Genomic DNA, 71,170 nt, shown 5'->3' with positions numbered 1-71,170 from the left:
TCAGATCTCAGCCTCCTGAGTTGCTAGGATGACAGATGTGAGCCACTGGCCCCCAGCTTGGTGAGGCTCTTTTAAACCCTTTGGATCCGGTTAGATCTAAAAACCAGCAAAGATACCCAGACCAACTGATTTACAACCCCCTAAAGATGGTGCATGCTTCACACCTCCATGTGTTTTTCATCTGCTGATCCCTCAGCCTAGAATGTTCTCAGATTTTGCCTAAACTTGCCTACAAACTGCCTTCTAGCCAAACACTGTACTAATCACACATACACACACCCTTCATGAGACTTGATCATCCATTCCTTCATGCATCCAGTACAAACATGCTTTGGAGCCCTTCTAACACTTGCAATACCAATGTGTATTACCTTTGTGCTCCCTTCTAAGCCAGCAATGGAGCTGGCGGAGTGGGTGGGGGGTGAGGTGAGGGATGTTTGCACAGACCCCTCTTTAATGAGTCTCATGGACTTTGCAGCTTGTATTGGTTTCAAACCTCAATCCTCAGACCTCAGCCTCCTGAGGAGCCACATCCTCTCCCTCCCTTGCAAGTTGATTCTTAGGCACCTACTTAGAGCTATCACCAGTTGTTATTGCCAAGGTGATGTATAGAGGGGTTGTAGTTACCTAGATCAAGTAATGAGCACACTTCTTTTTTGAACAATATCACCCTTTCCCTCTCTGTCTTCCAGTTTTTCCCTCCCGGACCCACCCACAAGTTGTATAGTTCATTTTCCACAAAGTGTCCACTGCTGTGTTTTGTTCACCTTTTCCTAATGATTCTTAATGCAACTGTATGTGTATCTGAAATTTAGAAGTGAAAAAAATCAAATTACTATTTTAATAATAGATTTAATTAATCAATTTGCTGATCACGAGTTACTAAACATTACAAGAAATTACACACACACACACACACACACACACACACACGTTTAAATGCTATTACATGTAGTGAATTCCTTTACCTTTTTTTTTTTTTTTTTTTGGTCCTGGGGCTTGAACTCAGGGCCTGGTTGCTGTCCCTGAGCTCTTTTGCCTGAGGCTAGTGCTGTACCACTTTGAGCCACAATGCCACTTCCAGTGTTGTGGTGGTTCATTGGGGAGTTTCACAGACTATCCTGCCTGGGCTGCTGGGCTGGCTTTGAACAGTGATCCTCAGATCTCAGGCTCCTGTGTAGATAGAATAGCAGGCATGACCCACTAGCACCCAGCTTTGTTTTTTGACTAATGGTTTGCTGTGTAGGTGGCCTGTTCCCAGACCATCATTCTTGTACACACATGCATCCAGAGAAACGTTACATGATGACTTTGGATATTTTTACACAAATGGCCATTTGAGTTTCTTCTCCTCACTCAGTGTTTTGCATTTCTATAATGGAAAGCTGAAGGCTGTCTCATTTTTCAGCTACATGTCATTCCATCGATAGACATTTTCAAAACCATTATTGGATGCTACAGTTTTTTGGTGGTTTGTTGTTTTTTGTCAGTCATGAGGCTTGAATCTGGGTCCTGGGCACTGTCCCTGAGTAGTTTTTTTTGGGGGGGGCAGTCCTGGGCCTTGAACTCAGGGCCTGAGCACTGTCCCTGGCTTCTTTTTGCTCAAGGCTAGCACTCTGCCACTTGAGCCACAGCGCCACTTCTGGCCATTTTCTGTATATATGGTGCTGGGGAATCGAACCCAGGGCCTCATGTATACAAGGCAAGCACTCTTGCCACTGGGCCATATCCCTAGCCCCCCTGAGTAGTTTTTGCTCATGGATTTTCCTGCCCAATCTGGCTTAGAACCGTGAGCCTCAGATCTCATCCTCCTGAGTAGCTGGGATGACTGACAGGTGTGAGCTACCAGCACTTGGCTACAGTTTGGTTTTATGGTGTCCTCCCAAACCCCGTGTATTAAAGACTTGTTCCTCAGTTTGGTGGTACAATATTGGAAAGTAATGGAAGGTGGGACATAGGTGGGAGGTCCTTAGATCATTCAAGGTGTCCCCTGAAAAGAGAATTGTGGTTGCTGATGTCTTCTTCTTCCTCTCTTTCATTTCCCAGTCATTGAGAACATTTGCCCTGCCCCAGGGGACACCAGCCATGATCATCTCACACAGTGAAGCCAGCCAACTGGTCATGTTCTAGAACCTTCAAACCAGGGAGCCGAAAGAAACCACGTGTCTTTTGTAAGTTGATTCTCTTGGAAGCTTGTTGAATTGATAGAAAGCAGAACACAATGGACATTAAGGGTATTGATAATTTTTCTCCTTGCTCTGTGAACATGCTCAAATATACCTCCTTGTGCTGAGGAATGGGGGTGTCTCTCTACCTCCCTTCCCTTCCCCCCTCTTTCTTTTTTTTTTCTTTCTTTCCTTGGAGCAGGTCCTGGGACTTGAACTCAGTGCCTGAATGCTGTCTTTGAGCTTCTTTGCCTCAGGGTAGTGCTCTACCGCTTGAGCCATAGTACCACTTCTGGCCTTTTCTGTGTAGTTTATTGGAGATGACTTTCCTTCCCTGGGACTAGCTTCAAGCGATACTCAGATTTCAGCCTCCTAAGTAGGTAGGATGACAGTGTCCAGCTTGTGGGTTTCTTTAGGGCAGAGACAGTGATAAGCTGGAAAGCGGAATTGCTGGTTATAGAAAGATGAACATTTTGAAAATTAGTAACCTCTGCCAGAGCAAATGCAGTCCAGTGATCCTTTTTGTACTTTTTTAGTTTAATCCCTTTGTTTTGAGATTGCACATAATGTTTTGGCATCAGAACTTCTCCAGTGATGTTCCAATTCACTTCTTAGGGCCAGTGGAGCTGACACTTAAACTCTGCCTCAGCCAACTATGGATATAGAGGCTATATACCTTCAGGACACAGATGCCCAAGTGTGGGTTTTTGTTGTTGTTGTTGTTATTTTTTTTGGGGGGGGGGTTGGTACCAGTCTTGGGGCTTGAACTCAGGGCACTGGACACTGTCTCTGAGCTTCTTTGGCTCAAGGATAGTGCTCTACCATTAGAGCCACAGCTCCATTTCCAGCTTTTTTTGGTGTTTAATTGGAGATAAGGGTTTCACAGAGCTGAGTTCCTAGCGACTCAGGAGGCTGAGATCTGAGGATCAAAGTTAAAAACTAGCTTGCACAAAAATATTCTCATGAGACCCTTATTTCCAATTAACCACTGAAAAAACCAGAAGTGGCACTGTGGTTCAATTTGTAGAGTGCTAGACTTGAGCACAAGGAGGCTCAGGGACAGCGCCGAGGCCCTGAGTTCAAGCCCCATGACCAACAAATAAAAAGCAACTCACGGACTTTCCCACCCAGGCTCGCTTGGAACCTCAGCCTCTTTCGTAGCTAAGATTACAGCATGAGCCACAGGACCCTCCACCCAAGTAAGGGTCTTGAGAGAGCCCCAACAGCAACAAAAACAGGGGTTTGAGAGCCAAGGTTGGTTTCTGCTGCCCTCCTTTCTGCCTGTCAGAGTTCTTATCAGACAGGGTCCTCATCAGACTGAAAGCTGCTTTAAAGGCAGAGTTTTTGTTTTTGTTTAGGGATTGAACTCAGGAACTCTTGCATGCTAGGAGTGTTTTATCACTGAGCTATATTATCTCTCTTGGTTTATATATCGCCTAAACTGGTCTTGAATTCATGATCCTCCTGATTTGGCCTCTCAAGTACTGAGATTAAGCATGTATATCACCATACTCTGCCTTAAAACCTTGTTTTGAGCTAAATAACTAGAGGTTCAAAAGTGAGATTTTTCATGCAATATGTTGGATTTTTAAAGCATTCTTTGTCCTCAGCATATCAGAAATGCAACTGCACAGCCTTCCTTCCTTGCTGCACTTTTTACAGAGAGGAAAAAAAGAAGTGTGACTTTTCCTGATGAGCAAACAGGCAAAGGTGTTCTGGAAAGGTCTGCCATTTTTTCTGGTGGCAAGACACCCCAAACTAAATTCATTAACAGCTTTTCTGTTTGGAGTTTGAAAATATTCTCTGACCTATATAAATCGCTTGTGTTCTCGACTAATAGGAGAAAAATTAACTGTCATGATTTAAGGCTTAAAGCACAAGGGCACAACACCAAGGGCGGACAGGATCTTCTAGATTTCCATCCATGTCACTGGCAAAGACAAAAATCCACACTCTGCCCTCTGCTTCTATTTCCTGTGGAATGTTCTCATATATATATATATATATATATGTTTGGTGTACATATATACATACATCTATATATGCATATGTATGTGTGCATGCATGTACATACATGTATACATATGTGTATATATGCATAATTTGCTATTTTGTGCAAGTATCAGGGCTTGTACCTCAGGGCTTTGTACTTCATTCATGTTTCTTGTTCATGGTACCTGGTGCTCTACCACTAGAGCTGAACCTCCAGTCACACATTTTTTTAACTGGAGATGGAATGTCTCAGACTTTTCTGCACCAGCTGGCTTCAAATGGAGATCCTTCTAGCTCAGCCTCCTGAGTAGATGAGATTATATATAGGTGTGAGCCACCAGTGTCCTGGCTACTATGCTTATAATTTTTTGTGAATGCTAGTTGCTGCTTTTGAACATGGATTTGGGTCTTTAGTGCTATGTGGCTATGTCAGTTAATCATGTGAAAGATACTTGAAAATGACTAGAGGAACATCAGTGATACAAAAAACCCTGCAACACCTCCATTAGGTCCTTTGTCCCAGTGATCTTAAAGAATGAATGCCATGGACACAGAGGAAGAAGTAAAACAGCAAGGGTTTCTTGAAGAAGAAAGATAAACAGAGCTTCTGCTGGGCAGGGAGTTCACTGCCTGAGGTTCATTGTGCAGGGGTTAAAGAAGGGGTCTTTAGGAGGGAGGGATGTCACTCTCAAGATCATTAGACAGCCTGTGGGCCATATCAGTCTCTCCAGACCCAATCAGAGGCTTCATGTAGCCTGTATGAACTCTCCATGCATTGTTTAGCCTCTCTGACTCAGCATCCATTCCTAGCCCCATCTCTGTGGTTCAATCAGTCTGATGTTCACATGGAAGTCTTCCAGGGGGCATTGGGCTATGAGAGATACCCAGGGCCCACATGAGAGACTGACAACAGCCAAGGTGCTTGCAGTGTCTTGGGACCTGCACCTGACACTGCTCAAGGCCATGGGGTAGGGATGTAGAACTTTTATGAGAGGAGGGATTTTGCCCAGATTGCCTAGTTAGGCTCTTTTTCCACTCCCATCAATGCAGGAACCCAGCTCTTTTTCATTAGTTAACTGTAAGGAGTCCAGTGATACCAGTTCAAATAAATTTATTGGCTTCTTCCTTCCTTAGTTTCCTTTTTTCAAATAGATATGACACAGATTTGTGTCAGTCATTCATGTCTACATATATTTCTCTGTGTGTGTGTGTGTGTGTGTGTGTGTGTGTGTGTGTGTTTAATGCTTTGTACCAGTGAAAGGTACTGGAGTTGCACCAGAGGACACAATGCATTTTTTCCTTGCCCTTATGGTGTTTTAAGTTCTGGTTCTGGATTTCTTTTTTTCTTTTTTCTTTTTTTGTCAGTCACGGGGCTTGAGCTTGGAGCCTGGGTGCTATTCTTGAGCTCTCTTGCTAAAGGCACTAGCTCTACCACTTTGAGCCATAGGCTCAGCTTCTGGTTTTCTGATGGTTCACTGGAGATAAGAGTCTCATAGACTTTCCTGCTCGGACTGGCATTGAACCGTGATCCTCCGGATCTCAGCCTCCTGAATGACTAAGATGACAGGTATGAGCAACCAGCACCCAGCTTGGAACTTTTCTGTATGAAAGCATTACAAAGACAAAAAAAACTCTGAAGTTGGGCGCTGGGGATATGGCCTAGTGGCAAGGGTGTTTGCCTCGTATACATGAAGCCCTGGGTTCGATTCCCCAGCACCACATATACAGAAAATGGCCAGAAGTGGCAGAGTGCTAGCCTTGAGCAAGAAGAAGCCAGGGACAGTGCTCAGGCCCTGAGTCCAAGCCCCAGGACTGGCAAAAAAAAAAAACCCACAACAACTCTGAAGTATAGGTCAAAGGCAATGCACACCTCTGCGTCTACATAAATACTAGACTGACTCTTGACACCCTGGAAGCAAATGCACTGGCCTAGATCTAGAGTTAGGTATGTTTACATCTCTAGTACTCAGTGTGGTGGAGCAGCCATCCCTGAGTCTTGAATGTAGCTTTAGGCCCAGGAACTGCCAGTGGCTCTCTTACCTGAAACAGGTGATTATAGATGTTGAATAAAACCATCATGGCAGTGGAACTGATATTTTTATCTCAGAACTAACCATGAGTGACTTCTATTGAAAAAGTAAACCTTTGGGGCTGGGGATATGGCCTAGTGGCAAAAGAGCTTGCCTCGTATACATGAGGCCCTGGGTTCGATTCCCCAGCACCACATATACAGAAAACGGCCAGAAGTGGCGCTGTGGCTCAAGTGGCAGAGTGCTAGCCTTGAGCAAAAAAGAAGCCAGGGACAGTGCTCAGGCCCTGAGTCCAAGGCCCAGGACTGGCCAAAAAAAAAAAAAAAAAAAAGTAAACCTTTAGTAACAATTTGAGCTATTCAGGCCTCAATTTATAGACTTTTTTTTTTTTTTTTGCCAGTCCTGGGGCTTGGGACTTGGGGCCTGAGCACTGTCCCTGGCTTCTTTTCGCTCAAGGTTAGCACTCTACCTCTTGAGCCATAGCACCACTTCTAGCCTTTTGTTGTTTTTTGTCTGTTTGTTTGTTGTTGTTTTTTGCCAGTCCTGTGGCTTGGACTCAGGGCCTGAGCACTGTCCCTGGCTTCTTTTTGCTCAAGGCTAGCACTCTGCCACTTGAGCCATAGTGCCACTTCTGGCCATTTTCTATATATGTGGTACTGGGGAATTGAGCCCCCAGGGGTTCATGTATACAATGCAAGTACTCTTGCCACTAGGCCATATCCCCAGCACTTCTAGCCTTTTGTGTGTATGTGGTGCTGAGGAATCGAACCCAGGGCTTCATGGGTGCTAGGTAAGTGCTCTACCGCTAAGCCACAATCCCCACCCTATAGACATTTTTGAGACCATCTTTCATATTCATTAAGCTTTGATTTCGTTGAGTGATTTTTTTTGTCTTTGTTTATGCTAGGAGTAGCAAACTGCCTCCTAAAACAGGGGGAGTGTTTCTGAATTAGGCCCTCTGGTTGATTTCATTGGGTGTAGGGTTAGACTTAACTTATCATTATATTCAAAGAAACATACTAGTTCCCATCTCATTTTAGATTTGAATATTTTCTGGTCCTTCTCTTGGGTCTAAGTTCCCATCAATATGTGGAATAACTGTGGTTTTGCTACTTGGGAAGTGAGGGGGATGGTTGATGAATGACACACACCCATCCTTTCTTAGATTGGGATCTGGTTATTCCAGGCAGGGTAACCTTGCTGGGAGGGGCAGGAGTACTGATTAGGGATCAGAATTAGTCATTGGAAAGTGAGTCAGGTTCCCATGTACACTACTAGGGTGTCAGAAAAAGGGGGTGTGGCTCTTGCCTGAGGTAACTGTTCTTTTCACAACTCTCTATCTTCAACTTTCTTCTGTTAAGAGGCAGAAGAGGCCAGGTGCTGGTGTCTCATGCCTGTCATCCTAGCTGCTCAGGAGGTTGAGATCTGAGGATCACAGTTTGAAGCCAGCCCTGGCAGGAAAGTCCATCTCCAATGAATCGGTAAAAATGCCCGAAGTGGAGGTGGTGCTCAAATATTACAGCACTAGCCTTGAGCAAAAAAGGTCAGGGACAGAACTCAGGCCTCAAGTTCATGCCCCAGGACTAGTGTGTGTGTGCACACACACACACACACGCACGCGCGCGTGCGCGTACACCCCATCTTACTAGAAGTATTTATGCATAAAACTGGGGACAAAGCTATAATAAGCCCCATTTATCCTCTCCCTCCCTCCCTCCCTCCCTCCCTCCCTCCCTCCCTCCCTCTCTCTCTCTCTTTCTCTCTCTCTCTTTTTCTCTCTTTCTCTCTTTCTTTCTTGAGACAGGATCTCCCTATGTTGCTCAGCCTTTTGAATACTGGGATTACAGGCACGTGTCACCACCCCCAGCTTTATAATGAACTCCTTCGTGTATCACTTGCTTTTGTTTTTGCTGTATCCCACCATATATAAATTTTGTTTCTTAGAATTTGCAGGAATATTTTAAAGAAAAACCCAGGCATCATTTTGCTTCATCCATAACTATTTCAGTCAAGTATTTTCTATCAAGGAAGAAGATTAAAAAAATAATTACAATGCCAATTTTCATGTGATGGCTACACAAAACATTAAAATTACCCAATTCAACTGAATAATATTCTAATGATTATTTTGTGCCAGTGAGAATCCAAACATGATCTACATGTTTATTTTTATTTATTTCTTGGTGGTTCTGAGGTTTGAACTCAAGGCCTCATACTGGCTAGCCAATACGTTCTGAAATAAATCTCTTCTTGTTACCCAGAACTTTTCTTAGCCCACAATCCTACTATCAACACATTCCACATTAAAGGCATGAACCCCTGTTTCCAGATCACATGTTGAGGTAGGGTCTTGCTAGCCTTATTGCACAGTCTGGCCTTGAACTTTTATCCTTCCAGTCTCTACCTCTGAAATAGATGGGATTATAGGTATGGACCAGGGGCCCAGTCCTACCCCCCCCCCCTTTTTTTAGTGCTAGGGATTGAACTCTTGGCTTTCAGCATTCAAGCAAACACCCTACCACTAAGCTATATCCAAGCCTTAAAAAAGACTCAGTCTCTTCTGCTCTACAGTTCTTTTCAGTCTTCTTTAAGCCATTAACAGTAGTAGAGAAACACAATTCATTTGTTTTGTGGACTATCTCACAATTGGGTTTAAAGTGGCTGATTCCTCATCCTGTCACTTAACTTGTTCTTCTGTTTCCTGTAAAGCAGATTTGATTCTTGTTAAAATATAATTTTTGGTGGGTAAACATCATAGAGATGCCATGCACTGTGTGTGTGTGTGTGTGTGTGTGTGTGTGTGTGTGTGTGCGCACACACTGGCTTAGGGCCTATGTGCTTTCACCCAGGGTGGGTGCTCTACCACTGGAGCCACAGCTCTGTTTCCAGCGCTTTTTGCTGATTTATGAGAGGTAAGAGTCTCACAGACTTTTCTGTCCTGGGTGGCTTTGAGCCACTGATCCTCAGACCTCTGCCACCTCAGTAGCTAGCACTTTGGCTCTGTGTCCTTTCTGATTGCTTTACTTTTAGAGGTGAAAACATTGGATCAGTGGGTTGTCAGCATGATCCATCCATCGAAAGGTGATAGTTCCCTATTACCTTTACACTTCATAGTTATTGGTGATTGATAGTTCATTATTGATAATCATTATTTCATTAGGTGTTGCAAAATGGCAAATTCCTAATTTTACCATCCCTTTGTCTGTCATCATCTGAAATTCTTCTAGAGAGAACTCCTCATTTCTTTGGATGCTCTAACCTAGGATCAAAACCAAAAAGGCAGAAAAAAGTGCTTCCTTTTTTCCCTTCACCTATTTTATTTTTTAATACAATGTAATAATTTCTTTTATTACTCAAAACTGTCCCCTCTTTGGCAAAGGGAAGTTCTTTAAAATAGTGACATTTCCATCTGTTTCTCTGACTCTAGATTATCTTTCAAGATATTTCAAACCCTGTGAGTGTGTGTGTGTGTGTGTTCTCGTGTGTGCCTGTGTGTGCACGCATGTGGGTTGGTACTGTGGCTTGAAGTCAGGGTCTCAATCTTGTGCTCTCACTTGGCTTTCCCACTTACAGCTGGCACTCTACCACTTGTGCCATGCCTTCAGCTTGGCTTTTTGCTGGTTACTTGGTGATGGAATCTTGTGGACTTTTCTGCTTGGGATGGCTTTGAACCACCTTCCATTAGGTCTTAGCCTCTTGAGTAGTATTAACTAGAATTGGAAAATCTTGTGATCCATGACATATTCATATTATTTGTAACACTTGAGTGTTTTCGGGGCTGGGAATATGGCTTAGTGGCAAGAGTGCTTGCCTCGTATACATGAAGCCCTAGGTTTGATTCCTCAGCACCACATATGTAGAAAAGGCCAGAAGTGGCACTGTGGCTCAACTTGGCAGAGTGCTAGCCTTGAGCAAAACAAAACCAGGGAGAGTGCTCAGGCCCTGAGTTCAAGGCCCAGGACTGGCAAAAAAAAAAGGAGTGTTTTCAGCTAAGTTAAGCATAATGGAGCATGGGTCCTACAGCTACAAGAATTGAATCTTGGCAATACCTGAAATGAGCTTAGAGGCAGATTCTTTCCCAGATCCCTCAGGTAAGAGTCTAGCTGACCATTTGATCATTACCCCTGATCTTTGTCATAATATCATGAAGGCTGGGGAAACTCTGGTGAAACTGTGGCCACAGAGTGTTCTGTGGCCATGAGGAGTCATTTACCACTCAAACAGCCTGCTGCTGATAAAGGTGAGACTGGCCTGTCCCGATGGAGACAGAAGGAAGACAAGATGCCAAGCAGTGCAGTCTTGGCATCTGATGATGATGGGAAAGCTGAGCTGAGTCATCAGGGCATAGATTCCAACACAGATCAATTTCCTTCCTGAGAGCAAACCTCTTCCCCCTCCCCCCCCCTTTTTTTTGTCAGCCATGGGGCTCTTTTCACTCAAGGCTAGTGTTCTACCACTTGAGCCACTTCTGGTTTTCTGGTGGTTCATTGGAGATAAGAGTCTCACAGACTTTCCTGCCCAAGCTGGCTTTGAACGGCCATCCTCAGATCTCAGCCTCTTGAGTAGCTAGGATGACAGGTGGAACCACCGGTGCCTGGCAGTACATTTCTTGTTTGTTTTGTTTTTGTTGCCAGTCCTGGGGCGTGGACTCAGGGCTTGAGCACTGTCCCTGGTTTCTTTCTGCTCAAGGCTAGCACTCTACCTCTTGAGCCACAGCGCCACTTCTGGCTTTTTTCTATATATGTGGTGCTGGGGAATCGAACCCAGGGCTTCATGGATACAAGGCGAGCACTTTACCACTAGGCCATATTCCCAGCCCCAGTACATTTCTTTTTAGGATAGTGTTGCCCCTTCCCTGCATCTATCTCAATTTTTCCCTCCCATCCTCACCTCAGGTTGCATAGTTCATTTTAAGTTAGAGATTTTAATGTCTAACTCAGAAAACAATAGAGTCAAAAAGAAGGGCAACTTTAATTCCAAACAGAAGATGGGAGATAATACCAGAGTATAAATTTAAAAACAACAGCAACAAAAAACAATAAAGAAAGACAGTGAAACCAAGAGCTGATTGTTGGAAAAGTAAACAAAACTAATAAATATTTAAGCCAGACAGTGAGGGGAGGCTGCACTATCAACCAGCAGAAATTAAAAGACTCATAAGGAAATGTTATGAACAATTGATGACAACAAATTAGATATCTTAAATGAAAGCTATGCACACTCAGTAACAGGCAAATTGCCAAATCTAACTCAAGAAGAACTAGGCAATCTGAACAGACCTATAAGTAAAGACATTGAATCAGTCATAAGCAGCCTTCTTTCCATGGAGGAAAGCCCATGGCCAGATGGTTTTACTGAAAAGTCCTACCAAATATTTAAAGTATAATGACAAACACAAGCTTCTTCAGAAAACAGAGGCAGAGGGAACCTGTCCTTGCTGATTCTATGAGATCAAAGACAGATATTTCAAAATTTCGACATGAATATAAACAAAAATATAAGGCACTGACAAGATAAATCTAGCAATATATTAAAATGACCACAGTTAGCCAGGCACAGGTAGCGCATGCCTGTAATCCAAGCTACTTGGAGGCTGAAATCTGAGGATCGTAGTTTGAAGTCATCTCCAGTAGGAAAGCTTATGAGACTTATCTCCCATTAACTACCAAAAAAGGGGGAAGGGGAACTGTGGCTCAAGTGTTAGCCTTAGGCTAAGTAGCTCAGGGACAGAGCACAGGCCCTTAAGGACTGGCACCAAAAAAAAGTGACCAGGGTGATTTACCTTAGAAATTCAAGGTCAGTTTAGCACCTGCATATTAATGCAGCACACTGTAATGAATAGAATGAAATGACAAAAAACACACCATTACATCAATATGTGTAGAAAAGATATTCGACAAAATCCAACATACATTCATGATAAAACTCTCAATAATCATGAACATAAGGCAATTTCTTTTTTTTTTGTTTATTAATTGAACACAAATTTTTTACAAGGTGTTGTGCAAAAAGGGTGCAGTTACATAGTAGGGCAGTGTGTACATTTCTTGTGATATCTTACGTCCTGTTTTTCTATTCTCTAGGTCAGGTAGACATATATGCAATATACAATGTATCAAGAACATATACAGTATTCACAGACTTGGTCTCTACTGTCTCTCCGTCTCCCTTTGTTAACAGTCATATATCAGGGAGATCATGCCCCTTTGTTTTCTGTGTTCTAGGCTTGTCTCGCTCAACATTATTTGTTCGAGTTCTGACCATTTCCCTGCAAATAACAATATTTCACCATTCCTAATCGCTATGTGGTATTCCATTGTGTATAAGTACCATATATTTTGGATCCATTCGTCTGTGGAGGGGCATCTGGGTTGTTTCCATATTTTGGCTATTGTGAATTGTGCCGCGATAAACATGGAAGTACAAATGCCTTTTTGATATCTTAGGTTTTGCTGTTTAGGATAGATGCCTAGGAGTGGTATGGCTGGGTCATAGGGTAGGTCTATATTGAGCTTTTTGAGAAACCTCCATACTGTACTCCAAAGTGGTTGTACTAATTTGCACTCCCACCAACAATGGAGAAGGGTTCCTCTTTCCCCACAGCCCCTCCAGCATTTGTTGTTTCCTGAGTTCAGAGTATAAGCCATTCTAACTGGGGTGAGGTGGTATCTCAGGGTTGTTTTTATTTGCATTTCCTTTACTAGCAGGGATGTTGAGCATTTCCTCATGTGTTTCTTTGCCATTTTTATATCTTCTCTTGTGAAGTCTCTCTTTAGCTCTTTTGCCCATTTCCTAATAGGTTTATTGGGCTTGGAGGGGCTTAGTTTTTTGAGTTCTCTGTAGATGACAGATATCAGGCCAACATAAGGTAATTTCTTAAACTAGATAAAAGGCATCTATAAAAATCAGACAACAGCTGGTTGCAAGTGGCTCATGCCTGTAATTCTAGCTAAGAATCTCAGAGGCTGAGATCTGAGACTCATGGTTTGAAGCCAGCCCAGGAAGGAAAGTCTATCGAGTCTCCTATCTCAAATTAACTGGTAAGAAATTGGAAGTGGAGCTGTGGCTCAAGTGGTACCCAGCCTTGAGTGAAAAAACTAAAGGACAGAGCTCAGTCCCTGCATTCAGCCTCACTACTGGCACACGTTAAAACAACTCATTAACATACTTCTTGCTGTATGCCACCTACTGTTATCTTATATAAACTCAATCCCGTCAACAGTGGTTCTTAAACTCAGAAGCATCTAGAAGGATTCAGAGAAACTAGATCTGAGATGGAGCTGGAGAATGCATATTTCCATACAATTCTCAGAAGGAGCTGGTGTTGTTGGCCCAAGGACACTTTGGGGACCACTAATTTATATGTCAACCTTATAAGAGGGATACTAGTATTAACTACTAGATAATCAATCTTAGAGAAACTAAAGGAACCTATATCCTTTCCGCACACAAGATGTACAAGATGTACACAGGTACACATCTGAAAGAAGCTGGAAGGAGGACACAGAATGAATAGAAAATAGGGGGAAAAATACAGTAGAAAGGGCCCAACAGCTGCAGCAGGCACTGAGGAAAACAAACTAATAAGCAACTCAAGGGCAGCAGGGAGGGGGAAAATTAGAGAAAAAGAAGGAACAGATTACACAAAGCAAAAGAAAAGAGATGCATATGTATATATCACCTGAGTTGGAATGAATTGTTTTACAGTTACAAACCATAGAGGACATAAGCATTATAGACTAGAGTGACAATTGACGTTAAGGATAAGATCTGTTTATTTTATTTTAAATTTTGGTTTTTGAGAAAATAATTAAGAAAGCAAGGGGGTGGGGTGGGGTGAGGGAAGGTGGGAGAAAAATGAGGAAGAGGATAACAGGTATGACAAGAAATGTATATGTATTCATTACCTTAAGCATGTAACTGTAACCCCTCTGTACATCATCCTGACAATAAAAAAAAGATGTAAATGAAAATCACATCGAACATCAAAACTCAAAATCGAGTCTTATGTAGTTAGTTTTACTTACCAATTATGAGAATTAACAATATTGAGAGAAGATAACTCTGCCACACATTGCTTTTAGAATTCCAAGATGAAAATGCATTTTTTTCATAGATCAGCTTTGTTCCGCCCCCCCTCACATCTCAATCTAATTTATAGCCCTTCCCTGATTCCTTCCTGATAAACAACATCTTCCTTAAATCATCAGCATTGTTATTTTTGAGACCTGAATCATGGAGACTAAAAGACAAGCTGGCATGCTCCATCTTGTCTTCTACAGTTCTGTATATTTAATTAAAGCTTACCACGTCCATAAAAAGACCTAACATTCAAAAAGCAATGTGTGTTGGAGAAAGCCTCGGGGTAGACCAGAAAAACTCACTCGCTTCAACCCGGAGTTAAGTAATAATATATTAATTTGTGCTTGAATATTTTAAAATATTGCCCAAGCTTAATCAGATCATGTTAACACCTTTACTGGGTGGAATAAAAAAAAAAATGGGTCACGGTCTTGCCAGGAGCGCTCCCCAGAAACACCAAAGCCAAATAATTGATTTACTCCATGGCCTGTACTGTATCAGCCTTTCTGGGAGAGAATTGAGTTTGTTGAAATTAATTTATTCATTTGTTGGTTTTCATCTATTTAATTGGGGGGGAGGGGCTTGAATTCAGGGTGATCGCTGTTCCTAAGCTTTTTCCCCCCCCCTCAAAGCTGACACTCTACCACTTTCACCATTCCTCCACTTCTGGCGTTTTGGTGGTTTATCAGAGATAAGAGTCTTAGGAGCTTTCCTTCCGGGGCTGGTTTCGAACCGTGATCCCCAGCTCCACCTTGACCTCCCGAGTAGCTAGGATGGGAGGCGTGGAGCCAGGGGCTGGCTCTGCCTTGCTGACTTTTGAAGGCGTAGGCTGCATTCAAGATGCTAGCTTTTCTGTTCTTGTTAACATGGCAACGCAGTCCACAAAATTCCTTCAACCTGGGTTCCCAGAGAGAGAAGGGAACTGTCCTGGGAAGAGATGGCATTGCGCCTTGAGCAAAAGAGTTCAGGGACAGTGCCCAGGACCAGCACACACACACACACACACACACACACACACACACGTCTACGTATGTATTTCCCTGACAGCTCAGCTACTTCTCCCGGCCACTGGGCCGTGAGTCGTGGGATGCTGCCTCCTCGCCCCAGCTTCCATCCACGGGTTGCCGGGGAAGCTGGGCTCTGGGTAGGTAAGCTGGCGCCGGAGCCCGCAGGTGCGCCGTGATGTCTAGCCCCGCCCCCGGTCCCGCCCAGGGCCCGCCTCTAGCCCCACCCCTCCATGTACGTCATGTCAACGCACAGCCTGCGCAGGCGCACTGACTCTCCGTCACCCCCACCCCCCTCGGCGTCCAGCCGCCCGCCCGCCCGTCCACCCGCCCGCTCGGTATTATGATTAGCGCTGGGTGCGGGGTTCTGGCGGCCGGGAGAGAGTCGGCGGCGGCGGCGGCGGCGGCGGCGCGGCGGCCGTTGCTGCGAACGGACACCCGCCTACCGGCTGAGGTAGGGCGAGTGCGGAGCGACGGGGGCTCCCCGGAGCCTGTGTGTGTGGGGAGGGAAAGGCCAGGGGCGCAGGGGGCCCGGCCGCCGCTGCCGCCGCCGTCTCCTTCGCGGCCGTCCTCGGGACGGGGGTCGAGGAGGTGTCATCGGGTCCCGGGGAGAGGTGGAGGGAGGGTCCCCGGTCTCCGGCGGGAAGTAAGTTGCGCGCTCCGCGTTTCCTTGGCGTCGCGCGCGCGCGCGCGCGGCCCGGAGAAGACGCGGGGCCTGAGGTGCGGCGTCGCGGCCTGGCGACGGCGGCGACCCGGCCCGAGCGGGCCCCGCGGCGGGGACTAGCGCCGGGCGTCCGGGAGGGAGGCCTGGTCCTGGCGGCCGCGGCGGGATTGCGGCACCCCGGGAGTCTTCCCGCAATCTCTGCGGACCCCCTCCTCCACCCCGCCCCGGCGGCCTCTCAGTGCCTCGGGGTCTCTGCGAGCGTGTGCAATGTTGTTGTTGTTTTGATTATTCGTATTCCTCCCGAATTCGTGGTCTCCGCTGGAAACGAATCCAGGAATCCGGCCTCAGCCCCGGAGAGCGAGGGGAGGGAGGGGTGTGTGTGCCTGGCTAAACTGCACCTTTTACAGAATGGGGGTGTCTGTGTATTGTGGTCCGGAGAGAAAGGGGCACTCGGGTGGGCCATTCCTGGGGGACAGCTCGAAGAATTATTATTATTGTTGACTACGAATTGGGAAACATGTTCTTTCCCATAGTCATCGCCTGTTGATTTCTTTTTGGATCATTGTACCAAAAGGAAAAGGAAAAAAAAGCAGTTTTCCTGTCCTTGCGCGTTGGACCTGGGAATTCAGGAAAGTGGCAGCTTTTGATGTTGGGGGGTGGTAGGGAGGGGGTGGTCCCTAGAGCCATGCTGGTGTTTTTTTATAGATGGATCAGATACAGTTTAGTAGCTTCTGAAGGGAGTTCGGGGCAAGTGTGTACAGTATCTGGGGGTGAATTTAGCAGTGGGGTTCCTAAATCTGCATGTGTGAGGATAAAGGGACCTTTCAAACTGTCAGGTTACTTATTATTATTTTTTGCTTTGCGGCCCTCCCCTCATTTAATTATGCTCCTTCCCCAAATCTGAGGAGATAAGATAAAGCTCACTGAATACGTTGTCAGGTATTTAGGAGAAATCTAAAAGCAAGTATTTGGTGTCCTGTTGAATCTCCCCCAGATCCCTGCCAAACATCCAAATGCACAGTTTAGGGGTTGGTTCTCTATATCCCCAAATCAGACTTTAGTTTATCAGTGTCTCCTATCAGTGTACTCTAAAGCCTGGGTTGTCAAAGCTTATGTAATCAACCTGTTAATTTATAATCTTGTTACATTGCTTCTCAGATTTATAAAAATCATTCCCTTAAGGAAATCTGTTGTCAACGTCTGCTTAAATATTTTTCTTGGAATTGGATTCCCAAAGAAGAATGCACTGTACAAGTTGTGATTAAAATGTACTAATTAGACAAGTTTCTTTTTTTTAAGTACCAAATTGGTAATTCTTTTAACTATGTAATTGTCCCTGTGAAGAAAACAGGTGATTTCCCATTTGACAGAACTAGAAACTAGAGAAATAGCCTGACATTTCCAAGGTCATATGTTGAAGGTCTGTGGAAAATCTGGTGCATAGTGCTGACTTCCCTTCGAGTCTGTTGGAGTGGGAAACTTTGCTCTACTTTCTAGTTTTTAAGGTTTGCATAATCAGGGACTGGGAAGATGGCCTAGTGGTAGAGTGCTTGCCTTGCATACATGAAGCCCTGGGTTGGATTCTTCAGCACCACATACATAGAAAAAGCCAGAAGTGGTGCTGTGGCTCAAGTGGCAGAGTGCTAGCCTTGAGCAAAAAGCTGCCAGGGACAGTGCTCAGGCCCTGAGTTCATGCTGTAGGATTGGCAAAAGAAAAAAAATTGCATAATCAGTTATTGTCTCATTTTGTGTACAGAAGTTACTGTCACCTGTTCGTTTTTTAAACTGTTTTGAGTAAAACTTCATTATATGAGTAAAATCCATGAACTCACAACTTGTACTAATTTTTAGCCTTTGACTTTTTCTAGGCCAGAACCTATTTGATTGGGCTTACATGATTCACATGGCATAATGCTTGAAGAAAGGCCTTTAAATGTCCTTTATTTGAGTTGAAGGGCATCAGTGGTATTTTTTTCTGGCTCTGGGAAGTAATACCTCTCCCTTCCTTCCTTCCTTCCTTCCTTCCTTCCTTCCTTCCTTCCTTCCTTCCTTCCTTCCTTCCCATTGAAAGTGAAACTAAATAGAAAAGTTACTTTTGGAGCAATTGAGCAATCAGGATTCTAAACAACGGTGTAAATGAAGGCAAGCTTTCTATTCCTTTGGCACTTGTCTGAGTCTAAGAACTCATTCCATTGTCTGGGAAGAAAAGGGTGCAAAATGAATTTTCCACATGGCTGGAATTTTAGGAATTAGAAGTGTAGATTGAATAGCCTCTCAGCTTTTGGCTGAACAACCCCAAGACAGAGTTTTTAGCCAAAATGCCTTTCTGTGTGAAAACTTGCTCAGAATATAGGTACTTCTCTGTAGAGCTGCTTGGGTAGAAAAAGTTGAGTAGCTTCTAGAAATTTTGAAGATAAACTGTGTGTGTACGTGTATGTATATATGTATTTGCTGGTCCTGAGGCTTGAATTCAGGGCCTGGGCACAGTCCCTGAGCTTTTTTTTTTTTTTTGGCCAGTCCTGGGGCTTGGACTCAGGGCCTGAGCACTGTCCCTGGCTTCTTTTTGCTCAAGGCTAGCACTCTGCCACCTGAGCCACAGCGCCACCTCTGGCTGTTTTCTATATATGTGGTGCTGGGGAATTGAACCCAGGGTCTCATGTATACGAGGCAAGCACTCTTGCCACTAGGCCATATCCCCAGCCCCTCCCTGAGCTTTTTGTGCTCAAAGCTAGCACTCTGCCACTTGAATAACGTCTCCTCTTCTGGCTTTTTGGTATTTAATTGGAGATACGAATCTCAGGGACTTTCCTGTCTGGACCGGCTTTGAACTGAGAACCTTAGATCTCAGCTTCCTAAGAAACTAGGGTGATAGGTGTGAGCTCCCCCCTCCCCACTGAAGATAAACTTTTGATCATTTCTTCATAGAACTTTTGTTTTGGGAGCCTTTGGTTAGGGGCCAGCAGTGGAAAAGCAAACAGAAGCCGGTTCCTTTCCTGTTGCTAGGAGCTTAGAAGCTATTGGAAAATGCCAAGGTGAACTGTCACAATAGGATGCAGTAGTAACAGAGCCCATGTCAGCCTGACTCCACAGAGGAGGGAGGAGGATGGCGGAACTAGTTTTAAAGGATAGGGAGTTCCAGTGGGGTGGGGAAGAAGGCCCACGGCTCAGGGGGAAATGAGAAGGTAAGGTATAGTGGTGAGAGAGGACCTTAGGTCCAATTGGGTGAGAGAGCACTGAGGGAGAAGCAGAGCAGCTTTTTTTTTCTTTAAACTATTGGATAAGACAAGGGAGGAGTACGGCATTAGCTTTGGGGGCATTTTTTTTTTTTTAATTTTGGCATGTGTGGTTTAGAAAGGCCTAGTGTGTCAAACCCCTCAGACCTAATGGCCTCAGGAGCAAGCTTTGGCAGTATTTTCTGCTCTGGATGAACTGCCTTACTCTACCAGATGAGGGTCATTTCCTCCTTTGCCTTCCTGCCCATCTGCCTTGGGTAGTGGCCTTATGTCCCTTGGGGAACTGTTTCTTGCTGTCAGTAGGGGAGGTGTCTGTATGAAGAAGGCTCCTGCTCTGCCCTCCGTCGTCGAGTTCATTTTTCTGCTGTTAACTTCCAGAGCCTACCAGGAGTCTGCTTTGGTCCTATCCGTGTTTGACCTCTGCTCAGGTAGGCTCTTCTGTCCAAATCAGCTTTCTGTCCTGCAACCTCCTCTGCTCCCTTAGTCGTCTCCCACCCTGTGGCTACTTAGCAGTTACCTACAGTCACTGACAGGATGGTTTAAGTTCTGGATGGAGTGTCTTCACCTCCTTTGCCTGGACCGCTTACATAGGCTATGGAATCCGTGTTCCGGGGCAGAGATGTTAATTGTGTACCCTGTAACTGTGGTCAGCTCTCAGCCTCACTGGGCCTGGGTTTCTCAGCTACTGACATGCAGTTTCCTTTTTCAAACCCCCAAAGATCAGCAGCTCTTTGAGAACACATACCAGTTCTTTGATTTGTCCATTCCTGAATGGGAGAGTGACTGCCCAGGACAATTTCTTCACCCAAGTAGTGTCTTGATGAGGAAATTAAAAAAAAATCTAGACTTTGTTGATTTCTTTAAACCAATCTAATCATGGAATCATATGCATTTTAATGTAGCTAGGTTAGCTTTAGATTGTTTTTCAGTGATACCATTTTAGAGCTACAAGCAAATCTTACCCCTGTGCAAAGCTCAAGAAAAATTTACCCCATGTTCTTTTCTCACGGTGTGAAGGTAGCACCCCCATCCACCACTGTCCTGCAGTTCCATTCTAGAGCTTCCTCTTCTGCCTTACCCCCTGTGCTAAAATGAGTCTCCTTCACTCTGTCCTCATTACTGCCCAGATTGTGGCAGCCCTCACTTGTAAGCCTTTCAGTAAAAATTTACCTAGAGACATTTCTAGTGGTTTCCTTACCCATCTCTCAGTTCTCCTCCTGCCCTTTGAGCCTGATCTGTGTTGTGCTGCTAGTGTGATTTGTTAAACCACCATCCCTGATTGCCACTCCCTGGCCTGGGATTTTTCTTTGGCTTCTTATTTTGATCTCCATGTGTTCATTTAATAGAATGTGTGTTGTTCTGGACAGATACAGAGCTGGATGAAAGGGACATGGTCTTTTCTTACATGGACTGAATTGGCCCCCTAGTCCAGTGGTGGGGAGGGGTGGGGGGACGGAATGCAGATGATTGACCACATAATCATATGAATATATGACCACACAGTTGTGATATCTATGGCATAATAATGGTGCTGAGTGAGTGGGTACTGGGAGCTGGTGTGTGGCAAGGAGGGGAAAAGGGCATGAGGATGGTCAGGACAGTGAACCTTCAAGCTGGCCCCAAGACATGAACAAGGGCCAGCCAAGCCTGAGAAAGATAGTTTATGTGCACAGATGACTAGGCTCTTAGGGTGTCTGGCCCTTACCTGTTTGACCTGATCTTATGATCTGCATACTGTACTTGTAAACCTCTATAAAATAGTTGTGATTGTATTTGTAGCAGTGAGCAGAAGTAGAGTGACTGAATTTTAAAGTCAAATTTAGCTTTCTATTTTATCTCATTTTCTGTAGGTTTAATAATTCTCCATTGGCAGGAATGTGAATAGGACTAAGGAGATCTGAAATGAGAATGTTCAGTCTTCAGTATAGGACTCGATTTTGTCCTTTGTCCCCTCGGGTTAGAGAAGCACTTATTAATCTACTTTTATGAAGGGAAATGCTTTTTCAGAAACAAATGGGAAGAATGTAATTTTGCAAAATATGTGAAAATTTTAGTTTAAGAAAGGACAGTTTGTGAGAAGTAAATGGAACCAGCCTCATGTTATTGGAGTCGCTTACTTGGTATTGCCTTGGAATAAATCTTGCCATCACAAATTGTATGCAGACAATCATAGGAAGTTATTTTCAACATGCCATTCCATTTTTAGATGGCAACTGTTTACCTCAGCCTGCCTTTTGAATGGTTATTTGCCTCTAACTTCCTGTCTTAAAAACGTTTTTTAAACAGTTTAAACATTTTAAGTAGAAATGTTTGTTAATTGTGTTTATTAGGCAATTTCTTTTTGGCAAGAGGGAATTTGCTCTGTTGAATTGATTGCTGAAGCAGGTCTATCAGAATTGGAAGCATACTAGAAATGTCAAAAGAAGTTTACTTTAGTTTCTCTGGGAACTAGAGAGGCCTAGGTAAAAGAAGCACTGTATCATTTCAATAAGAAAATGCAAAGCCTGGGGTCTGAATGGGTGGGGCTTGGAGTTTGCTCCGGGCAAGACTGCTCTTCCTTGGGCATAGAACCCAGGCAGAGTGAGCCCTTCCCTCTGGCTCTCTTTTCTTATCAGTGGGTTTGCTGTCCCGTCAGGCTGCTGATGTGTGGAACTGGATGATGTAACTGATGTAACAGATTCCCAGTCATTAGTTTTCTCTTTTTGAAGCCTACGTTCAAGTGAAGCTGGAGTTTACATGGACTGGACAATCTTGATGATAAAGGATGTTTTTCACATTTGAAATCAGACGATGAAAAGTCACCTGTGATTTTATATAAAATCAGTTCTGTGAGTAATAGATTTTTTTTCCCAGAGAAGAGTATGAATATGGGTGGAACTCTGAAGTGAAAAGTGAGGTTTTAAGATTGGTCTGAATTCTTGAATGATCTTATTTCTATGTCACATGCTTCTTAGTACCTGAAGGTTTTTCTGTTTTTGAGAAACCTTTCTTGTATATTTGTTTGCTGAGCTTTTTTAAAAATTGGTTTTGTTTTTGTTGCCAGTCCTGGGGCGTGGACTCAGGGCCTGCTGAGCACTGTCCCAGGCGTCTTTTTGTTCAAGGCTAGCACTCTACCTCTTGAGCCACAGTGCCACTTCTGGCTTTTTTCTATATATGTGATGTTGAGGAATCAAACCCAGGGCTTCATGTATACGAGGCGAGCACTTTACCTTTAGGCCATATTTCCAGCCTTCTTGTATATTTCTGGCTCATCGATGACCCTTTGATTAAACTTAAATGGAACTCAAATATAGATACTGGTCTATTTAGTTTTCTGTTCATGTTGAAAAGACAAATGGTGTATGACATTAAAAATTCCTCAGAATCGCCAGAAGTGGCACTGTGGCTTTAAGAGGTAGAGTGCTTGCCTTGAGCAAAAAGAAGCCAGGGATAGTGCTCAGACCCTGAGTTCTGCCTTTTACCAGTTAATTGGAAATGGTGTCTAGTTAACTTTCTTGCGCTGTCTGGCCTTAGACCTCCTTGATCCTCCAGATCCCATTCTCCTGAGTTTACTGAATTTGCTGAGTTTAACTCTGGTACCAATATTCTTGGCTCCTTAAAGGACTGGGATCTTAAAGAACTGAGACCTGTTAGGGCTCAAATGGTTTGTCAATGGAGACAATTCCAGGTTCTTGTTCTTCGGCCTGAAACAATTGTGTACCTTCACCTCCAGGACCAAAGGCGCTGTTGATTAAGATTATATCACTAGGCATAGGATGGCTTCTTTTTCTGGGAAGTTGGCTTACTTCATAGATCTCTTAATGGAAAAGTAATGAATAGGTACAGAAAGTCAAAACTTTTATAACCTCTGCCTTTCTTCAGTAATAAAAGCTGCACATACTCACTGGCAAGTATTTTTTTCTAAAAAAGAGGAATAGCATAGAGAGAAAAATATGTGATCTTAGTACTTTTTAACATTTTAATTTTAGAATTTTAAAATCCATGATCTTACAAAGTATATGATCAAAAATTGATATGATGTATTATGAAATTTATGTCTTGTTTTGTTTTTGCTTTCTGGCCAGTCCTGGGCCTTGGACTCAGGGTCTGAGCACTGTCCCTGGTTTCTTTTTGCTCAAGGCTAGCACTCTGCCACTTGAGCCACAGCGCCACTTCTGGCCGTTTTCTATATATGTGGTGCTGGGGAATCGAACCCAGGGCTTCATTGTATATGAGGCGAGCACTCTTGCCACTAGGCCATATTCCCAGCCCCGTATTATGAAATTTAGTGTATGATTTTTTTTTTCTTTTTGGCCAGTCCTGGGGCTTGGACTCAGGACCTGGGCACTGTCTCTGAGCTTCTTTTGCTCAAGGCTAGCACTCTACCACTTGAGCCACAGCACCACTTCTGGCCTTTTCTGTTTATGTGCTTCTGAGGAATGGACCCCAGGGCTTTGTGCATGTTAGGCAAGCATTCTACTGCTAAGCCACATTCCCAGCCCAATGTATGAATTTTTTAAAGTTAGCATTTATGCTGTGAGGATTTCCCCATGAGATTAGACAGCCTCAACACAACAGCATGGTGTTGGGTATATTGTGACTTATTTAGTAATTTCTGTATTGTAGATTTTTATGTCAGTACTGATTTGGGGACCATATTTTTGCCATATTTCTAAAGATAGTCGAATATAACAAAAATAAATATCCACTTTTTTTAACTACACATAATTACCAAGCTGAATATCCCTTATCTGAAATGCTTAGGACCAGAAGTGTTTGGATTTGGTTTTGCTTTGTTTTCAAAGTTTAGAATCTTTGCTTATAGTAAGATATTTTGGGAATGGTAACCAGGTCCAAAGATAGTTATGTTTCACATACATCTTATACATAATCTGAAGATAATTTTATACATTTTGTTTGTGAAGTAAAGTTTCATGATGTGGAAGTTGCTACTGTGCTGCTATAAACTTTTCAGAGTTTGAGAACATTTCAGGTTTTTGAATTAGAAATGCTAAACCTGTAGTGGAGATGATTATGTCAAGGATATTAATTATTTAAGGCTCTTGACACACACATTGCCAAATTGCTTTTCATCATCAAGTGTATAGACTTGTTGTTGTAAGAAAAGTCCTCAATTGTTCTTTCTTGGAAGTCCCTTTAGCCATTATTTCAGTTTATTGGGTTAGTGTTATTTTAATTAATTTTTTATTTTTATTTTGTCAGTTTTGGGGCTTGAACTGAGGGTCTGGGCACTGTCCCCGAGTTTTTTGTTTTTGTTTTTTCCATTTAAGGCTAATACTCTACTACTTTGAGCCACAGCTCCACTTTGGTTTTCTGGTGTTTCTTTGGAGCAAAGAGTCTCATGGACTTTCCTGCCTGGGCTGGCTTGGAACCGAGATCCTCAGCTCTCAGTCTCTGGAGTAGCTAGGATGACAAGTGTGGCTTTAATCTATTATTCTGTTTCAGAACTCCCTTTTTTTGACCACTTTTTAAAGTAGCCTTCATCCTAAATTGGAGTGTGGGGGAGCGGGGAAGAGACAAGAGTTATTATGTTTTGTTTTGTTGTTTTTTTTTTTGGCCAGTCCTGGGCACTGTCCCTGGCTTCTTCCCGCTCAAGGCTAGCACTCTGCCACTTGAGCCACAGCGCCGCTTCTGGCCGTTTTCTGTATATGTGGTGCTGGGGAATCGAACCTAGGTAGGGCCTCGTGTATCCGAGGCAGGCACTCTTGCCACTAGGCTATATCCCCAGCCCAAGAGTTATTATGTTTTGACAGTGTATTAAGTATTTCTTAACTTCCAGTTTATATTGTTTTCTTGGGGAGGGAAATGAGTAATGGGTTAGCTTTATTTTGGAGTGATTCCTTCAGGTCAGCTTCTGTTCAAGGCATTACTATTGTGAGTACTTGTGTAACTGTCATCATACTGACTGAATCTCATTTACCTTAGGTAGAGGTGACAAGCATATCTCCATTTGTCTGTCTGTCTGTCTATCTTTTGCCAGTCCTGGGGCTTGAACTCAGGGCCTGGGCACTGTTCCTGAGCTTCTTTTGCTTAAGGCTAGCACCCTACCTCTTGAGCTATAGTGTCATTTCTGGCTCTTTCTGTTTATGAATTGAACCGAGGGCTTCATGCGCTAGGCAAGTACACTACCACTAAGCCAACTTCCTAGCCATGCTTAATATTTTTTAATCACTGAAACAGTGGCAGGTTCTGTTTAGGAAGTTGATGCTTACCCGTTCCTTGTTCAGATACTAAATAGTACTCTACATCCAGATTCCTAAATACCTTTCAACTTCCCTGATGAACTCTGAACTCTGTCTTAATTTTCTTAGAGGATATAAGGGTTACTTGAGCCAGCACTTCAAGAATTGATCTGCATTGCCAACTCAGTCACTACCTTGAGAGACAGGAAGGGGTTTCTTAGCATGACACTGTTGGTCTCTCCTGTGGTCTGTAGCCCATTAAAATTGACTACTTGCAAGAAAATTAAGAGAATAGGCTTGGGGAGACAGCTGCCTTTCTTGGGGAAATTACCTTCTTAGAGATCTGGAGGTACAGTGTGGCGCATGAGCAGTGCCATCTTGAGACTGCTACTACATGGTAGCCACATAGGAACATTCAGCCAACCCAGTGAAAAACCTATGGTTTATTGACTCGTGTGTGCTGCTTTTTAATCTTTAATTTAGAGTGTATATTATTGTTCATTTCCAGGAGGAGGGAGACTGGCTGTCATAGAAAAGTGGAAAATGTTTACTTTGGATAAAGAGAACAGCAGTGACCCCATAAAAGAGCTGTGTTTTGCTTGACCCAGAGGTGTCTGCTAGTCCTGGAGGCTTTAGTTCACTGTCTTCCATTCAGTTCATACCCCTTTTTTTTTCTCTACCACTTTTAACAAGTTCAACTTGTAGTAGTTACTTCCACCACTTAAGTCAGCTTTCATATTTTGGCATTGTAACAGATACCAGATGATTTCCATGTTTAAGCAACTTAAATACAATTTTAGAGTAGCTTTGCAAACCTCAGCTTTTGGCTGATGTCTGTATATAGGTGAAATATTGTATGCAATGCATAGAGCATTTATGCATTGATGCAGAATTTTACAGAACAACACACTTAAATTTTTTTATGTGGTTGAATTTGTACATTGTAATATTGATGGTCTTATTTTGGGGAAAAGGGTGTAAAACTCCAGACAGAATGTATAGGGGTTGTGTGAGTTGCTTGGTTCCTCCCCCGCCCCCAATCATGGGCCTGGGCGCTGTCCCTGAGTTCTTCAGCTCAAGGCTTGAACTCTACCACTTGAGCCACAATGCCACTTTCAGTTTTCTGGTGGTTCATTGAAGATAAGAGTTTCATAGATTTTCCTGCCCAGGCTGGCTTTGAACCTTGATCCTTAGATCTCAGACTCCTGAGTAAATTATAGGTGTGAGCCACCTGCATTGGGCTAAGTTGCCTAATTTTTGTGTGTGGCCCTTTTTGTTTGTTTCTTTTTCTTTGTCATGCCGTGGATTGGTCCAGAGTGGTCACTGATCAGCCTACCGATTTGTCTTTACCACTTCGGGGGAGGAGAAATGAGTAGGAGACATTTGTTTGATAATACTGACTAAACAGCAATGGGGCAGATGGCACCAAAAAGCAGAATGAGTTTTAGTGAGATTAACAATGAATTCCAAATTGACAGGCTTACCCAGGGGCTGGTTCTACAACTGTTCCCAGCAGCTTGCACAATGTGTATAAGGCCACCCACACTTCCTTCCTCTCCAGCCACACCCACATGTGTGGCTTCTGTTTGCTCTCTTAAGCTGGGAGAACAGCACTATGTGTATTCTTGTAACACATACCGGTACTGATTTCTCAGACATAATTTCCATATCATGAATGCTCTTGGCTTAGTTAGCCTAGTTCTGTGCATGTGTGAGCATGTGCAGAGTAAGAGGGCTGCTTCCAGGGTGACCTGTTCCGGTGGAGTGGCTGTTTAGAAAGGTGTCCTCTTAGCTGTGTGATACTTAACAATGCTCATTGGGAAGAATTGAATGCATGAGGAAATATGGATTATATAAAGTTTGGGAAAAAGCAGTTAAGGACAGCATCTGTTTTATTTTGGTTTTGTTTGCTTTTTGTTCTTGTCAGTAGTGGGGCTTGAACTTGGGGGCTGGGCATGGTCCCTGTGCTCTGTTTTTCTTTCTTTTCTTTTCTTTTTTTTCCAGTCCTGGGGCTTGGTTGAACTCAAGGCCTGAGCACTGTCCTTGGCTTCTTTTTGCTCAAGGCTAGCACTCTACCACTTGAGCCACAGCGCCACTTCTGGTCATTTTCTGTATATGATGTGCTGGGGAATTGAACCCAGGGCTTCATGTATACGAGGCAAGCACTCTAGAATGCCAGTAGGCCATATTCCCAGCTCCTGAGCTCTGTTTTTATCAAGGCTAGTTGTCTACCACTTTGAGGGTTTTTTTTGTTTGTTTGTTTGTTTGTTTTTGCCAGTCCTGGGCCTTGGACTCAGGGCCTGAGCACTGTCCCTGGCCTCTTTTTGCTCAAGGCTAGCACTCTGCCACTTGAGCCACAGCGCCACTTCTGGCCATTTTCTATATATGTGGTGCTGGGGAATTGAACCCAGGGCTTCATGTATACGAGGCAAGCACTCTTGCCACTAGGCCGTATACCCAGCCCTTGTCTACCACTTTGAGCCACAGCTCCACCTCTGGTTTTCTGGTCGTTAATTGGCATGAGCCACTGGTACTTGGCTAGCATCTTGGTTTTATAAAGAATTAACGTGAAAGAGGTACGCCTCATGACAGTTATCTTCTTCCCCCCTTCCTGACATCACTCCCCCTTTTTTCTATGTATTATCCCAGCTTATTTATAATTGCCTCTGGGTGTATAGTATGGGAAAATAATTTTAAAAGCTCTGTATTGTATGTTAACAGATGTTATCACAGATGACAAGATGATTTTTCTTTGTTAAATTCCTTCATTTTTGCCAGCCTATATGTTCTAATTATACTTAAAATAGACATTTTCATAATTGAAATAAAAGTAAGAGAACAAAGGAAAGTACCATGTTGAATGAAAAAAAGGAATATAAAGTTAGATCTAAAATGCTCATGTCTTTGCAAAACACACTAAAAGAAGCTGCATAAAAATACTTGTAAATGACCACTAGAATGTCAATAGTCCTGATTTTTAGTGTTGGGACTATGGATGCCTCTTTATTTTTTAGTGCTTCCCATTCTGTGTGTCGACAGATTTTCTACAAGAATATATTACTTTGAGCTGGAGCTCATGTCATAGGGCTGTAATCCCAGCATTCAGGAGAAGAGTCAAAAGGATATCAAGTTTGAGGCCAGCCTGGGCTGTATGGCAAAATCTGTCCCAAACAAAATGAAACAATATTTACTTCGTCTAAGCCAATTCTTAGACTGATATTTTGAGAAATTATCAAACTTCAGTGATTAATTAGAGACATTGTTTATCTCAATCCTGTGGCATGCAGGTTGTTCCCCCCACTCTCCCCCCTCCACCTGGGGCTTAAAACTCTGGGCCTGGGTGCTGTCCTTGAGCTTCTTTTGCTCAAGCATGCTCTACCCCTTGAGCGACAGCACCACTTCCAGCTCTTTTGAGTAGTTTATTGGAGATAAAGAGTCTCATGGAGTTTTCCTACCTAGGCTGGCTTCGAACAAGATCCTTAGATCTCAGCTTCCTGAGTAGCTAGGATGATGGGCTTGAGCCACCGGCACCCACATTGTGGCATGCATTTTTAATTAGATATATTTCCAGACCTGAGGAGACTGTTTTTGAAGGCAAAAAACATTAGTTCAGTGAATTTTTCTGTTGAAGTAAAACAGCTAGAATTTCTCCTTGGTTAGGAACTATAGAGGTCACTTCCCTTTCCTTCTCTCATCTCTCCTGTCCTGTATCATTTCCTCTGCTTTTATTCTTCCAAGCACTTGTGAGCTTCTGCTTAGTGATTACCTAGAGTGGCCTCACCTTTAATGTGTGGCATTGGTTCCTGTGTGAGACTTCAGTCCTGCAAGGCTGCCTCCTTAGGCCTTGCCCAGTTTTGGCATTGTAGCTCATTTGTGCCTTGTCTGATAGGGAAGTGTCTTGTAAAATTTTTCCTCCTTGCTGTTGTGGGTGTTTTGTGAGCTCATTAGGGGGCTCCTCAAGGTGGGATGAGCTTTCAAGGCAGGTGGAGCAGGATTGGACTCAGAAACTGCCACTTAACAAGACCTGAGCTTCCTTGTGCCTGCCTTGCAGGCTCATGGCAAGGATTCACGAGGCATGAGGAAAATGACAGTGTATTCTTGTTCTTTTTATTCCCTCCTTTCAGTCTTTGTAACCTGTCTACTCAGAAATTCCTGTTTATAAAAGTTATCTTTAAAGAAATTGTGATTAGGGCCTGTGGAAGGGGTATCATACTTGCTTAGTACGCATGAGGCTTGAATTCAATCCCCAGCGCTGGAAAAAGGTGTGTGTGTGTGTGTGTGTGTGTGTGAGAGAGAGAGAGAGAGAGAGAGAGAGAGAGAGAGAGAGAGAGAGAGAGAGAGAGCGAGAGAGCGGAGGGGGGGAAGGAGAGGGGGAAGGAGAGAGGGAGAGAGAGATTAACAAAAGGCAAAACAATTTGTTATTTTTTTGCAGGTCCTGGGGCTTGAACTCAGGTCCTGGGCACTGTCCCTGAGCCTCTCTGTGGTCAAGGCTGCCACTTTACCACTTTAGCCACAGTGCAACTTCCAGCTTTTTCTGTGTATGTGGTACTGAGGAATTGAACCCAGGGCTTCCTGCATGCTAGGCAAGCACTCCACCACTAAGCCACATTCCCATCCCCCAATTTTTAATATGATTTTATTATTATTATTATTAAGATGTTGCATAGAGGGATTACTGTTTTATAAGTCAGGTAATGAGTACATTTCTTTTTGGACAATGCCACCCCTTCCTTCACTTTCCCCCAGTTGCCTCATCTTGTCCCTGCCTACAAGTTACATAATTTGTTTTCCACATAGTGTATACTGAATAGTATGACTGCGTTTGCTCACTCTTCCTTCCTCTTTTTTTTTTTTTTTTAAAGATAATGGGGCTGGGGGCTGGTGGCTCAGGCCTGTAATCCTACTTAGGGTGAGATCTGGGGATCACAGTTCGAAGCCAGCTGGGGCAAGAAACTTCATGAGACAAAAAGCCAGAAGTAGAGCTGTGGCCCAGGTGGTAGAGCTCAGGGACAGCGCCCAAGCCCTAAGTCAAGCAAGCCCTAGGAAACCCCACCTCTTACCCCCCTTATGACCACATCATAGACTTTTTTTTTTTTTTTTTTTTTTTTTTGGCCAGTCCTGGCCCTTGGACTCAAGGCCTGAGCACTGTCCCTGGCTTCTTCCCACTCAAGGCTAGCACTCTGCCTCTTGAGCCACAGCGCCGCTTCTGGCCGTTTTCTGTATATGTGGTGCTGGGGAATCGAACCTAGGGCCTCGTGTATCCGAGGCAGGCACTCTTGCCACTAGGCTATATCCCCAGCCCACATCATAGACTTTTAAAAAACAAGTTTTATGTTTGTCTAGAATCTTGTCTTAGGGATGTACTTTTACATCTAGCCTCGTTAAAACAAATGGAACTAAAGTAAAAACTCTCTTTTCCTTTCAGAGGAAAGAAGCAACTAACACAAAGCAGTAAGAACAAGGATTATTCATTGTGGAGCTTGCAGGGTAAGTCTCAGAACTGGCACAAATTCATCTTCCCTTTCCATAAGATGTCCAGAATGCCTTTCAGGCCCTAGGATATCCTCAAAGATAAAAAAAGAAATCATTTGGTTTTCAGTCTAACTCAAAATATACTTGATGGGAGGATTAGGCAGTTTGAGAAGACAGTTTTTCTTTCTTGTGTTCTGTTAATCATCATATCCCAGTTTTAGGTGAATGATTTCATCAGAGCTTAAGACTCTGAAAAAAGGGGTATTTGTAAAAACAAGTACTTGATGCAGTAATTATATCACTATAGATTGTCTGGTGGAGCCCTGATAGACTCTTCTGTGAATGTGCTGGCAGATTAATTTACCTCATTTTGCCCTTTATAGGAGCAGGTCAGGTAAGAGAAACGTCGAGAGGTCAATAATGAACATCTGAAAATTTTCACTCAGATTCATGATCAAATCTGATCTATATGCCACTTCTCAAAAACACAACTACATTAAAATGATGGGAGAAAGGAAAACAAAGATTATGTAATTTGAGCAGCCTGCAAGATTCTGTTATAAAGGGTAAAGTCGCATTTACAAACATCTGTAGAAACTTAGCCTTGGATAGGATTATAAGAATAATTACTGCCCTATTATCAGTGAAGTTAAAGATTTAAAGATAATTTTCACACTTCTTAGAATTAGCCTGTAGTTTTTATCTTATATTGGCTGTTTAAGTTTATAATACATAAATACTTTGAGATGACCCTAAATAAAGGCTTCAGCCTTTAAAAATGACTTTAGGGATGTGAATGTGGCTTACCAGTAGAGCGCTTGCCTAGCATGCGTGAAACCCTGGGTTTGATTCCTCACTACCACATACACAGAAAAAAAGCCAGAAGTAGCATTGTGGTTCAAGGGGTGGTAGAGTACTAACCTTGAGCAAAAGAAAAGAAGCTCAGGGACAGTGCCCAGGCCCTGAGTGCAAGCCCTGGGACTGGCAAAAAAAAAAAGTAAAAGACAATGACTTTATACCTCTTCTGTAGTTAGTATTTTAACTCCTACTTTGTATTCCTATCCCAAATATTACAATGATTAGAGCTGACGAATAGTTTGAAGAGTATGTGTTTGAGAGCTGGGGCTGCAGTTCAAGTGGTAAAGTGCTCAACTAGCATGTAAGAAAACGTGTGGGCTTTGAAATAGGGTTGAATCATAGCTTCAGTGCTTCACCCAGCTGAAGAGTGTTTCCTTGGCTATAAAACAAGAGTAATGCCAATCTCGTTGGCTTATCCAGAGCCATTGACCCAGTCCAAGCTGATTCATTTTGCATTAATACCTGTAGTAGGATTCAAGTAAACATTAGCTCTTCTTTTTTTCTGTTTTGAGATGAGCTTTTCGTCTGTTTTCTTTCTTGAAGAATTATAAAATTCTAGTGCATTTAAAAACTTTACTGCCTTGTCATACATAAAATTGAGGGAGTGATGTGGAATATTCTCACAGAAGTAGATTAAATAATGTGAAACTATAGCCTTTGGCACACTGATGGACAAATGCACCATGGGGAATGGCTAGCCTCAGGAGGTTACTGTATTTCTTCCTGGGGCTTGTTACTCATTTCGATTACATTTAGTCAGGAAAAGTAAAGGCCCAGGTGCTGGTGGCTCACACCTGTCATCCTAGCTACTCAGGAGGCTGTGATCTGAGGATCATGGCTTGAAACCAGTCTGGGCAGGAATGTCCATGACACTTCTTCTCCAATAAATTATGAAAAAAGCTGGAAGTGGCACTGTGGCTCAAGTGATGCAAAAGCAGCTCAGAGACAGGGCCCAGCCCCTCAGTTCAAGCCCCAGGATTGGTGCAAAAAAAAAAAAAAAAAGTAGAAGTGAGAATTTGGCTTGTGAGATTTAAAGTGACATTTTAATTTGTATAATTTTATATGTTTGTTTTTCTGACTCATTTCTCTTGAGTTTCCATTCTAAAGGTCAAAAACAATTTATGGAATATGAAATTCTGTCTGAGACTTTGTAAAAGTGCATGCTTAGTGACTCTTAAAACATGAGCAAGTCATGGCAGTTTATATTTCAGCGTTGGAAAAGCAGAGCAACAGTTGGCACCAAGAGCAAGGGCTAGTGGTGTTTATTAAACAATTACTGTGGCCCCGGAGGTTGTCAGAGTATCAGTGATGCGAGAACAAACAGTTGTATTCAAAATGAAATTAAATGGTTCTATGTGTTGTTCTATATACTGTCTATATGTCGGTATCATTTTAGTGGTCCGGAGAGGGTAGAACAAAGTAGAGCCTTAGAATCAATGATCCTAAGGAGCTTCCAGTGTCAGCATGGAAACAGGCTGTATTCAAACACCTGTAGACTACATGGAATGAGCCTGCTCTGAGACAGAGAAAGAGAGTAGAGAAACTAATTCCAGCTGAGAGGGTTACTGGTGTCTGCTAAAGTCTTTCTTATGCTTAAAGGAAATACTGTTGGGTAATAGGGGAATTCTGTTATTTGTGTTTTCTTGTTGACGTGTGTGTGTGTGTGTGTGTGTGTGTGTGTGTGTGTGTTTTGTGGGTCCTAGGACTTGAACTCTTGGCCTGGGTGCTGTCTTTGAGCTTTTGTGCTTAAAGCTAGTACCCTACCACTTGAGCCACAGTTCCACTTCTGCCTTTTTGTGGTTAATTGAAGATGGGTGTCGTGAACTTTGACGCCTTGGCTGGCATTGAACCGTGATTCTCAGATCGCAGCCTCCTGAGCTGCTAGGAATACAGGTGTGCTACTGCTGCCCATCTTGTCTTGTATTTTGACACTAACCAAAATTATTTTTGGAGAATGTGTTTTTAAACATCATGTATCGGCCTTGCCCACTTTCTGATATCACCAAAAACTGCTTCCAATGAACTTTTTCTTTCACAGTTTGAAAATTTGAATATGGGATTAAATTTCTCAACCTTTATATTGTGAGCTCTATATATTAAAAAAAATAAGTTTTTTAAATGACCTTGACTCATTTTATGATCTTGACTTATTTTATGACTTAAGATTCTCTTAAAAACAAAAAGGGTTGGGGGCTGGTAGCTCATGCCTGTCATCCTAGCTACTCAGGAGGCTGATCTGAGGATCGTGGTTCAAAGCCATCCCAGGCAGAAAAGTCCCTGTGAGACTTTTCTCCAGTCAGCAAGTCAAAAACTGGAAGTGGGGCTGTTGCTCAAAAGAGGTAGAATGCTACTCGATCAAAAAAGATGTCAGGGACAACACCCAGGCTGAGCTTAACTCCCATGACTGACAAAAAAACAAAATACACACACACACACACACGCGGAAACTTAGTAGAAAATTAATTTTGTTTCTCTTCTTTTACAGATGCCCTTGGCAAAACTGAAGATGAATTCCTTCTTTTCACCAGATATTCTTCTATGAGAAGATTCATTTCAAGTAGTCTAATCTTTTTCCTTCCGCTGTACCAGCATGGCAGGATTCAAACGAGGGTATGATGGAAAGATTGCCGGATTGTATGATCTGGATAAAACCTTGGGTCGAGGTCACTTTGCTGTGGTTAAACTCGCAAGGCATGTCTTCACAGGTGAAAAGGTGGCAGTGAAAGTTATCGACAAGACCAAACTGGACACTCTTGCCACTGGACATCTTTTCCAGGAAGTAAGATGCATGAAACTTGTACAGCACCCCAACATTGTACGCCTTTATGAAGTCATTGACACCCAAACCAAACTCTATCTGATTCTAGAACTTGGTGATGGAGGAGATATGTTTGATTACATAATGAAACATGAGGAGGGTCTCAACGAAGACTTGGCCAAGAAGTACTTTGCACAAATAGTTCATGCTATATCTTATTGCCATAAACTCCACGTGGTTCACAGAGACTTAAAACCAGAGAATGTGGTCTTCTTTGAGAAACAAGGTCTTGTAAAGTTGACAGACTTTGGTTTCAGCAACAAATTTCAGCCAGGAAAGAAGCTCACTACAAGCTGTGGTTCTCTTGCCTATTCTGCTCCGGAGATTCTGCTTGGTGATGAGTATGACGCCCCCGCGGTGGGTAAGTACCCTTTCTGCCTGGTGTGCACCCATCCGGCCTGTCGGTGCCACCCACTGGCTACTTAGTGACCTCAGCTGCTTGCCTAAAAGTGATTTCAAAGAATTCCATCAGATGTGTCTCACTTAACACTTAGACAGTCTCAGTTTTATGAAGGTTATGCATCTCTAAAACTGATAGGCCTTTTGATGGCAGAGGTTTGAAGTGTCAGCACAAAGGAGACTAGAGTTCATTGTCTAAGCTGACCTGTTTCTCATTTTACCTTTTTTCTTAAGGTCTGAGTTCTGCTCCTACCTTTAGATTTTTTTCTTTTTTCTTTTTTTTTTCCTGGTACTGGTGACCAGCAAGAGCTTTCCTCTTCCTGTGAGTGTCCTTTTGCAATTGTTTTAGACTTGAATTAGAGAGGTCCTATAAGTATTATTGTGTGGTATTAAGAATTCAGGCATTGGAATCATGTGTAACTGTGGCCTTGTGTCAGTTATTGACTTCTCTTCTATTTCTTCATCTGTAAAACAGAATAAAAGCAGATGTATGTGTATCATTCCCTTTTCTGTTTCTCAGAGGCCTGTGTGGTGGTTGTCATCTCAGTGTTGTCATCTCATTGTTGAGAAATTTAGTCCCCAGCACGGCACAATCAAAAACCAAGAAAGCAGAATAGAAAACCCTGCCTGCAGAGTGCTCCACTCACTGTGTGTTGGATTAAGGAGTTGGGGTGGTCACAGAGTAGTCTATGTCTTTACTAACTATCCTCTTGCACTTCCAACTCGCTTTGTGTTGTTCATTGGTCAGGTTACCCCTTGTGATGGAATGGAATGGAATTGTTCACTGCCTTTCAGATGGTATCACTTTGGTCGCCTTGGGAATCATCTCTGTTTTGAGGGTCTTAAAATTATTTTTAATTGGGGCTGGGGATATGGCCTAGTGGCAAGAGTGCCTGCCTCATATACATGAGGCCCTGGGTTCGATTCCCCAGCACCACATATACAGAAAATGGCCAGAAGTGGTGCTGTGGCTCAAGTGGCAGAGTGCTAGCCTTGAGCAAAAAAAGAAGCCAGGGCCTGAGTCCAAGCCCCAGGACTGGCCAAAAAAAAAAATAAATTATTTTTAATTTGTAAGGATTTGTTGATCTGAAGGTGCAGTTAGGTTATTAACTTTGTTCTTTAATCCCCCCAAATGTTGTCTTACTATGTGCATGGTGTTGGGCTTCCTAGATGACTCCTCCACTCACAGCCTGCTCTTTTGAAATGAAGGTTACAATAGCAAAGATGAATGACACAAGTTCATTTAACTTCAAAGATTGCTGACATTAAAGGGAATGATCTTTATACTAAGACACTGATTTTTATGTTAGACTTGTGTGATGAAAAAAGAGTGTTAATGAACGGTTGCTGCCTTCTACAGATAACCAGGTTTCACTGAAGTCTTTCATTAGAAAAGTCAAGCTACAGATTCTTGATTAGTGGAGCTATTCTAATCAGAAAACGAAGCTAGGGATTTTCAGAAGAAGACAGATAATGTTCAGACATGAAAAGATTCTCGTTGTCCTTAGTACAGAGAAAGGCAGATTAAAGCCAAACTAAGATCCTGTTGTGTTCTGTTCACACAACACAGAGAAAAAGCTAAAGCCAGACAAGACCCAAGTGTTGATAAGATGATGTCAAGAACCCTTCAATAATTTAGAATAATTCAGTGAATATCTGGTGAAGAGAGATAGTCACATCTTGTGACCCAGAGAATTCCTGTATTTGTACACTTGGGAGAAATCTTCCAAGTATATGTAGTGTGGCTGGGGGGGAGGGGTGTGTGTGCTGGAGACAGACCCCAGGGCTCTGTGTGTGTTAGGTGGTAAGAATTCTTCTAAGTAGGGCTGGGAATATGGCCTAGTGGCAAGAGTGCTTGCCTCCCACACATGAAGCTCTCGGTTCAATTCTCCAGCACCACATATATGGAAAACGGCCAGAAGGGGCGCTGTGGCTCAGGTGGCAGAGTGCTAGCCTTGAGCGGGAAGAAGCCAGGGATGGTGCTCAGGCCCTGAGTCCAAGGCCCAGGACGGCAAAAAAAAAAAAAAAAAAAAAGAATTCTAAGTAAGCCACACTCCCTGTTCATCAAAAGACTTTTTTTTTTTTTAACATAGCATTGTTTACTATCCATCTTCAGGGAAATAAAATGTTTAATGTATTGAATTCTGTACATTGGTGGAAATTAATGAACATGATTGCTTTTGTGCAAGCACAATATGGAAAGGAAATTGGTACAGTGGATATATAACATATGAGTTTGAAACACATAAAATGTATGTATTTAAGAAATTTTGTGCATGTTGTAAGCTGAAGAAAGCACTAGAACTAGATAGAGCAGGCAATATCTGTAGAATTTCAACTGTACTTAGTAATACTTTGTAATTTGAGTGTTCATACATCTGTATGTATATACAGGTGTCCATTGCAATGTTTTTTCCCTCCTTAAATATTACTCAGCACAACTTGAAAAGTTAAAAAAAAAATGACAATTCACATTGGGAAACCTTTATGTTAGTGAAGTAGGATTGGATGGAGTTCATAGGTAGCCTTTTCATTTTGTTTTATATTTCAATCATTTTGTGTAATTATGTGATCAAATATAGAATTATTTTTTTAAAAACCCACATGGGCAGTTGTCGTTCTACTTTCTTGCAGTGCCAGTACACTCAGGTCCTTGTGTATGCTAGAATTAGAAATTCTGGGTAAGCTTGTTTGGTATGTTTTGTCTTCCTCTCTCGAAAGCAGCATTAGGAAAGAGCTTACTCTTTAAGAATCTAAACTAGGCTTTAAAACTTCCTTCATTGTAGAAACTCTAAACTGAGAAAGCAGAGAGATCACAGAATTACAACTTTTGGACAATTGTAAAATCCTTATATCATGACTTTTTTTTCTATTTCCCTAGTTTTTTGGATTTTCAAGTTTAAATTTGGTATTGAGCAATCACTAATACAACCACTCTAGGAAGTAGTCTGTCAGTGTCTTAGAAAATACAACCCTGCGATTGTACTTCTGGGTGTTTAGCTCAGAAAAACTAATAGCACATAAAAATCTGAACGTGGGTGTTTATAGCAGCTTTATTTTAAAAACCATAAACTAGAAGCAGATGTCCATCAGCGGGTGGGTAGTTGATACTTTGCTTTTTTGGGTTTTTTTAACTACAAAGTTCTGATATGTTTTAGCAGGATTTTAAGGGAAATTAGGGTTATGAAATTACAAAATTCTGGAAAACATGAGCAGTGCAAGGTGTGAGGGACATTGTGACTATCTATAAAAGACTAGCCTGAAAGAGCTGTGTGTGGATGGAACACTTCTATACTCTATAGTTACACAAATCTACGTGTAATGAAATGGCATGGTAACTATATATACACATACTTATGCCTGTGTGTAATGAAAGAAAGGTATATCCCATTGTTTGGATAAACTGGGGACAGGGAAAGTTCTTGAGTCCATGGACTGAGGTGTCGGTTTTAAGGTAATTATTCCTAAGAACAGGAATATTTATCCATTCCTTGTAAAGTTGAAGGCTTGAACTCAGGGCCTAGGCTGTGTTCCTGAGCTTTTTTTTTTTTTTTTTTTTTTTGGCCAGTCCTGGGCCTTGGACTCAGGGCCTGAGCACTGTCCCTGGCTTCTTCCCACTCAAGGCTAGCACTCTGCCACTTGAGCCACAGCGCCGCTTCTGGCCGTTTTCTGTATATGTGGTGCTGGGGAATCGAACCTAGGGCCTCGGGTATACCGAGGCAGGCACTCTTGCCACTAGGCTATATCCCCAGCCCCACCTGGGCTTTTTTTGGTGTTTCATTGGAGATAAGAGTCTCAGAGATTTTTCTTGCCTGGTCTGGATTCGAACCATGTTCCTCAGGTCTAAGCCTCCTGAGCAGCTAGGAGGACAGGCAGGAGCCAGCTGGAGGTGAGGCGTCAAGGGTGGTGGGCCCCTCCATATGCTGGAGACTTCTGGTTTCAGTCAGGTGGAAGCTGGGTCCCCCTGGGACAGCACAGCCTTCAGCAACCCTAGGTGGCCACGTCGGCAGCAGGCTGCCAGAGGTGTATCAGGTCTCTTTCACCTCCTAGGCCCTCTGCCATGACCGCCTGGCCCTGGCTTCTCCCGCTTCTCTGGGCTCTGCTACCTAGTGCTGGATTTAGGGTGATGGAGGGGAGTATGTTCCCACAGACTAGACTAGAACATACTAAAGCACTCTGCATTAGCCTGACCCCAAATTAGCCTTGTGCCTGTCCTATGTCACTGACCCAAGCTCCCACTGCTCAAGAGATCCCCGTGGGTCTCCTGTTGCTGTGTGGCTGTGGTGGCCACAGCCCTTGTGGGGAATTCTGAAATACTGGCTGCCTGCCATGGGAAAGCTGGGAGGGAGAGCTGGCCCAGGACCCTCCAAAATTAGATTAAAAAAGAATTTTTTTTTAAATTTGGTAAGTGGCTAGTCTCTTGAAACTTCAGAAGAGCTTTTCAGATGACTGAGAACAGCAGTTATTTGAATGCCAGAACACATACAGAGATAGAATCTACTTAAATTCATTTTGGGTCATAGCATAGGAAGCATTTCAAAGACATTACATCTTTAAAATTGCCCCCCCCCCTTTTTTTGCCAGTCCTGTGCATTGAACTCAGGGCCTGAGCACTGTTCCTGAGCTTCTTTTTGCTCAAGGCTAGCACTCTACCACTTGAGCCACAGTGCCACTTCTGGCCATTTTCTACATATGTGGTGGTGGGGAATCGAACCTAGGGCTTCATATATATGAGGCAAGCACTCTTGCCATTAGGCCATATTCCCAGCCCTTGTTTTTGTTTTTGAGGTATGATCTTGCTATGTAGCTGGCCCGGAACTTCCTATATAGCTTAGGCTGATCTAGAACTTGCCAACCTGGCATTCTTCTGCCTCAATTTCCCAAATTCCTGGTATTATAGGCATATATTGGGTAATTTTTTAAGCTTCCTCCCTCTCCTTTCTCTGTGTATATGTGGCAATGGGGAGTGAACCCACGTGTGTTTCTGTTTCATGTTTGAAACAGGGTCCTATTCCATTTGCCAGGCTGGACTCAAAAGCTTGATCTGCCTCGACCCCCTCTAGTGGCTGGGAATATTAGTGTGTACCACTACACCTGGCTTTTTAAACTCTTTTGAAGAAGAAAAGCTCACAAGTAAAACAAAAACTAGTGGTTAGAACCAACTTTGTAACACAGTGAGTTTGTATTCCTATCCTATTCATGATCTGTGTTGCCATACAGCCTGAGCTCCAGAGGTTGGGATGATCATGTTAAGAATGATTTAGGGGGGCTGGGAATGTGATTTAGTGGTAGAGTGCTTGCCTAGCATTCATGAAGCCCTGGGTTTGATTCCTCAGTACCACATACACAGAAAAGGCCGGAAGTGGTACTGTGGCTCAAGTGGTAGAGTGCTTTGCCAGCTTTGAGCAAAAGAAGCTCAGGGACAGTGCCCAGGCCCTGAGTTCAAGTCCCAGGAATGCTTTAAAAAGAATGATTTAGTGTAAGAAATGTGTCTGTTCACACATAAGCTTCTGTGTTTGGTCACTGTTGTGCTTACGGTCCCAGTAGGACTAAGTGACAATTACTGGTTTCTTGGGAGACCTTGTCCCATCACCAAGCTGGGTATACAGTTGTTTGTCAATACTCCAACAAGAATTTATGAGTATTAGGCATTTATAATGTGTGTGCTTGTGTGTGTATACATGTGTGTATGTATGTTGGTACTGGGGCTTGAACTCAAGGCCTGGGTTGCTCTACCACTTGAGGCACAGATCTGTGCCTGGCTTTTTGCTGGTTTATTGGAGATAAAGAGTCCTCATGGACTTCCCTGCCTGGGCTGGTTTTGTACAGTGATCCTTAGATCTCAGCCTCCTGAGTAGATAGGATGACAGGAGTGAGGATATTGGCACCCTGGCAAGGCATCTGTAAATGTTTGTGTGGAAATATTTTACACTTTGAAGCTAGGTCTCAGTATGTCTTGACCAGAATAATAAGATAGTGAATTGAGATCCTCTTCATAGATTGATGTCTAGTCCTGGAGTGCCCTGGATGTAGCTAGGTCTGCTGGTCAGTTGGATAAAAATAAAGAAGGGGCTGAGAATAGCTAAAAAAAAGAAGATGATGGTGTTCTGAGGGCACATGCCCCACTTCCCCTTTCTCTTTGGAAGTGGATGATAATGTGCCAAGCCTGACTCTAAATGGCCTGCTTGTCCCCCTGCTCAGGAGTAAGGTCCTTGAGAGAGGGGATGGTATGTTTGTTTATATCTTATCACTGTCCCTTGTCTGGTCACATGGCAATCTCTTCATGTGTGCCTATCAAATAAAAGGATGAACCTGGCAGCCTCCCAGCCAAACACTACTAGGTATTTTTTCAAGAGAAATGTCCGTATGACAATGCTCTGTGGCTTTCTGCTTTGTTGTTTTTAATTAAAGTGTGTTATGGAGCACCTGTGGTGGACACATCCTCAGCAGTCCCAGGCGATGAACTGACACTTGCAGTGCCAGACCCAAAGATGATACGTGAGAGTCCATCTCAAGGCTAAATTGAACTATGAAGTAGATTTGTGGTTGTCAGAGGCTGCCTGGGGGTGGGGGTTGACAACAGGGAGATAGGGAGGGACTATGGACCCAGGATGGCTATGCCTAAGCCTCTTTGTACTTCTGTCATGGTGAACTGCTGCTGAACTACTTTTTGCAGAACTTGGACCAATAAGTGACTGTATAAAGAACTCAGGTCCCTGGTGTGGTAGGTAGTTCATGACTATGATCCCAGCAGTCGGGGCAGGGGTGGGGTGGGCTGAGACTGGAAAATCACAAGTCTGAGACGAGAGTAGGCTACATCCTAGAACCTGTCCTCATGACACCCTGGCTCCCCAAACTAAACACTCAGGGGGAAAAACAAACCAGGGCAATAAACTGCAGTAAATCTTTATGTCTTTTATCTAGTAGGGTTACATTAGGATTATATGTGATATTGGCAGGGGTGAGGCCTTCCAGCGAGCATCAATGCATGCAGTACTTGAATGATCTGAAAAGTAATTTAGGGAACTTACAGGAGATATTTGTCATTTTTGAATCTTCCAGCTGAAGTTTTTTGTTTTTTGGTTTTGGTTTTTTTTTTTTTTTTTTTGGCCAGTCCTGGGGCTTGGACTCAGGGCCTGAGCACTGTCCCTGGCTTCTTTTTGCTCAAGGCTAGCACTCTGCCACTTGAGCCACAGTGCCGCTTCTGGCCGTTTTCTGTATATGTGGTGCTGGGGAATTGAACCCAGGGCCTCATGTATAGGAGGCGAGCACTCTTGCCTTGGCCATATCCCCAGCCCCCAGCTGAAGTTTTAATAGGAAGAGACAGTGTGAAAATGATGAAATTAGTATATTATAAAAAATATTTTACAACATATTTTTAGATGTAGGGAAATTAATTGTATGCATTTTATTTTTATTTCTTCATTTTTTGGGTGGTTGTGGGGCTTAAACTTAGGGCCTGAGTGCTGTCCTTGAGCTCTTTTGCTCAAGGCTGGTGCTCTACCACTTTGAGCCACAGCTCCACTTCCGCTGTTTGAGTGGTTCACTGGAGATAAACCTCAAGGGAACTTTTCTGCCCAGGCTGGCTTGGAACCAGGGTCCTCTGATCTCATCTTAGCCTCCAGAGTAGTTAGGATTAAGGCATGAGCTACCAGTAACCTGGCTAAATGTATGCATTTTAAAGCCACATGTCTAAGGGGTTAGTCATGGAGAACTTACCCAAAAAAAAAAAAAAACCAAACAACTTCAAGAGCTGATATATTTATTTTTGAATGTCATATCAAGTTTAGTAGTTTGTTTTTTACTTTAGCCTCACATGATGTGGTTAAAGTTTCTTGAGAAGTCTGTATTTTTTAAAGGATAAAAGTCATTTAGTCAAAGTCATCCAAGATCTAGAGAGCTCTGTTCCATTAATCGTTTTGGGTCTTTTGTGCCAGATGCTAGTGGTTTCTACTTAATGGCTTGTATATTTGTCTTATGTTAGCATTCCTCAGCCTTATGCAAAATACCCTGGGCTTTAAAAATCAATTTAAGAGAGCATCAAACCACTTTGCTAGCTGTGGCAGAAAAAGAACCAAGTTAGTGCAGATTTCAAAATATTTAAAATGCCAACTGGACTAAATTTAAACATTTATACTTTCTGGCTCGAGGTGAGACTCAGAAGACTGCCTTGTTCTCACTCAGATCTTTGGGGGAATTGGAGATGAGAAATGTGCATCACTGTGTGTGGTGACAGAGCAGATCTCCCATGGGTCTCCCAGGCCCCCTTTTCCTTTTGGAGAGGCTCCATGTTGACCCTTGTCCTAAGAGAGTGTGCTCATGGTGCAATGCGTGGTCCCAGCCCACCTAACGCTACTGCTTGTAGTAGGTGAGCATTTTCCATTTTGTGGATAGCATTATGAGACTGGACAGAAGCTTCAGATTTTTCCCTTAGGCTTGTAAAAGGAACCTGTGGGCTATTCTTAAAACATGGATTTTTAACTGTTCACCTAGCTATTCAGAAATACCTTGAGGGTGATGGTATTGTTTGTTTTTGAGGGAGCCAGAGCACCTAAACTGTCTGGGAATGTTCATTCTATTGTGGCTCTGGCTTTGCTGTCACCTTTCACTCAAGAGCACACAGGTCTGGAGAAATGGACCATGGTAGACCTGTCCTGATGCCTCCCCTGGGTCAGAAACACAAAAACGCACTCCAAAGAGGCAGTAGCACGGAGATATGTGGTATTGTTGACCTCTGTGTGTGGTGTAAGGTATATGTGCACTCGTGCGCTTATGTGTTTTATGCTAATCCTAGGGCTTGAACTCAGGGCTTGGGTGCTGTCCCTGAGCTTTTCTGCTCAAGGCTAGTACTCTGTCACTTGAGCCACAGCTCCAATTCCAGCTTTTTGGTGGTTAATTGGAAATAAGAGGGTCTTAGAGTTTCCTGCCAGGGCTAGCTATGAACTGTCACCCTTGGATCTCAGCTTTCTCTTTGGTAACTAGAATGACAGCCAGCCACTGGTGGCTCATACCTGTCCTCCTACCTACTCTAGAGGCTGAGATCTGAGGATCTCCATTCAAAGCCAACTCCGGGTGGAAAAATCGTTGTGATTCTTATCTCCAGTGAACCACCTGAAAACTAACTGGAAGCAGCACTGTGGCTCAAGTAGTATTGTGCTAGCCTTGAGCTGAAGAGCTCAGGGACAGCACCCATGCCCAGAGTTCAAGCCCCATAACTGAACACCGCCCCCCCCCCCCCCAAGAAAAAGGACAGGCTTGAGCCACTGGGACCCAGGTTCTGTGGACATTTTGTAGAAGAGAAAACAAACACACACAGAAACTGGATGGTAAAATAGCCAAGTTTTCACAGCTTAGCCACCGTTACAGGATTTGAACCCAGAACTCTGAAGCTCTAAGCCAAGCATACATGTTCTTTCCATGAGGCCATATACTGAAGGAAATTGCTCCTTGATGATGTTTTAGCCTGACTTGCTTTTCCTCTTCATTTGTGTGGTAATTTATGAAAGGATGCCGAGTTGGGAGGCAGTCTGCCTCATGTCTGGTTTGGATTTGTGTCCTCAGAGTGTGACTGATAACTGTTTGACTTTTTGAACTTTTTCCTACTTTCAAGTTTGCATAAGGCCTTAAAACAGCCAACCCCAACAAAGTTCAGCTTGTCACCACTGATTAACCCCCCTTACCCCCACCCTACCTTTACCCTTCCAGTTCATTTGCTCTGAGGATTTCTTAGTCTCCTTTCCCTTTTTGCTTTTTTTTTTTTTTGGAAGGCTGATAATAACTACTGCCTGGCTTTGCACTCTCCAACTCTGTTTTGGTTACTTTTGTCGGGCCCCACCCAAACTATTTACAGAACCGTTTCCTCTTGTTTCACCTTCACTGCATGAATCTGAATTCTCTTGGGCAGGCAGGATTTTGGCCTAGGCATCTATTCTGCATTCAAGTACCTCCAAGTACTGGAGAACATATATAATGATAGCCCCTGTGATGATGCTGAATTCATCAGATGGCCCAGGCCTCTTGGTTGGAGGGCAGTTTGATGTGATTTGATGGTTTGGGCAGTATCGATTTTCAAGTTATCAAGGGACCTTTAGGTGAGTTCGTGCCTAGGAAAAGATGGGTTCAGATGATGATGATCACATTATTCTCTCATTGTTAAGAGAGGAGCGTTTCCCTGTGAGATAATGAAGCCCTGCTTCTAGCTAGAGTATTGATAATAGAGACCCTAAAGCATGTTTTAAGAGATTTGTCCAAATACTCCTCTCTGCTTCACCCTTGTTTTGCCTTTATTTTGCCTTGCAACAACAACAAAAAAACCAAAACCCAAAACATATTTCTTCTGATCTTCCCATTTTCTGTACTTTCTGACCCTTGTTCTTTTATTGTATAGATGAGCTTTAGGAATAATTTTTTTTTTTTTTTTTTTTTTTTTTTTTTTTTTTTTTTTGGCCAGTCCTGGGGCTTGGACTCAGGGCCTGAGCACGGTCCCTGGCTTCTTCCCGCTCAAGGCTAGCACTCTGCCACCTGAGCCACAGCGCCACTTCTGGCCGTTTTCTGTATATGTGGTGCTGGGGAATCGAACCCAGGGCCTCATGTATACGAGGCAGGCACTCTTGCCGCTAGGCCATATCCCCAGCCCCTTTAGGAATAATTTTTAAAGGGCACCTCTCACCTCCACTTGCATTTCTTTATTCTCAAATGATTGACACATCTCTATTTTCCCTCCCTTCCTCCCTCCCTCCCTTCCTCCTTCCTTTTTGTCTTTCTTTGCCAGTTCTGAGGCTTGAACTCAGGGCCTGGGCACTGTCCCTGAGCTTCTTTTGCCCAAGACTAGCACTCTACCACTTGAGCCACAGTGCCACTTCTGGCTTTTTCTGTTGATGTGGTACTGAGGAATGGAACCCAGGGCTTCATGCATGTTGGACAGCACTCTACCATTAAGCCACCTTCCCAGCCCTCATTATCTTTTGTTAATCCTGTCTGAAGTAAACTTTGTCATAAATACAAACTCCACTTCTAGCCCTAGATTGTATTAAATTGTATTGATTGGTTGTGTTGTGAGGTGAGATTTAGGATTCATTTTGGTATCCTGTTTCTAGTTAGCTCAAGGGTAGTCAGTAAGAGAGACCAGTAAACTTTCTCTGGGGTAGGGAACTTTTTTTTTTCCCTGCCAAGGGCCATTTGAGTTTATAACATCATTCATGAGCCATACAAAATTATCAACTGGGCAGATGGTCATGGAAAGCTGACCAGTTACATGCCTGTCTCATGATGTACCAAATGATTTCTCAGGCCTTATGTAGTCCATAGGGCAGATGTTCCCTACTCCTATGAACTATTGAAGACCTCACGATCTCTACCTTCTTACCTACCTTTCCATGAGTGAAAAAGTTTTTTTTTTAATCAAACCAATTACATTCACTAAATGATATTTTAGTTTGACATTTTTATTAAGCAAGAGCCTATATTTGGATCCTAAATCAAAGGATGTGCTTTAAATTGTATGATTGCAGGCTGGGAATATGGCCTATGGCAAGAGTGCTTGCCTCATATACATGAAGCCCTGGATTCGATTCCCTAGCACCACATATATAAAAAATGGCCAGAAGTGGAACTGTGGCGCTGTGGCTCAAGTGGTAGAGTGCTAGCCTTGAGCAAAAAGAAGCCAGGGACAGTGCTCCAGCCCCAAGTCCAAGGCCCAGGACTGGCAAAAAAGAAAAAATAAATTGTATGGTTGTTTCTGCGTTAAACTTGGTACTCAGAAGGTGATGTTTGTTAGTCTGTATAATTCCATTACCATTTTCCCCCTTTACCATTTTTGGACATAAAAATAATGTAAAATCTCAGCCAGGCACCTGTGGCTCATGCCTGTAATCCTGGCCAGGAGACTGAGATAGGAGGATCGGGGTTCAAAGCCAGCCTGGGCAGGAAAGTCTATGAGAGGCTCATCTCCAGTGAAGCACCTTAAAAGCCAAAAGTAGAGCTGTGGCTCCAGTGGTAGAGTGCTAGCCTTGACCTCAAAACAAACCTCTGGGACAGCACCTAGGCCCTGAATTTAAGCTCCAGGACACCCCCCCCACACACATATAAATTAGTACACCCCCCATTTTTAGGTTTAGTTGATCCTTTGTGGTCTTAGTATTTCAAGCTTGTCTGTGATCTATACCTTGGCTGGTTGTAGCCTTAATAGCATCTCTTTTGGGGTGGTGGGTGGAGCAGTTGTGGGGCTTGAACTTCAAGCCTGAACACTGTCCTTCAACTTTTCTGCTCAAGGCTCTTGCTCTACCACTTTGAGTCATAGCACCACTTCCAGTTTTCTGGTTGTTAGTTGGAGATAAGAATCTTACAGAGTTTTCTGCCTGGAAGACTTAGAACTGCAATCCTTAGATCTCAGGCTCCAGAGTAGCTAGGATGACAGGTCACCAGGATGGGGTAGGATGAGCCACCAGCAGCTGACTTTGAGCAACTCTTATCTTCTTGCTTTTCACTCTTAGAATCAGGCCTTCCTCCATCCCAGGCACCACGTACTAGTTTGCTCTTGAGCAAATAGACCCTGCCAGACAACAACTCCACATAATGGGACTCCTTGTTGCTTGGAAGGTTAATATTGAACAGGAAAAGAAAGTGTTCTTCAACCAAATAAGAATTTTGGGTAATTACTACTTGATATTTATGTTACTTACTATATTTTCAGAACACCAGCTTTTATAATTACACTGTCAGATGTCAGCAGCTCCAGTTTAGCTTAGAGAAAGCAAGAAAAAAATAAACTAGTTTATTCACAGCTATCGTGTGAGATGCTAGAAGAAATAATAGAACTAATTGCATTTTGTAAAAGCTGCTGCTTTGAAGGACTTCTATGGAAAGAGATGGATTTATTGCATGTCAAATACATAAATATTAGTGGCTAGGAACCATAGCAGTAGCATTAAATGTCAGCATTCATTTGAACAGCAGCAGGAAGAATATCATTGCTTAGATTTTAATGTTTACATACTTTTTGTTTTATAAATCATTTAAAAACCTCCCTTTTTTGGTGGAAGGGGAATAGCCAACTCTGTATTATAAAAATGTGATACATTTCTTTTTTCTTTTTTGCCAGTCCTGGGGCTTGGGCCTCATGAGGGGCCTGAACACTGTCCCTGACTTCTTGCTCAGGGCACAGCTCCACTTCTGGCTTTTTCTGTGTATGTGGTGCTGAGGAATTGAACCCACGGCTTCATGCATGCTAGGCAAGCACTCTACCACTAAGCCACATTCCTAACCTCAGATGTGATACATCTCTATTCTTGCATAATGGACATCATCAGAAAGGCAAGATTGACTTTATCCTTAATTTCTAGAGAATAACTTGTAAAATGAAGAATACATAATAGAAGTACTTGGGTTTTTTTGTTTGTTTGGGTTTTTGTTGTTGTTAGTTTTGGGGCTTGAACTCAGGGCCTGGGCACTATCCTTGAGCTCTTTTGCTCAAGGCTAACAATCTACCATTATGAGCCACAACCCTACTTCAAAAAAGAAGTACTGGGGCTGGGAATATGGCCTAGTAACAAGAGTGCTTGCCTCATATACATGAAGCCCTGGGTTCCATTCCTCAGCACCACATATATAGAAAATGGCCAGAAGTGGCGCTGTGGCTCATGTGGTAGAGTGCTGGCCTTGAGCAAAAGGAAGCCAGAGACAGTGCTCAGGCCCTGAGTTTGAGCCCCAGGACTGGCAAAAAAAAAAAAAAAGAAGAAGAAGTACTTGGGTTTGCCACTTGTTTATAGTCGAGGCCTGGGGGATGGGAGGGATCGACAGAGACGAAGGGGTTCAGCATAAGCTACATGCATTTTTTTGAATAATCTCAGGAAGATGGTACTGGACTTGAGATTCTAAGTTCTTCTCCCTGGCTATTTAAGAACAATTGTGGCTAGCTATTGTCCTCAGATTGTAGACTTTTGAGGGACTATGGCCTTCTTAATTCCAAGGTCAGTTTAGAGGCTGGGACTTGACCTCCTGGTTGTTTAGACATCTGGATTCTAATTCAGCCATGGAAAGTAATACATATCTCAGTCATTTTCCTCATTTTTAGCCACATGGTTTTTTGGGGGGTGGGGGTTCTTTTTTATTAAATTTTATTGACAAGGTGTTGTGCAAAGGGGGTACAATTACATAAGGCAGTGAATACATTTCTTGTGATATCTTACACCTCATTTTTCTTTCCCTTCCCTAGATCAGGTAGGCATATTCACAATATCCAGTAGCCATATGTTTTTGAACTTTAATTTTCTATGTGACTATGACTAAAGGGGCCTTGTTTACCTCAGAAGGACTGGGATTAAGAAAAATTGAGGTAATTGTGACCTTAGGCACTGTCCTTTTTAGGTGTCAATATCTTCATTTAGCTCTGAAATGTATTGTAATGGAAAAAAGGGTCCTGCTTTGCCTTGGGCTTAGTAGCCTGGGTGGCTACTTTACCTTTGGTACTCTAGCCCTGGCACTGGCTTGGACCTTAGGTGAATTCTGTGAGGAACCCCTCTTCCTCCCCCCCCCCCCCAATTGACATGTGTTCTTCCTTGAATATTTTTGCTTTGAGAAACAAATACTTTTGACTGCTCAAAATGAAATAGTATTTTTTTAAGTCTTTTTTTCTCTGACTTTGGTTCTCTAACTAGTCCAATGTGTCTTTGATCTGTAGATATATGGAGTCTGGGAGTGATCCTTTTCATGTTGGTGTGTGGCCAGCCACCCTTCCAGGAGGCCAATGACAGTGAAACACTGACCATGATCATGGACTGCAAGTACACAGTGCCGTCCCATGTGTCCAAAGAATGTAAAGAGTAAGTAAAAGTAGCATGTGGGAATTAATTTGTGTTAAAGCCCAGAAGTTGTGAACTCCATGAACATACTAGGAGTGCTTAGTGTCTTCAGTGCATTTTAGTGTTTGAGTTTAATGCTTGTATTGATGTCAGAGTATTTAGATAGGGGGAGGGGATTAGCTGTAGAATTTAACTTGAATTTGAGTAGTAGAGTACAAATGGTATTCTCACAGATTACTTACATAATTCTGTTTCAAGGCATATTCCATCAGCCTCTTCCACCTCCAGAAGTGCTTGCAGGAGTGACCTTGTTCTGCATTAGCAGAAGGTGTTCTTCCTTCCTGATTGGGACCATCTGCACACCATTTTAGCGTGTACAGAGTGTTTCATGTGATTTTATTCACCCGTTCCTCCCCCCATTGGTAAAAAGAGCTGTTTGGTGTTTGTAACTTTAAGTTGCTGATTTGAAATTTTCAGTATTACACAGGACTGTTATGTGTGTCAGGGAAGGGGCATAAGAGAATCAAACCCTTGGAAGTTTAGATGCCATTGACTTTATGAGCAGTATTTATGATGAACCCAGCTTAAGACTAGAGCCACTAAAGGACCTTTCTGTAGAATTTTTTCCCCCTGAAGTTTTAAGTTTGTCCTATCCGCTGGTAAGCAAGAAATCTGATAGCTTGAGGACTTTTTACTTCTAATGGAGCCCTTGCTTAGGTGACTGGTAAAGAACCTAGGTGGTGAGCTTTCTGGATCCAGTTAGTGGTAATGGAGGCGAGGCAGTGGTAGAAAGTACTTTCTAAGTACCTCACTGTGGAGATGAAGTGCATTCACATAGGTAACACTTGTTAGCCCAGCCTATAGCAAATAGGAAGATCTCTGTGAATACTGATAAGTATTGATGCCTTTTATGCTCATGGTAACAGGAAGCTGTCTGGAATACATTGAGTAAACATTAGATCTTTGTAATTCAAGGATTACCTTCTCTGCCCCTACTGAAAAAACAAGAGGGATTAACTTCTTATATTTTAAGCTCTGTAGGATCTCTGGGGAACAGTGCCTTTTGGTGCAGTATCACTAGGCTGTGTGGGCTTTATAAGTCCTTTTTGAAGAACTACCTTTTACTTTTATTCACGAATATACTTTTTGTCCTTTTTTATTTGGGGGGGGGGGGTCAAGGGAGAGGCTGGTCCTGGGGCTTGAACTCAGGGCCTAGGCACTGTCCCTGAGCCTCTTTTTGCTCAAGGCTAGCTCTACCGCTTGAGCCACAGCGCCACTTCCAGCCTTTTCTGAGTAGTTTATTGGAGATGAGAGTTTTCAGCTCAGGTTGGCTTCGAACTATGATCCTCTTATCTCAGCCTCCTGAGTAGTTAAGATGACAGGTGTGAGCCACCGGCACCTGGCTTGTTCAATTATTTTTTTTTCTCTTTTCACTGTTACCTCCTACCTACTCCCACAGACTAAATCTTTTCTTTTTATTACCTTGGTTACTCAGCCTACAAAATTTTATTTATTAGAATATCTAATATAACAAGATTATTTAAGGCTATATTCCTTCAAGTACTAGCTTAGCTTCATCACACCATTTTCTTATTTATATTCTGCTTGGTATTCAGCTCTAAATATTTTCTGCTTTCTATTGATTTGATACAGCTGTTTATAGGGCTGTTTTAAGTTTGCATATACATAGCATTTGTCTAGTTAGTATTTTATTTATTTGTTACTTGTTTTTGAGTGTAGTCTGAAAATACAGACTTGGGTGTATTTTGTAAATACAGGCTTTGTCTCAGTGTTTGAATTTCACTCTATCATTTTCCTTTGAGGTTGTTGATTTTTCTTTTTAAAAAAAAAAAATTTCCCAAGTCCTAGGGCTTGAACTCAGGACTTGAGCACTGCCCCTGGCTTCTTTTTGCTCAAGGTTAGCACTCTACCACTTGAGCCACTGCGCCGCTTCTGGCTTTTTCTATATATGTGGTGCTGAGGAATCGAACCCAGGGCTTCATGTATGCAAGACAAGCATTCCACCACTAGGCCATATTCCCAGCCCCGGTTGTTGATTTTTCTTCATACTCACCTTTGACTTTTTCTTCTCAATTGTCTGGAAAGTTATAGTCTATTATGGTAGTGATTTTCCTTCCTACTTGTTTGTATACGTGGTGTGAAAGCTACAATTAGTCCTTATCATTGTTGCCTTCTAAAACAACTCCTCAGAACATTTTGATTACCATCTAATATTTTAGCAATTTTCTTCATTCCATAAACTAGATAATCTGTTGTCCAAAATTACCCACATATTTAACAGAATCTCGCTTACCCCTTCTAGATAAAATCACATGCTTTGGCCAAAAATTATATCCTTCAGAATTTCTTTTGGCCATCTGTTGGCCATTTCTTAGATTTTATTGAAAAATGTCTACTTGTGGGCTGGGGATATAGCCTAGTGGCAAGAGTGCCTGCCTCGGATACACGAGGCCCTAGGTTCGATTCCCCAGCACCACATATACAGAAAACGGCCAGAAGCGGCGCTGTGGCTCAAGTGGCAGAGTGCTGGCCTTGAGCGAGAAGAAGCCAGGGACAGTGCTCAGGCCCTGAGTCCAAGGCCCAGGACTGGCCAAAAAAAAGAAAAATGTCTACTTGTAACATGCTCTCATTGTATGTTGGCAGTTTTCTCTCAGTTCATTGAGGATGTTCCTCCATGGTTTCCCAACATCGTTGTTGCTTTTGGGATGTCAGCTACCCATCTCACTGTCAGCCTAGTCAGCCTCTGTTCTCTCAGGCTGCTTCCTTCTTTATACTGGGATTACATAGGTAAAACTTCCTGGTTCATGATCTCCCCCATTGCCTCTGTTCTCCTTTCCATCCAGACCTATGGTGTATATGTTTCATTTTGTTCTCCTTATCTTTGAATCTCTTAGACTTTCTATCTTGGATAGGGTATTTTCTAGATAGAAGGTTATTTCCTTTCAATTCGTTGTCTATGCCAAACATAAAAAACTCGCAACATTTTTGTTTTTTTTTTCTCTTTTAGTTATAAATGATTGGTTGTCACTTTTAGAAGCCACATTTAATTTCTTTTTTTTTTTTTGCCAGTCCTGGGCCTTGGACTCAGGGCCTGAGCACTGTCCCTGGCTTCTTTTTGCTCAAGGCTAGCACTCTGCCACTTGAGTCACAGCGCCACTTCTGGCCATTTTCTGTATATGTGGTGCTGGGGAATCGAACCCAGGGCTTCATGTATATGAGGCAAGCGCTCTTGCCACTAGGCTATATCCCCAGCCCCCACATTTAATTTCTTGTATTCAAGACTTTGTTTTATAATTTTGTTCCTGATTCTGTTTTCAAGTTTTAAATCTTTTTCTTTTTTTCTTTTTTTTTTTTTTTTGGCAAGTCCTGGACCTTGAGCTGGCCTAGGCACTGTCCCTGAGCTGCTTTTGCTCAAGGTTAGTGTTCTACTACTTGAGCCACAGCGCCACTTCCAGCCTTTTCTGTTTGTGTGGTGCTGAGGAGTCGAACCCAGGGCTTCATGCATGCTAGGCAAGCACTCTACCTACCACTGAGCCACATTCCCAGCCCCCCCCACCTTTTTTTTAATGTCTGAAAATTTCAGCATTTGAACTATTTGCATTCTAATTTGACTATATGTTTTGTAAGGCTTACTATTGGCGTCTTTGTAGCTTTTGTGTGTTTTTTCTTTGATTGCTGATACTATTTGCAATCCTACTCAGAGAATTCTTTGAGGCCTGGTTTTGCTCTTCAGGAAAAGATTTGTGTTTCTTTCTCTACTCATCACTAAGGGGCGGGGCACTTCCAGCCAGAACCAGTTGAACTGCTCTGTGTCCACCACCTACCACTCAGTCACGTTCCTCTGCTGCAGTTCTTGGCAGGAACTCCCCTGCCCCTCTTCCCAGCCAGTGTAGAGGTGGGCCCACTTTCAGCCTCTTCTGAGCAGTGGATTTCCTTCTCATTCCTCACTCACTCTCACCCTGACCTGGAGTCATCACCACTTAGGGGTCCCATTCTAGGGCCCACCACAGTAGGCCCCCACCTTATTGTGTTACACACACACACACACACACACACACACACACACACGCACGCACACATGCACACCCCTGTGTGGCCATAGTGGTTACCACCCAGGGTCCTGCTTCTACTCTCTTAATACTTGCTCCATGAGTCTTATCTCTTTCCAACATGGTACCTCTAGGTAAAACATGCAATCCCATGTAATCCTAAACATGCATGGTATTTTTTTTCTCACGGGGAAGGTGGTTTATTCTTCCTGATGCAGAAGCTGGCTCTCAAACAGCCTAGTTCATACAATTGGCCACTACCAATGTTAGATCTGCTTCTCCTGGGTCACCAACTCAGGGACAGATGTTGTCACCGATAGTTTGTCCTACGTGACAGGGAGCCATGTTCATGTGCTTGGCTCAGAAGTATAGCTGCAGCTTTATGAACTTTTGACTTTATAAACCTAGTCTTGCAGAATTTTTATTCCCTCATCATTCCCCCACTGCTGGCAAACCTACTTAAGTCGATGTTCATATGCAGGAACCAATTTTTGTGAATGAAAGGACCTATCTTCCTTTCCAGCCTGATCACCCGGATGCTCCAGAGAGATCCCAAGAGGAGGGCCTCTCTGGAAGAGATTGAAAACCATCCCTGGCTTCAGGGGGTGGACCCTTCGCCAGCCACCAAGTACAACATCCCTCTGGTGTCCTACAAAAACCTCTCGGAGGAAGAGCACAACAGCATCATCCAGCGCATGGTGCTCGGGGACATAGCCGACCGGGATGCCATCGTGGAGTACGTACAGGGCCTCAGATTCAGGATTTGGACCCCAAATCTTCTTCAGAACCTGGGCACACTGTAGCACCCCTGGCCTAGTGCCTAGCATGGAGCTATTTTAGTTGTGGTTTAGTTCTGATGAATCAGTCAGCCCTTGCTAGGAGGGAATGGGCTGGAATGGGTTCACACCTGCTCTGTTCTGTAGCTGTGCCCTCAGCTTTCTGGTCTCTACTGCTCTGTGTGGTGAGCAGGGAGATGAGGCTGGACCAAGAACCAGAGGCCTTTTAAGTCAGGCTAGGTTTTTCCTGTGCAGTGTCACCAGCCCACCACTGTGCAATTCCAATTAGTACTGTCAGTGGCTGAGTAGCTGCCGGCGTGACCCACACCACTCACACAGCCAAAAAATTAGTGCAGTTCTAAAGAAGCCAGTTTTTAGGAACTTGAGCAGCTTGAAATCAGTGGCATACATAGATTTGAACTTGGAGTCTTACATTGGCTGGACAGGTGCTCTAGCATTGGAGCCATGTCCCCAAGCCCCTTTTTAGTTGTTTTTGAGTTAGGGTTTTGTGTTTTTAAGCACAGTCGTCCTTATACCTGCATAACTAGGGTGACAGGTGTACACTACAATGCCTGGCTTTTTTATGTTGTTTTTGTTCTTTTGAGATGGGTTCAGACCGGCTTCAAACGATGACCCTCCAAATCTCCTGAGAAGCTGTGATTATAGATGTGAGCTATCATGCCAGGCTTATAATTTGTATAAAGGGTCTAGACTAAAAATATTAAGTATGTCCATAAAGGAAAAGCTAAGGTTATTTAAATGTTTTGAGTGACACAGGTGGCTGTGAAGAAAAGAGGATAGATTCTGGGGGGCAGAGAACGAGGTTTTCATGGAGGAGACACTCAGGTCTTGGCCAGGAGGAGGGACTGAACTAGGGGAAGAGAAGGGTGCACACGCACACTCAGTGGGGGGTTCCTGTCCCTTGGAAGGGCAGTGTCTGTAGAAAGGACTTGGATAAATAGGGTATTTTTTGGTGCACTGGAAAAAAAATTTATAACAACAAATTTAGGTTCTGAAGTTTGGTTTTCTACAAAATTCCAGGGGCAATGGGTGTCTTCACAGGTTGACTACACAGCTGCTTGAACAAGCAGAGTACAGGACACTTGAGGAATGTGTAGGAAAGGATTTTCCATTTTTGAGGGGGTCTGGTCATTCTTCCTCCTCCCCGCCCCAATCCAGGAGTTCCCAGTGCAGCTCGAGCGACAAGCTCCCTCAAGTTCTGAGAAGCAGCGAGGCCTGAGTCATGGCTCACGCTTGTCCTACAGGGGGTCACCCACATACTGCTAAAGAAACACTCTGTCAAGTCATTCTGCCCCAGAATTTTCCTCGGCTCTTTGGTGTCTCCTGCTTGTGCCCGCTTGCTGTCTCTGCTGTACATCTAAAAGAAGTGACTTTGCTGATGATTCCAGGCAGAGGCTGGCGATGGCATGCTGTGTCAGTTGCACGAATAACTGCCTAGCACCTAATCAGGGCTCGTAAGTGCTGAGAGTCTGAGCGTGCACTTTTCCCATTGGTGCTACCACTTTGGTACAGTCCTGTAGCATAGCCTTGTCACTGTCCCGTTAGGCTAGCTTTACAGATAACTGGCAGCACTTTGCATACACACGGAGTCCACTTCCAATACATCTAAAGCTGCTCTCTAGCGCTGTCAGCATTTGGGTGGGTTTTTTTTTTTTCTTGCCTCAAAATGAACACTTTTATTCACTTGCCTTTTAGAATTTCAAGAGTTACTTAAGTACTAGATTCCCCCCTCATTTGCATACTTTGCTTAGACTTCCCCCCCCCAAATCAGTCCTTCTTATGTATAAAACAAAACAACACCTATCTCTGTGGCTCTTATTTGCTCCCACCTTGTTTTCCTCAGAGCCCTGGAAACCAACAGGTATAACCACATCACCGCCACTTACTTCCTGCTTGCTGAAAGGATCTTGAGAGAAAAGCAAGAGAAAGAGATACAAACCAGATCTGCCAGCCCTAGCAATATCAAGGCCCAGTTTAGGTGAGAAAAATGCTTTACTGATGTTTTAGCAAGTTCACATTTTGGACAGGGTGAGAGGTGACTAACCCCTGACCCTGGGGCGGGGGGGGGGGGATGAGTGTGTCATATCCTGTGTCCCCCAGGTTATTGGGCTCCTGTGGGCAGCGTAGACCTTGGCTGCAGGCCTGTCCGGGAGGACACCCGTGGAGAAAGCCATCTCCCCACCCAGGTGGCTGCCAGTTGCTTGCATTTAACACTTTGAAGTCTAATGTGTCTATTCATGTGTTATTTTCTGGAGGATTTCATTCCAAGAAAAGTGTTCAATTTTCTCAGTTCTTTAATATATTTATTTATTTGAAATAAAGAAAACGGTGGTAGATTTATGAGCCACTTGATGTTGAGGGGATCCCTAACCTCTCTCACTTGCCGCCTCTCAGGTGAGGTGATAAGGCTTATTACTTTACCTCCTGGGCTGTCCCTACTTAGCCCCTGGCTTCGTACTTGCCTCTTTTGTTAGGAGTGCTTGCCTAGTTCCTCTAGGTTGGCAGGTGCCTGGGGGCTGCCTGCCCTGGGGTAAGCAGTTCAGGTACCAGTGTGGCAGCAGAATTCTGTGACTTCAAGACTGTGTGTGTGTCAGTGTGGATTGCTTCAACTGAAAAAGGGGGATAATAAGAATTGTGCTACCTGGAGGAATGGTAGGTTCTGTGAGCCGCTCTCATGGGCACAGCTGGCACAAGGAGGCACTCACTGTTAGGAACTGCCTTTAATCAAATGCATTTGTCATTTTTTGGTGGTGGTTGTTGTCAGCCATCTTCTTTAAGACATCATTTCCTCACCCACCATGTTGTGTCTGTACATATGACCTGGGTAGTCTCACTGTGCTGGCTGGGTGCAGCTTTGTGCACTCCATAATGTGAGCTAAATAGTCTGATTCCTCACACCTGACTGGAAGTGCCCATTTTAGTATGGCCAGCCTTGTTTCTGGATGTGGATTTTTGGCTTGTTAAACTGGGGATGGAGGGAGGGAGAGGAGAGAAGGGCCTGAATGCTGTGTCTTCTCCTCACACTGATTGGCTGTAGCTTATCCACCTCTTTGGTACCCCATTAACACCCTCTCTAGGGCTTTACCCAGTATTTGCTGGGGGATTTCTAAGTAGCTGTTCATTTCCAGGCATGGCTCTGTTGTGTGGTTCTTGTGTCTTTTGTGTTGCTGGAGGTCAGTGACATTTCCAGATTCCCTTTCCTGCCTGGGGGGGGGGGGCAGGGCCCCCTCCCCCACTGCACTCCTGGGGAGGCCTGGGAGAAGGTTCTCAGCTGGGAAGAGAGGTGGCTTTTGGCATATTTGCAGAGCTATACATTTCATCGGTGTTTATTTTTAAAGTAACGCAATTGGTGTGAAATGAAAATGTCGCGTGTGAGAGTGGCTGTTTTTAAACATCTCTGGCATCAAGGTAGCCTCTGGTGTCGCAAGAGGGGGGGACGGTTGCGAATTCACACTTACTCAGAACTAGCTAGAGAACTCCTGAACTCCTTTGAGCATGGTCTCCATCAAAGCGGTATTTTCTTTTTGGTCACTTTTGGGTGCCTCCAGGTGGGAGAAGAGAACTGCGAGTTTGAATATTACTAGTGTTTCCTCCCCATGATCTTGTGCGGACATTTCAAACTGTCCACTAACTCAAAGGTGACTTCTTTTCTTTAGAGAAGAGATTTTTATATGCCACTTAGACATCTCCTTCCCAAGTCCATTCTCTGTCCATGATCTAAATGCATGCCAAGCGTTTTGCACCCTCTTGGAATAAGTGTGCTTGGCCTCGCACACCGGCGGGCGGATCGGGGGTGCGGAGCGCATGTGTGTTTACCACATGGCCCTTCCCCCCCCCCCCCATCTCTTGTTACGCAGGCAGTCGTGGCCAACCAAAATCGACGTGCCCCAGGACCTGGAAGACGACCTCACGGCCACGCCGCTGTCCCACGCGCCGGTCCCCCAGCCCCCCACGCGGGCCGGGGACGGCGTGCTCAACGGCCACCGGAGCAAAGGCCTGTGCCCAGACCCGGCCAAGAAGGACGAGCTCCCGGAGCTGGCGGGCCCCGCGCTGGCTGCCGCGCCGCCCAGCAGCCTGCAGCCGGTGCCCGGCGGCCGCAAGTGCCTGTTCCGGGTGGAGGAGGACGAAGAGGAGGACGAGGAGGACAAGAAACCCATGTCCCTGTCCACGCAGGTGGTCCTGCGCCGGAAGCCGTCGGTGACTAACCGACTGACGTCGCGCAAGAGCGCGCCGGTGCTCAACCAGATCTTCGAGGAGGGCGAGTCGGACGACGAGTTCGACATGGACGAGAACCTGCCCCCGAAGCTGAGCCGCCTCAAGATGAACATCGCGTCGCCCGGCACGGTGCACAAGCGCTACCACCGCCGGAAAAGCCAGGGCCGCGGCTCCAGCTGCAGCAGCTCCGAGACCAGCGACGACGACTCGGAGAGCCGGCGGCGGCTCGACAAAGACGGCGGCTTCGGCTACTCGTGGCACCGCCGGGACAGCAGCGAGGGCCCGCCGGGCAGCGAGGGGGACGGCGGCGGCCAGGGCAAGCCAGGCGCGGGCGGCGCGGGCGCGGACAAGACGAGCCCCGGCGAGCGCGGCGCGGGCGGCGGCGGCCCCGCGGCAGGCGGCACGAGCGGCAACCCCGCGGGCGGCACGGGCTCGGCACGGCGCTGCGCGGGGGCCCCGCCCGCGCCCTCCTCGGCCTCTGCCCCGGCCCCGGCCCCGGCCGCGGCACGCGGGCCCGGCGAGCTGGTGGAGAGCCTCAAGCTGGTAGGGCTGTGCCTGGGCTCGCAGCTGCGCGGCGGCGCGCCCTACCTGCTGGACCCGCGCCGCGGCCTGGCGCTGTCCAGCGTCAAGGTGCAGGAGAAGTCCTCGTGGAAGATGTGCGTCGGGGGCGCGGGCGGCGCGGGCCGGGCGCCCGCAGGTGGCGGCGCCCTGCGCTTCTTCTCGGAGACCTCGGCCGAGCTGGGCGGCCTGCAGAGCCGCAGCCTGAAGAACAACGTGCTGCAGCTGCCGCTGTGCGAGAAGACCATCTCCGTGAACATCCAGCGCAGCCCCAAGGAGGGCCTGCTGTGCGCGCCCAGCCCGGCCAGCTGCTGCCACGTCATCTGACCGCGACCGCGCAGGCCCCGCCCCGCGCCGCCCCTGCTGCCTGGCCACGTGACGTCCACCCCGCTCCTCGTCCTGGTCCTCGTCCTCGTCCTTGTGCGCGCTGGACGGGAGAGCGCGGCAGCGCGGTTGCGGACTCCTCCGTCCTTCACTCTCCTGACGTGTGACAATGCATGGTCTTTGTGCATGCTGCTAGACATGTCTTTTCAGCCGAAAAGTCTACTGTGTCCCGTTTTTACCTTAATTTTAATGTGGATGATGATCAGGATTAAATTTAAATGTATATTCAGAACCTGCTACAACAGGAGCACTTAGCAATCAGATGTTCTGCACTTAAACCTAGATGGGGGGGGGACGGGGGGAGAGAAATATATTTGTTTCCTTGTAAGAATCCAAATTCCTGGGTCCCGGCCTCGGGTCACGGCAGCCGTGCTGGGAGGGCAGCGCACAGGTGGGACTGACCAAAGCAATAACTCTGGACCCCAGGCCGGCGGGGCGGGGCTGGGGCCCCCCCAAGCCAAGCGGCCTGCAGCCCAGGCCCCCGGCGCGCACACGCATGAGGCCTGTGTTCGCAGCTGCCTTTCCGTGTCCCCCACCTGTGTGTTTCAAGCTGTCGTGTGGAAACGGTTCGGGCTCTTATTATCTCACCGGACAAACAAAAGATTTTCCTGTTTTTGTAATAGACGAGATAGATTTATAAGGCAGCTTCCCCTGTAGTGATGACTTCACAGCAGACAATCTTTTGTAGTGTGACAAAGTGAGTACATATCTTAATCCAACAGAACTCGATACTGGGTGGGACCCCCCCCGTCCCGCAGGTTTTGTGGGTTCCTGGGTCCAGCACCCGCACCCGCCAGCAGAGCCTACATCCCTGAAAACCCAGCCACACTCGCTGGATCTGTGTTTAAGAGTTTGGTAAATTAGACCTTTTTTTTTTTCCTTCATTCCATTCCAAGCTTTTTGCTCAGCTATGAAAATTGGCTGATGAAAACTATACACGAAAGTATAGAATTCATATAAACGCACAAAGCCTGCTTTGAACGCTTCCCTCCTCCCCCAAGTGTTCACTTTGCCTTCCTGCCAAACAATAAAAAGAACTCTTGCTTATCCAAGCCCTCTACAGAGACCACTTTTGAGCAGATAATCCTCGCTTGTGGCATTTACTCTTGTAGGAGGTGATGCCTTGCAGATTGCTAGTTTTGGAAGCAACCAGCTGCAGGTTTTCTCATGCAGTGCCCTAGGGGTCTTCAAAGCATGGTTCAGCCACCTTGACGGTAGTACGTGGCCAGGCCCTGGGTGCAACCCTCCCTCCTGGGCCAGAGAGGCCTCGGGCTGAGGGGCTCCTCATCACGTAATTCAGAGCATGAGCAGGGCAACAAAGTCACGTTTCTGCAAGTATGACCCTGACTCTGCTACTCATGTATTTTACTTAGGACTCTTTCGCAGTATACCTAACTATACCAAGTTAAAAAAAATGATACTGAAATATACTTAGTTTTTACTTTCTAGACCTAGGCTAGCTAGACATGTTTGAAGCTACAGCTCTAGTTCCTTGTGATGTTTATAATCGAACGCTATGAGAATAGATGTGTTGGTGAAGCCATAGAACATATTTGCTTGAAAACTCTTGAGCAGGGAAATCTTACAAAAGGGCCAGAAATCAAAGATGTGTCGGTTCACATAGATAAGTGAGCATAATATCTCCTATTAAACATAGGAGAGAAAGTTTTACCAAGGGCATTGGCAATAAAACTCTTTGTTGCAGCTGTTTTCCAAGCAATGTACATACTTTTTTCCTGTGATTATGTAGAGCCTTGGAATGGCACCTTTTTAACTAACCCATCTGTGTCTGGTTTTCAATGGTGGTTGTTTTTTTTATATATTCAGATGTATATCTGGTGCTCACTTTAGGATCAGCAGTGTTGCATTGCTGCTGCAGAGCTGTATCATAGCCTTATTAGTGGTGTGTGGTTGGGGGCCCTCTGGGCCAGTGGGCGTCTGTCTGGTGTCTCCACTCATCTGTTGATAAGTGGATGACTGGCATGTGTTGTATGTCATAGTGTGTCATCAAGTAAGAGGGAGGGAGCGAGAGACCATCGTGTTAAGAGAATATTGGACCAAATGACTTATTTGCTCTAAATACTTGTACCCCCTTCACCTGTCTTCAAAAGTTGCATAGAGTTACAGTAGTGTATTAAATATTGTGTGTATGTGGGGGGGAACCAGTCTTGTATTTTTCTGTATGTGTGTATATATATGTACATATATATAAAAAATTATGTACTTCTGGCAATTCTCTGTGTATTTAAAGATATGTGACAATCTCGACACGGATTTTACCGAGAGCCGTGAGAATGAATTGAAGGCATCTCTGAGTCAGAGTGGAAGTGTTAAGAGGGTACAGAATTCTCAGCTGATTTGGTCAGTTGCTACCAATTCTGTTTGACTTCTTTTTCCCTCTTTGTGTAAACATTGGCAGGTATGTGACAAATGGGGAAATAATCCAAATAATAAAGTGACATATTGGTGTTCAGCAATATAACCCCATGTCCCATGCTGTGTTTCTTGTTGTACAATCTCAGCTGGGCCTGGTGAAGCCCAGCCAGCCTTCCACACCCTCACACCCAGGCCCTGACACCTGTACCACAAGTGCCACTCACAGAACAATCCTGACCCTTCTTCCTTTCCACTCACCCTGCCCACAAGGTATGCTTCACACTTCCTGTGTTGTGTAGGACTTTCTTTAAAGCCACCTACCTAGAAGAAACTGAAGCAGTGTCATTATCTGGCTGTGCTACCCTCCTCACTTGCTGGTTGCTCTCTTTCCCTAATACAAATTGAGAAAACTGAGCAATCAGAGCCTCTGTAGGCCCGCCCTCCCTCCTCTCCCTCCCTTCTGTCCCCTCTGGCTCCACAAGTACTTTGCTATACTTACCCTCTCCTTTCCCTGTCACTGACAGCTTATCTAGCCCACATTCCTTTTCAGACAGCCAAGGAAAGAAGTGACTATCTCTCATATTTCTCTGTTCCTTTCCCCCTCCTGATCATGCTCTTGCTACTGCTTTTACTGAGGTTCTATTGCAACAACCTCCCTGTGAAAAATTCAGTGCTTTAAAATCATAACAAACAGCTTTATTTTGGCTGGGAATGTGGCTCAGCGGTAAAGTGCTCGCCTACCATACCGCATACACAGAAAAAGCCAGAAGGGGCACTGTGGCTCAAGTGGTAGAGTGCTAGCCTTGAGCAAAAAGAAGTCAGGGACAGTGCTCAGGCCCTGAGTCCAAGCCCCAGGACTGGCAAAAAAAAACAAACAAAAAACCAGCTTAATTTTTTCCTTGCCATTCCTGGGACTTGAAATCAGGGCCTGGACACTGTCCCTGAGCTTTTTGTGCACCACAGCGCCACTTCTGACTTTTTCAGTGTATGTGGTGCTGAGGAATCAAACCCAGGGCTACATGCATGCTAGGCAAGCACTCTCCCACTGAGCCACATTCCCAGCCCCACAAATAGCTTTATTGTATAAGAGTTAACGCACCACACCACTGACCACTGTAAATCACACCATTTGATGGGTTTTACAATGTGGCTTTTGATGTGTTAGTTACCACAGTCCATTTTCACCTCCACCCTCCCCCTAGAGATGCCATTATCACACTTGGCCTTTCCCCTCATTTTCTCCATTTTCCTTCCCACCAGCCTAGGTAATCACCACTCTGGGGTCAGTTTTTCAATCTTGGAAACTTGATTTTTTCCTTGTCCTGTTTATTCTAACTGGTAGCTTCTCTTTCACCAACCTTCCCGAGTGGAACTAACCTCAGGATTCATTCTGTCAGTATTTGACCTCTTGATCCTCACAGACCTCTCCAGAATATGCTTACCTTGCATCTCTCCCAGGAACCAGCTACCTGTTTGGCCTTCCTATTTTTCAAAGGATCTTAACTTTTTTTTTTCTTTTCCTTTATTTTTTTTTTTGGTCTGAGACTGGGACTTGAACCCAGTACATGATGCTTTTGCTCACTGGTTAATGCTCTACCATAAACTGAGCCATGTATCCAACCCTTCCCCCTTTTTTGGTGTCAGGCCTGAGGCTTGAACTCAGGGCCTGCTTTCTCTTAGATTTTCTTCTCATGGCTAGTGCTCCAATTCCAGCTTTTTCTGTGTGTGTGGTACTGAGGAATTGAACCCAGGGCTTCCTGCATGCTAAGTCAGCACTCTACCACTAAGCCACATACACAACCCTCAATAGTATGTTTTGAAAGGTACTTGGCTTTCAAATATTTGGAGGGTTTTTTTTTTTTGTTTGTTTTTTTGCCTAGGGTTTCCATTACTGACTTCTAGTTTGATTATGGCAGAACCACAACTTCTTTCAAGTCTTTTTAAGTTGGAGCTTCCTTTCTTACCCAGCAGACAGCCTATATGGGTGGGTACTTTTCTAGTGCTAAGGATCAATAGAGGACTGTCGAGGTGTGCTCGACTGTCTGCTCAGTTCAGGTTGGTTGCTAATGGTCACATTTTCTCAGTTTTTACTGGTTCTTTTTGTTGGTGGTGGTGATGGTCGTGGAGCTTGAACTCTGGGCCTGGCCACTGTCCCTGAGCTCTTCTGCTCAAAGTTAGCACTCTTACCACTTTGAGCTACAATTCCACTTCCAGTTTTCTGGTGGTTTATTGGAGATCACAGTTTCACAGACTTTCCTGCCAGGGCTGGCTTTAAACTGCCATCCTAAGATCTCCTGAGTAGCTAGGATGACAGGCTTGAGTCATTGGCACTCTTTCTGTTTTATGGTTCCTGCCACAGCTGGAATAATAGGCATATGCTACCATATATATATATATATATATATATATATATAGTTTTGTTTTTTTTAATGGTTGAGAAGAGATTTCAAACTTCTTGCCCAGGCTGCCTTTGAACCACTATCCCCCTGATCACGACCTCCACGGTTGTTGGAACTACAGGTAAGAGCCACTAAGTGAGGTGAGAGCCACTTGATAACTTTTTTCTCATTGTTTTATATTTTAGTACTTGTAGACATTGCCAAATATGTCTTTTTTTTTTTTTTGGCCAGTCCTGGAGCTTGAACTCAGGGCCTGAGCACTGTCCCTGGCTTCTTTTTTGCTCAAGGCTAGCTCTCTACCACTTGAGCCATAACATCACTTCTGGCCATATATATATGTATATATATATACACATATATATAATGTATGGGCTTCATGTATACAAGGCAAGCACTCTTGCCAGTAGGCCATGTTCCCAACCCCTTATTTTTCCGTTTTTAAACTCAGGGCCTTGTATTTGCTAAGCAGGTGCTTTACCGCTGGAGCCACGCTCCCAGACCTTGCATTTTGTATTAACTGTATCAGACTGTCTTCATGTATAATGTGAGAACCTTCTATGTTGCTTTGTATTGTCATTTTTTTTACCTCTTAATTGGTTGTAGCTGAGGCTCCATTCTGACTGCTCCTTACATCTGCATTGTGCCCTAACCACCCAGCTCCTTCATCCTCCATCCCTCCCCCCTCCCCCCACCCATGTCAGCAAGCTTCACTGGTCCATTTTCACACAGGGACATGAAGTATTTCGGTTTATCCAGCCAGACTTCCCTTTCCCATCCCCCTCCTCTAGTCCTCCCAATCGCACATTGATAAACAGGTATGTTTATTAAACTTGAAGTTAGGGGCAGAATACTGTGCGTGTATATTTATAATTTCCTTCATTTCTTTCCTTCCCTCCCTCCTTCCTTGTAAGTATTAGGGCTTAAACTCAGGGCCTGATGCTGTCCCAAGGATGGTGCTCTACCACTTGAACCACAGCGCCACTTCTGGCTTTTTGGTGCTTAATTTGGACATAAGTGTCTCACAGACTTTCCTGCCTGGGCGGCTTAGAACTGCGATCCTCAGATCTGAGCCTTCTGAGGAGCTAGGATGACAGGCGTGAGCCACTGGTGCCTGGCTCATTTATTTGTTTTGGTCCACATTTAGACTTATTTTTTTTTAACTTTGTGTATTCCCATTTATTTTTTTCCCTTTATTGTCAAAGTAAAGTACAGAGGGGTTACAGCTTCATATGTAAGGCAGTGAGTACATTTCTTTTTCTTTCTTTTTTTTTTTTTTTTTTTCCAGTCCTGGGCCTTGGACTCAGGGCCTGAGCACTGTCCCTGGCTTCTTCTTCTTTTTTTTTTTTTTTTTTTTTTTGCCAGTCCTGGGCCTTGAACTCCAGGGAGTTTGGATAGCTGTTTTATACGACCAGTGGCACCCCTAGGCGTGTCCTCCTCTGCTGACTGAACGAATTTAAAGTTGCATGGTTGTGGGCTGGGAATATGGCCTAGTGGCAAGAGTGCTTACCTCATATACATGAAGCCCTGGGTTCGATTCCTCAGTACCACGTATATAGAAAATGGCCAGAAGTGGCACTGTGGCTCGAGTGGTGGCGTACTAGCCTTGAACAAAAAGAAGCCAGGGACAGTGCTCAGGCCCTGAGTTCAAGCCCCAGGACTGGCACACAAAAAAAATTTTTTTAAAGTTGCATGGTTGTATTCATGAAAATTACATTCTTCTGCACTCGGGGTGGCCTCTCTCCTGGGCCTCGTCTTCACACTGTGATGGTGAAAATCCAGACCGTTCTGGGCCCAGTGCAGCCGGTGCTTCCTGCCCCAAAGCCTGCAAAGCCTTCCCTCCTTCCCTCTGTGCTGCACACGTGGAGCTGCTGAGTGGAGTTCTTCCCACCTTAGGTAAGTGCTAACCATTATCCTGCCTGTCACTGTGGTGCTTGTGTGTGTGTGTGTGTGTGTGAGTGTGTGTGTGCGCAAGCAAGCAAGTGGTGTTGGAGAGCTCATTGCCTTTGATTCTGCATGTATTTTGGGAGGCTGTCACTGAAGGCTGAGGAGAGTCTTGGTCAAGTTCCTGTTTACATTATGGTGCTGCCGCCCCACACCAGCCACACAGTTTATCTGCCTTCTAAGCAATGGGATGGATGGATGGATGGATAGATAGGTAGATAGATAGATAAATAGATAGAGAGAGAGATATGATAGCTGAGTGCTCCGGATGTAGCTAGGTCTGCTGGTCAGTTGGATAAAAATAAAGGGGAGGAGGGCTGGGAATATGGACTAGTGGTAGTGTGCTTGCCTCGTATACATGAAGCCCTGGGTTCAATTCCCCAGCACTACATATACAGAAAATGGCCAGAAGTGGCGCTGTAGCTCAAGTGGTAGAGTGCTAGCCTTGAGCAAAAAGAAGCTGCCCGGGACAGTGCTAAGGTCCTGAGTTCAAGCCCCAGGACTGGCCAAAAAAAAAAAAAAGAGTAAGGTCCTTGAGAGAGGGGATGGCGTGTCTGTTTATATCTTATCACTGTCCCTTGCCTGGTCACATGGCAATCTCTTCATGTGCGCCTATCAAATAAAAGGATAAACCTGGCAGCCTCCCAGCCAAACACTACTAGGTATTTTTTCAAGAGAAGTGTCTGTATGACAATGCTCTGTGGCTTTCTGCTTTGTTGTTTCTAATTAAAGTGTGTATGGAGAACCTGTGTGGTGGACACATCCTCAGAAGTCCCAGGCGATGAACTGACACTTGCAGCGTGGATGAGTCCCAGGTGCATTTGTGAAAAAAAAGCCAGACCCAAAGATGATACGTGAGAGTCCATCTCAAGGCCAAATTGAACTATGAAGTAGATTTGTGGTTGTCAGAGGCTGCCTGGGGGTGGGAGTTGACAACAGGGAGACAGGAAGGGACTATGGACCCAGGATGGCTATGCCTAAGCCTCTTCGTACTTCTGTCATGGTGAACTGCTGCTGAACTGCATTTGGCAGAACTTGGACCAATAAGTGACTGTATAAAGAACTCAGGTCCCTGGTGTGGTGGTTCATGACTGATCCCAGCAGTCGGGGCAGGGGTGGGGTGGGCTGAGACTGGAAAATCACAAGTCTGAGACGAGAGTAGGCTACATCCTAGAACCTGTCCTCATGACACCCTGGCTCCCCAAACTAAACACTCAGGGGGAAAAACAAACCAGGGCAATAAACTGCAGTAAATCTTTATGTCTTTTATCTAGTAGGGTTACATTAGGATTATATGTGATATTGGCAGGGGTGAGGCCTTCCAGCGAGCATCAATGCATGCAGTACTTGAATGATCTGAAAAGTAATTTAGGGAACTTACAGGAGATATTTGTCATTTTTTAATCTTCCAGCTGAAGTTTTAATAGGAAGAGACAGTGTGAAAATGACAACCATCTTGGAAACAAGCAGGTTGCTGAAAATAGTATATTATAAAAATATTTACAACATATTTTTAGATGTAGGGAAATTAATTGCATACATTTTATTTCTTTATTTTGGGGGCTGGTAGAGGACCATGGAAATGCAGAAATATTCTGGGGCCATTCTGATCACATTACATCTCCAACTGGACCAAAAGCAGAACTTTGAATAATACCTAGATGTTCAGCAATGGACGGTTTACTAGTGGGATATTCTTTACAGAAAGTGTGCTTTTTCTTCTTAAGTTGTTTTTGTTTCTTTTAATCGGGATCCTAAATCTCTAAAAGATGGGATCTGCCATGGAAACGCCATCCGTCACCACCTTCCATTCCCTCGTTTGGTTTTTGTTTTATGTTTTTGCTTGGCTTTGAGATGGAGTCCTTTGCAAGGCCAGGAAGGCATCTGGCTGGGAGAAGGAACGCAATGCTGCCCTCTGTGGGAAGAACGTGGAAGTGCAGGTGGTTCTCCTGCCTTGAGTCACTGGGGCCTCCATTAAGAGCCTGTTGGAAACCTGGGAGAGAGAAAAACCATCTTGCAGGACTCTTTTTCCCAGAGAAGTGAGGTAGAAAAGTAACCAAAGCAAAGGTCACCAGGGGGTGACATTGTCTAAAAGGAAACCTACTCTTTCTCTGACTTAGGGAACCAGAACCCCTCTGTACCTCACCTTTATGATAACAAGTTTAAAATTAAAAACTAAAAACAACAAAGGCCCACCCTTAGAGGAAAGCCTGCATTTCAGATCTGAGGCTCACACTTTGAAGCCTTCTCAAGCAGATAAAACTGTGACTCTTCTCTCCAGTGAACTAGCAAATGCTGGAAGTAGAGCTGTGTAGCTCAAGTGATGGAGCACTAGTCTTGATTTAAAATTTAAAAACAAAAACAAAAAACAACTAAGGTTCGGCTGGGTGCTGGTGGCTCACTCCTGTCATCCTGACTACTCAGGAGGCTGAGATCCCAGGATCGCAGTTCAAAGCTAACCTAGGCTGGAAAGTCCATGATACACTCTCTCTCTTTTTTTTTTTTTTTTTTTTTTACTTTTTCTGCCAGTTCTGGGCCTTGGACTCAGGGCCTGCGCACTGTCCCTGGCTTCTTTTTGCTCAAGGCTAGCGCTCTGCCACTTGAGCCACAGCACTACTTCCGGCCTTTTCTATATATGTGGTGCTGAGGAATTGAATCCAGGGCTTCATGTATAGGAGGCAAGCACTCTTGCCACTAGGCCATATTCCCAGCCCTCCATGAGGGCTGCAGTAAACCAGAAGAAAACCTGAAGTGGAGCTGTGGCTCAAAGCGGATTAGCCTTCAGTAAAAGAGCTTAGGGACATCACCGAGGCCCTTAGTTCAAGCCCACTGACAAACCAAAAAACCCTAAAGTTCAGCACCTAGGACGTGAGTTCAAGTTCCAGTACCAGCACACATACACACAAAATGATCACATCAGAAATAAATTTTCTTCTTCTATGCTTACACTTTGACAAGGGTGGCTAGAAATACAATCCTCCCTCTCCCATCCAGAAAAAAAAATTCAGAAGGAACAAAGGGTGAAGAAATGCAGAGGTTGGGGCTGGGGATATGGCCTAGTGGCAAGAGCGCTTGCCTCATATACATGAAGCCCTCGGTTCGATTCCCCAGCATCACATATACAGAAAATGGCAGAAATGGCGCTGTGGCTCAAGTGGCAGAGTGCTAGCCTTGAGCAGAAAGAAGCCAGGGACAGTGCTCAGGTCCTGAGTCCAAGGCCCAGGACTGGCAAAAAAAAAAAAAAAAAAAAAAAGAAAGAAAGAAAGAAAGAAATGCAGAGGTACTGAGCAGACACTATGTAGAAAGTGAACTACACAATTTGTGGGCAGGGAAAAACTGGGAGAGAAGGAGGGAAGGGGAGACATTGTCCAAAAAGAAATGTGCTTATTACCTGACTTATGTGACCATAACTCCTCTGTACATACCTTTATAATAACAGTGAAAGGGTTGGGAATATGGCCTAGTGGTAAAGTGCTCGCCTCATATACATGAAGCCCTAGGTTCAATTCCTCAGCACCACATATATAGAAAAAGCCGGAAGTGGCGCTGTGGCCCAAGTGGTAGAGTGCTAGCCTTGAACAAAAAGAAGCCAAGGATAATGCTCAGGCCCTGAGTTCAAGGCCCAGGACTGGCAAAAAACAAAAAAACAATGAAAATGAAAAAAAGTTTCCTAGACTCTCTAACCTAGGCTGGCTAGCTTTGAACCACAATCCTCTAGATCTCAGTCTCCTCAGTAGCTAGTATTAGCAAAGACCAGTGCTTGGCCCTAAAGTTTTATATAAATGAAATCATATGGTGTTGAACCCAGGACTTTGTGCTCTTTCTCAGCCCTCTTGCTCAAGTGCTGGTGTTTCACCTCTTGATCCATGCCTCCTGTTGTTTTTTTGCAGGTTAATTGGATATGGGGTGTCTCAAGCTTTTCTGCCTGTGCTGGTTTAAAGGGTGATCAACCTGTTGTCAGTTGTCTCCCAAGGAGCTGTGATTTGGGGTACGAGCCACCGGTGCCTACCATGGCGCCAGTTTCTCTCTGGTTTTTCTTTCACTTAATATTTTTCACTTCAGATCACCATGTACATCAGTGATCGTCCCTTCCTCATCCCGTAGTGGTCCTCCATTGTTAGCTGTAGCACAGCTTTAGTCATCTGTTTATAACCACATTTATTTGACTATGAGATGAATTTTTGGATTATTTCTAATACAGGGCAGTGCGCGCGCGCGCACGCACACACACACACACACACACACACACACACACACACACACACACACCCCACAAGGAATAGAAAAGTAACTGTGGCAGAATTGGAGGGGGAGAGGTTGGGAAGGTGGCTTAGTGGTAGAGTGCTTACTGAGCATGCATGAAGCCCTGGGTTTGATTCCTCGGCACCACATACAGAAAAGGCCAGAAGTGGCACTGTGGCTCAAATAGTCAAGTGCTAGCCTTGAGCAAAAAGAGCCCAGGCCCTAAGTTCAAGTCCCAGGACTGGCCAAAAAAGAAAAGGGGTAAGGAGCAGGAGAGCAAAAGGAGAGTGTGATGCATGGTGAATGTGATTGAAATACTACAGCAAAGTAATGGTTTACAATATTTTAGTAATACTTTATCTACTTCAAAAATGGGCAGTAAATGGTTTTAAATGTGCTTATCACAAAGAAATAAATATTTAAGCTGATATGAAAGTTAACCTGAATTGTCCTGCTGTATATGTGTGTGCGTGTGTCACATATAATCCAGA

The 71,170-nt window shown here is 44.3% G+C and overlaps 1 protein-coding gene across 3 annotated transcripts; it reads left to right on the top strand.

Moving 5' to 3' along the window:
• The first annotated feature begins 15,582 nt into the window (after positions 1-15,582).
• On the top strand, positions 15,583-70,958 carry Snrk (SNF related kinase). 3 transcript variants are annotated; one of them, XR_007209230.1, is made up of 8 exons: positions 15,583-15,727; positions 30,778-30,839; positions 34,168-34,861; positions 49,577-49,718; positions 54,291-54,503; positions 56,408-56,542; positions 58,422-60,090; positions 70,946-70,958. XR_007209230.1 is itself a non-coding variant. In XM_048334708.1 (7 exons), exons 3-7 carry the CDS (start codon positions 34,273-34,275, stop codon positions 59,662-59,664), a joined length of 2,322 nt encoding a protein of 773 aa, XP_048190665.1. In that variant the 5' UTR covers positions 15,583-15,727; positions 30,778-30,839; positions 34,168-34,272; the 3' UTR covers positions 59,665-62,203. The 3 variants fall into 3 exon arrangements, 2 of the variants coding, with proteins under 2 accessions (XP_048190665.1, XP_048190666.1); XM_048334708.1 differs by lacking the exon at positions 70,946-70,958 and having other exon boundaries at positions 58,422-62,203; XM_048334709.1 differs by lacking the exons at positions 15,583-15,727; positions 70,946-70,958 and adding an exon at positions 18,764-19,598 and having other exon boundaries at positions 58,422-62,203.
• The last annotated feature ends 212 nt before the right edge of the window (positions 70,959-71,170 follow it).

This window comes from Perognathus longimembris, chromosome 26, assembly GCF_023159225.1.
Source record: "Perognathus longimembris pacificus isolate PPM17 chromosome 26, ASM2315922v1, whole genome shotgun sequence".
In the NCBI taxonomy this organism is placed as follows: Eukaryota; Metazoa; Chordata; class Mammalia; order Rodentia; family Heteromyidae; genus Perognathus; species Perognathus longimembris.
The sequence above is the reverse complement of the archived record's forward strand: the minus strand, read 5'-3'. Positions and strand labels throughout refer to the sequence as shown.

Bases quoted from the DNA above. Each gene is read 5' to 3' on its own strand.
- Snrk (XM_048334708.1), top strand. From the start codon at position 34,273: ATGGCAGGATTCAAACGAGGGTATGATGGAAAGATTGCCGGATTGTAT. The intron at 49,719-54,290 runs GTAAGTAAAAGT...CTTCCTTTCCAG, and splicing joins GTGTCCAAAGAATGTAAAGA to CCTGATCACCCGGATGCTCC. The intron at 54,504-56,407 runs GTACGTACAGGG...TGTTTTCCTCAG, and splicing joins GACCGGGATGCCATCGTGGA to AGCCCTGGAAACCAACAGGT.